The sequence below is a fragment of the Rhinolophus hipposideros genome (genome assembly GCF_964194185.1).
Source record: "Rhinolophus hipposideros genome assembly, chromosome: 18".
Lineage (NCBI taxonomy): Eukaryota > Metazoa > Chordata > Mammalia > Chiroptera > Rhinolophidae > Rhinolophus > Rhinolophus hipposideros.
In genome coordinates, this window is record NC_138064.1 from 50,938,441 (window position 1) to 50,992,201 (window position 53,761).

The following is a 53,761-nucleotide window of genomic DNA, read 5'->3' on the forward strand; positions in this document are numbered from 1 at the left end:
TATATAAAATTATAGTTGGCATTCATTAATGTTTAGCTTCTGGTGTACAGTGCCGTGATCAGGTATCTACAGCATCCTTCAAGGTGGTCTCCCAAATGGGACACGTGTCCATCAGATACCCAACAAAATCTTTACAACATTATTGATTACGTTCCCCAAATTAATTTTCAAAACCCCTGAGGCCATTTTGTGGTTACCGACTGTTTTCTAATCCCCCCACTTTCCCCCTTATCCCCCCCCCCGCCCATTTAACAATCCTCAGTTTTTCCTCTTTGTCCCCAAAACTGTAGATTTACAGGAGGAAGAGCAAGGCCTCCATGGAGGGGAGGGTGGGTTGGAATAGGAGTGGAAGAAGTTCTGCATGATGTGTTGGGGGGCATCCAATTGGAGTGTAAATAGGTAGCAGAATATACTTTGATGGGGACGATGATAGATATGATTTGAGAAGTGCTGGACATTTTAAATGTGATTTTGCAGGTAGAAGTGTCCAATGGGTGATAGAGAAGCTGAGCCTGAAGCTCAGAAGAGGCCAGAGAAAGAATTCTAGATAACAGATGAGGCCAGGCACACAAAAGATTCAAGAGAGGGAACAAGGAGTTTCCTTTGTAAGCTGCCCTTTTCATAATTCATGCTGACCACAGCCAACACCAGTTACCTGTTTTCCTCTGTGTATCACACTATGCACGTCACACTGTACAGATGTTGAAATTTCTTCTAAATCTTCCCAAAAGTCTTGAATCTCAACATTAAAGCTGAGCACAGTATTAACAAGAAGCCTGCAATAAAAAAAAATGCCTTTAGGACAGTGGCATATGAAATCTTAGAGTGAAATAAAGAGTTTTTCTGAAATATGGTGTGTATTTACTGTTGTAAATTTTCTTTATGCGGATTCCACAATGCGAGGTAGCACTGCTACCTATAGGTTCATCAGAAATGACAGAGATTAGTTCTTAAACTGACTCTGTAAAACACTGGCTGTAGTAAGACCTCTTAGGCAAGTCACTTCACATTTCTGAGCCTCTGTTTCCTCAGTTGTAAATAAATGGAACAGATTAAATAAAGGGTCCTTCCGTCTCTAAGATTTCATGATTTAATGACTGCAGCCGTTTATCAATCGGCCCAAGCCCCCACACTGAATTGTTTACATCGTTTGACGAGAAAGTACAGGAAAAGCAGAGTGATCAGATTTCTGCTGAGGACCAGGCTACACAGGCAGAGGTTTAAGTGAAACGAAGGCCATTTCCAGGACCGCTGGTCACCAGCTACCCTGCTAAGAAAAGCAGACATTTTAGGGCAGTGGTGGCTCCCAAAGAAGTGGGACAAAATGGAAATGGATCATTTCAAGTTCTCTTGAGTATTTTATTAAAATCGTTTATTGGGATTTTCTCTGGAAGCTGCTCTGTGATTATGGTGACGCCCATCCACTGTGCTGAGAATATCTGTGCCTTTGAAACCAATTAATTCAGCTAAGAATTGGGACATAATTCATTCACCAACTCATTTAGCAAAGACATGGGACAAAGACACCAACTTATTTATTATGAAAAGAATTTTGTCACAGTAATGAAACTCAGCCAAGTAGATAAAACTGCTGGATATAACTGCAAATATTTTGTGATTATGAGATTTAATTTAAAGATTGAGTTATCAGTTACACCCTAAACTATGTTTTTTACTACCTTAATAAGCGTGACCAGGATTAACCTAAAGAATTATGTAAGTATATTATCACATTTTTTTTCTACTTAATAAATATTTTTTACTTATCCACCGTTTGATTTTTTTTTAGGCCAAATATAACAAGATTCAAACTCTGCCTATAGGTCTAATTTCTTTGCCCCCGTTATATAATAGTTTTTCATTTACTTGAATATCCACAACACCAACTCAAACAAATGTCAAGTTAAAAAACATATATGTATTTCTGACTTAAGAATGTCACTGGAAGAATTTTATGCAGGAATTACATGCAAAATATATAACATCACGTACAATCTGGGCACTGACCAAGGAGAATGATCACTGGGCATAAACAATAGACACATCTACCCCCACTGTGTCCTGGCTGAATATGGCATGACTTTAGTGTGGTATTAAACCAGGACGTTTTGATTCCTAGTTGAAGACGGGGATTTCAAACTTGAACACTTACAAGAACCAAGCAAATGATGCAAAATAAGGGGAGGGAGCTGAGGTAAGAAAAATACCTCAGTGAGGTCTGGTCAGATTTTTAAGTTCAACAGTCACCCACAGAGGAGAGTGACAACTTAGCTCCAGCTGATTGTTGCCACTGAAAATGCTGATTGAAAAGAATCTCAAAATTTGAATTTTTGGAAAAATAACTATGGGCTGGGTTTATGGCCCAAGGATTTCCAGTTTGTGCATCTCTACTTTAAGCCCGTTTTTGAGTTTTCACTGGAAAAAGTACAGAAATTCCTCATTTGTTTTGAATACCCGTTAGCCATGATTGACTCAGAGGAAAAAAAGTTCAGGACTCCAGTTTCTTTAAAAAACATCATTGTGTTTTTCTTCTTATAATAAGCCTTTGTGTATTTAAGTGTATAATAGGAGTATGATAAGAGAAAATCACACTTTTGGGTGAATATTTATTGATTCTATTTTGAGAAAATATGAACTTTGTAGTAAGCATAAAAGTACATTTTTATGGTAGTTTTACATAAGGCACTATATATACCTATGTAACTTATAATCTTTGGCCTTGTCCTGACTCTTGAGTTTTATTCTCTTTCTGCAGAACTGGAAAATATTTTTCTAATTAAATCAAGTGAAGCATCGGTGTAAAGGGAGTACAAGTGATCCTGGATGTTACTTCAGTTGCCTCCTGCTTCCCAGTTTGAAACCACTCCAAATTAATCTGATTTACATTTTTTTCTTGAAAGCAGAAAAGGAAGGAATGGAAGAAAGGAAAAAAGTGAGTAGAAGCAGTGAGGACTGGGGGGAGTCTACAACAGAAGATATTTCTGAAAAATTAAAGCTACAAGATATTTAGCTCTTATCGTTTGTTTTCCTTCATCAATAAACGTGCCAGGCACTGTTCTAAGCTCTCAGGATAGAGTGCATGAGGTCTTTGCCCCTTTAGAGCTTCCATCCTACTGAAGTTAATAACAAGAAAGTTAAAAAAATTAGCAAGATGATTACGAAGAGTGATAAGTGATTTGAAAAACAGGGGTGATATGACAAAGAGAAAATGGAGAGCCCCTTGTCTTAGTCAACTCTGAGCACCGTAACAAAATACCACAGATGGGGTAGCTTAAACAACAGACATTTATTTCTTCTGAGTTCTGGAGGCTAGAGGTCAAGATCGGGATGCCAGCATGGGGGGATTCTGGTGAGAACCCTCTTCCTGGCATATAGAGGACAGTCATCTCACTGTGTCCTCACATGGTGGGGGGATAGGTGGGCAGGGGTGGTGGTTAGAGAGAGAGAGAGAGAGAGAGAGAGAGAGAGAGAGAGAGAGAGAGAGAGAGACTGCTCTTTGATGTCTCTTACAATAGCACTAATCCAGTCATCAGGGCCCCACCCTCATGACTCCATCTAAACCTAATTATCTCCCAAAGTCCCCATCTCCAAACACCATCACATTGGGGTTTTAAGCTTCAATAAGTAATTCTGTGGAGACACAATTCAATACATTGCATTCTCCCCCAGGCCCCCCAAAAGTCATGTCCTTCTCACATATAGAATATATTCATTCCATTCAAACAGCCTCCAAAGTCTTAACGTGTTGTAGCATCAACTGTAAAGTTCAAAGTTTCATCTAAATATCATCTAAATAAGATATGGGTGAGATTCTACGATTCATCCTGAGACAAAATTCTTCTCAGTTGTGAACCTGTGAAACCAGACAAATACAATGAAAGACAGGCATAGGACAGACATTCCCATTCCAAAAGGGAGAAACAGGAGAGAAGGAAGGGGTGACAGGTCCCAAATAAGTCCAAAATCTAGCAAGGCAAGTTCCATTAGATCTTAAGGCTCAAGGCCAATCCCCTGGTTCTATACTCCACCCCCCAGGCCCACTGCGGTGGCACCACAGCCCCCAGGCTCTGAGGAGCACCCCTGTCTCTTCAGCCCGACAGGACCCCTGCCACCTCTCATGCTGCAGCTCACAGAATCAGCTTGTTTCATTCTTCCCTTTTCTTGAATGATAACACAAGTTTGCAGCTGTCCTTCGCTTTCTGTTTCCTTTAGTCTTAGCTGGCAGAGTTTCTGTGGATACAGTCCGATCTCTATTCCTAGCTTCTGCTGAGATGGATTGAGATGGATGATTAGATCCATGGTTCACATCCACGCTAATCTTATGAAATGGTCATTCAGCCACACGCTTAGCATTCTCTTAAGAACAAGCTTTCTCTCTCTCTCTCTCTCTCTCTCTCTCTCTCTCTCTCTCTCTCTCTCTCTCTCTCTTTCTTTCTCTTCAATAGGGACAGGTTGAGAATTTTCTGAATCTTCAAGTTCTGGCTCCTTTTGTTGTTTAGTTTTTATTTCTTAATCATGAACTTAACTCTGTAGTCCAGCTATAGACTTGGAGGCGAATAAGGACAATACGGAACTGCAGTGAGAGCACAAAGATTATAGGATATTCTGAGCAGATGAGGGTGAAGGGGTGCTCTCCTGAGCTACAGAAGGAATGGTCTGATGGTTAAGAATAAAACACAAGTCAAATTCATCAGAGTTGTCCCTGGCCAGCCATGGGATCTTGCTGGCCTTGCCATTCCTGGACCCACAGCGCTCCTGCTCTCCACAATATTCATGCCCTCTCACCTTGCCAGAGACCACATGCTTGCCATCCAACCACTCAGTCTTGGGAGTGCAGATGAAAAACGGAACCATCTGTGTTGGAACCACTTGCCATGGACAAGGTGACAGGATGAAGTTCTCACCATGAAATTTGTCCCCATCGATGGACTTGCCGTTGGTGCCATTATGGCGTGTGAAGTCACCACGCTGGTACATATATCCCAGAATCAGTCTGTGAAAGCAGAAAGCTTTAACACCAAATCCTTGCTCCCCAGTGCTCAGGGCAGGAAAGTTTTCTGCTGTCTTTGGAATTTTGTCTGCAAACAACTTGAAGGAGACATGGCTCAAGGGCTCGCTTCGAAGGTGATGGTGAAAAACAAGGTGGTGCTGACCATAGCTAGACATGGCTAGCTCTGGGGTAGCAGTGTCTGCAAGGCTCTGGTTCCTCTTTGCTTAACAATTCCATTGTTCCGAGCTTCGCTAGACTACTCCAGAATATGGCTGTCCCAGCATCTATTTTGTGTCCCCCAGCTGCCTTCAGGGCCTTGGACAGACACTGACCCCTCCCTCCAGTGCATGTCCTAGACAGCAGCCCACAGAGTCACAGGTAAATATTAAGTTCCTGGTATGACTCCCCCAACCACCCTTGTAATAAGCACTCTTCCCTAAAGCCCAGGACCTTCCCCTTGTGTGCCCTGAGATAAGACCTCCCCCTCAAAGCTTATCAAACACCTAGCTCTTTCTGGTGCGAATTGACCAATCCAGACTAAGCCTAGAAACCTCAAAACTCTAAACCCATGGACCCTAATGAAGGCATGTTCCCCAGGTCCTGCTCTCTCTACCTGCAGCCTGCCTTGACCTCCCCACACGGCCCTTCAAAGTGTGCTGTGTACTTCCTCCAGGACCTGTGAGTAATAAACTTCTCTACTTCACTTTCCCTGGCAGTATTTTGTTGAATTGTGGCTCCCCATCTGACACCCCACGGCTCCACTTAACAAATATTGATTAAAGTTGCAACATCCTTCTTCAATTCATCTCTCTCCTTTTGCATTTCATATATGCAGTCGGAAGGAACCAAGGAGCTCCTTCAATATTTTCCTGAGAAATCTCCTAAACTAAATATCCAACTCCATCATGCTCAAATTTCATCTTCCACAAAACATTAGAACATGTTTCCCCCAAGTTCTTTGCCACTTTATAACAAGGATCCAATAACATGCTCTTAATTTCAATCTGAGACCTCACCAGAATAGCTGTTAATGTCTTTCTTTCTAGTATGCACCTCAAAACTCTTCCAGTCTCTATCCATTGCCCAATTCCAAAGCTGCTTCCACATATTTAGGTATTTGTTACAGTAACACCCCACTCTTGGTATCCAAATTTGTCTTAGAGGCTTGGGCTGCCATCATAAAATATCATACACTGGGTGGCTTAATCAACAGAAATTTATTTTTCTCACAGTTCTAGAAGTCCAAGATCAGGGTGCCAGCTTGGTTGGGTTCTAGTGAGAGCTGTCTTCCGGACTTTTGTAGATGGCCACCTTCACTCTGTGTCCTCACGTGGTAGGAGAGAGAGAAAGAGAAGTCTTTTTCTTTTAGGGGCATGAATCCCATCCTGGCGCCCCACCTTAGGACCTCATCCAAAGCACTTCTGTAGAGAGGTGATCAAGGAATGCTTCTCTCAAAGAAAACATGTAGACTAAGACCTAAAGGATGAGAAAGAATCAGGATTCCCCCCGCCCCCCCCCCATTTGTTTACTGTTGTGTCCCCAGCCCCTAGAACAGCACCAGTACAAAGTTTGAATGCATTATAGAGTGGGAAAGGCTGTTCAGGCAGAAGGAACAACAGTGCAAAGATCTCGCAGTAGGAAAAGACCTTAGCATATTTGAGGATCGTAAAGGAAGCCTGTGTGGCGGCAGAATGTGGAACTGGGGAAATGAGATGAGCATAGAAAGGTAGGCAGTATTATTAGATATCGCTTGGTGATCTGTACAGTAATCCCCCCCTCCCCTGCAGTTTTCATTTCCAAGGTTTCAGTAACCCTGGGTCCATTTTAGTCCAAAAATATTAAGTGGAAAATTCAACAATTCACAAATTTTAAATTGTACACAGTTCTGAGTAGTGTGATGAAATTCCTCACCATCCTGCTTCGTCCCCTCTGGGATATGAATCCTCTGCTCACACCGGTTAGTCACTCAGTAGCCGTCTCGGTTATCAGATCAACTATCTCAGTATTGCAGTGCTTGTGTTCAAGACACTCTTATATTACCTAATAATGTCTCATTCACCTCACCCCATGTCATCATGGAGGCATTTTATTGTCTCACATTGTCACAAGAGGAAAAAGGGAGAGTAGAGTACAATAAGGTATTTTGAGAGAGACCACATTCACATGACTTTGAGTACAGCATATTGTTATAATTGTTCTATTTTATTAGTTATTATTGTGAATCTATAAATCTTAAATTTATAAATTAAGCTCTATCACAGATATGTATGTATTGGAAAAATCATATTATATATAGAGTTTGGTGCTATCTGCGGTGTTAGGCATCCACTGGGGGTCTTGAAATGTATCCCCCTTGGAAATGGGGGAGGGGGCTATTGTGCTTCAATATTATGTGGTGTTAAGAGATGAACTCTGGAACCAGACTATCGAAATTCAAATCCCTGCTCCATCACTTACTAGCTATGTGACCACTGGCAAGTTAGTCAACCTACCTATGCCTTAACTTCCTTATCTAAATCTTTGTCAAGGGAATTTTTTTTAAAGAGTGCTGTGGGGGTATTATCACTGTTAGCATTTTGGTAGAAAACCTTTCAGATATCTTTCAATGCATATGTTTATGTGTATACTTATAGAAATATGTGTATAATTTTATACAAGTGTGATCAGAGGCAGCCTAAGCAGCCCTATTGCCACGGATCTCCACCCCTACACTACCTGGCCTCTACACAAGGAAAGGCCTGGGGAAGGGGAGATGACTTGTGGGGAAGTAGGAGGCAAGAGTCTCTCTGTTGGGCAGGTTTCCCCCACTTCACCCCCACGCAATGTGCTGTGAGTCTCCGAGAGTCCCTCACAGAGACAGAAGGTCCTGCAGGAAGGGGAGACCTGCTTCTGAATCCCTGGCTGAGTAGCCGAACTTACTGTCCACTCTGGTGCTGCTGTGGGTGGAGGGTTAGCTGCTCATTCTTAGGAGAGCTTGACAAGTGTCACCTGGGGGTGAGGGATTTCCTGTCTTGTGGAGACTGGTGCCTACTTGTTGTCTAGAGATCTCCAGAGGCAGAGAGTTTTCTGGAATAGCCCTTTGGGCAAGGCAGGACTGTAGCTTATGTGACTGGGAGGAAAAGGTAGGGGGCCTCCTTACCCCCGTTTCCTGTGGTTCTTGGAGGGCACAGAAATGAACCAGCATGTGTAAAACGGCTCACCCTGCCCCCATCACATGTGCTCCCTCTCCTGTGCTTCCTTGCAGGTGAAAGACATCACCGCACACCATCAAGTGTTCCAAATCGGAAGCTGAGGGTCAGGTCGCCGCTCTCCTTTTTCATCCCTTATGTCTAGTCAACTACTAGCTCTTTAGTTATGTATTCTTACTATTTCCTTAATCTTTTTTCTTCTCTCCCCTCAAGCATTCATCACTTCGTTTACTTCAAGAGGTCTCTCTGCTAGGGTGAGGAAAGCCCAGACTTTAAGGCCACACTCCTGAGAGAGTGATGGCAGAAGCCTGCCTCCCTGTCCTTGTTGACCCCAAATGCAGAGAAACAAGGCAGTGAAGATACTCCAGTTCTCCCCTGTCGTGCGGGGTGGCCTGCGGGGACTCTGCTCCCGCTCCCCACATAAGAACGCAGCATGTGGCTAGGCCAAAAAGGAACATTCAAGGAGCCATAGGTAGGGAATAGGTACCACTATGGTCTCACTGGAGGCTGGGTTCACACGACGTGCAACCTGCTGTCCGCTTTGCTGCCAACCAACCAACTCTCCTTGACTGTCCTTGACTGTCCTCGACTCTCCTTCACTCTCCTCCACTCTCCTCGACTTCCCTCCGTAGCCGCAGCAGTTATATTAATGGCCAATAGCTCACTGGTTACAGCTGACGGCCAACTAGCCACAGCAGATGGCCATCCAATCACAGTTGATGGCCATTTACTACCTGAGCCAGTACCTTTCTATGTGAGGCCGAGAGCCTGGAAACTACTCTCTGGGGCTCTGTCCCCAAATCCCCCAACCAAACAAATAAAATCCATTTGTCACGCAGGGGACCCTGCTCGCTGCGCCATTTGTCGTGCAGGGTCTCTGCTCCCACTCCCCGCCCAAGAACGCAGGACACGGTAAGGCCAAAAAGGAACACCCATTGAGCCATAAGTAGGGGAGTCAAACCAATATATTCTCGCTGGCGGCTGGGCTGGAGACACAGGAAGCAGGATCTACATAATCTGCCTAACAGCAGTCCGCGCTTGCCAGCCACCATCTTCTTGCTAGCCCCCATTCTCTTCCTGCTAGCGTAGCCACAGCCGTTATATTAGTGGCCAATGGCCTACGGGTTACAGCTGACGGCCAACTAGCCACAGCTGCTGGCATCTGATCACAGTTGATGGCCATTTACTACCCGAGCCAGCACCTTTCTATGTGAGGCCGAGAGCCTGGAAACTGTTTTTTGGGGTTTTGTCCACACACTCCACCCCTACAGGGTCTCGCCTCACAATCTACGCAACAAGCGTCTTCTGCGAGGGGCCCTGTGCAAGGAGCCTGGAGGTGAATGCACTATCCTGAACACAACCAGGCTCTCTGAGCACAGCCAGGGTTTCTCAGGGCACCACCACAGTACTTCTGGGCACAGCCAGACATCCTGGGCTTCTTAGGGTACCACCTGTCTCCCCGGGCACAGCCAGGTTTTCTCAGGGCACCACCACAGTACTTCTGGGCACAGCCAGACTTCCTGGGCTTCTTAGGGTACCACCTGTCTCCCCGGGCACAGCCAGAGTTTCTCAGGGCACCACCCCAGTACTTCTGGGCACAGCCAGACTTCCTGGGCTTCTTAGGGTACCACCTGTCTCCCCGGGCACAGCCAGGATTTCTCAGGGCACTGCCACTCTCTCTGGACACAGCCAGACTTCCTGGACACAGCCAGGGCCTCAGGGCACTGCCACTCTCTCTGGACACAGCCAGACTTCCTGGACACAGCCAGGGCCTCAGGGCACTGCCACTCTCTCTGGACACAGCCAGACTTCCTGGACTCAGCCAGGGCCTCAGGGCACTGCCACTCTCTCTGGACACAGCCAGACTTCCTGGACACAGCCAGGGCTCTCAGGGCACTGCCACTCTCTCTGGACACAGCCAGACTTCCTGGACTCAGCCAGGGCTCTCAGGGCACTGCCACTCTCTCTCTGGGCCTCTCGGGGTACTGTGCTGGAACAACAGCGGCTCACATCAAGGTGCTTACATATTATCAATGGTGGCCAGTCAAGACACAAAAGCAAACATCCACCAGTCCCACTACATGATGGTATGTTCCCAAACAGTCAAGCGTCCATTAAATCAGGCATAGAAGACAATTCCCCATAGTCCATAGTTATTCGCCAGGGCTGTCCTGGGGGTGAGGGATGACCTTGACCTCACCCTCATCGCCCACAGAGGACTCAGCAAGCGTTTCCTCCTGGGACTAAAAGTCCTGCATCCGGGCTGCCTCAGCAAGCAGTTCCCAGCCCACAGGGCAGCAACAACCTTCGCTTTCTCCGGCCTCCGCTGGTTGGGGAACCATCCACATCTTTCCACCCTTCCACGGGAATCGAGCTCTCCGGCAGTTGCTCCTCCTGGTCTTCCTCAGACTGAGCTTTCATAGGCACAAACTGCTCCACTGCCCTTCGGAAAGCTTTGGCCAGCACCGTATCCTGCCCACTACGCCAAGTGTCACGCAGGGGACCCTGCTCGCTGCGCCATTTGTCGTGCAGGGTCTCTGCTCCCACTCCCCGCCCAAGAACGCAGGACACGGTAAGGCCAAAAAGGAACACCCATTGAGCCATAAGTAGGGGAGTCAAACCAATATATTCTCGCTGGCGGCTGGGCTGGAGACACAGGAAGCAGGATCTACATAATCTGCCTAACAGCAGTCCGCGCTTGCCAGCCACCATCTTCTTGCTAGCCCCCATTCTCTTCCTGCTAGCGTAGCCACAGCCGTTATATTAGTGGCCAATGGCCTACGGGTTACAGCTGACGGCCAACTAGCCACAGCTGCTGGCATCTGATCACAGTTGATGGCCATTTACTACCCGAGCCAGCACCTTTCTATGTGAGGCCGAGAGCCTGGAAACTGTTTTTTGGGGTTTTGTCCACACACCATTCAAACAAGCAGAAAACCTACTCCCCTTCACCCTTTCCTCCTTTGAGTAGACCCAGACCTTTTTTTCTTTTTACCACAAAGTGTCATGTTTACTGTTTCTGCCTACATTTCCTTACTATTTAGGCTTTAATCCTGGAATTATGGCTTCACCTCTTTTTGACTAAAATTTACTCCTAAAGATCACCAGTGTTAAATACAAAGAGGTAATGATTAGAAATTGTTTCTGGTGCAAGCGATAGAAATTCCAACCCAGACTGGTTTAAGCAAAAAAGAGAACGTGAGTTTGTTTCACTTTCTGATTGTGTCCTAAGTCCCTGAACCAATCACTCCAGCATAGCACTGTATCACTCTAATTGCTCTATTTTTAGCCTTTGGAGAGGAGACGTCCAGTAAACATAAAATGGGAGTCCCAAATATGAGACACAGGTATAAGCCACATATGTAACTTTAAATTTTCTAGTAGCCACGTCATAAAAAGTGAAAAGAAACAAGACAAATGAAATTTAATAATATTTTATTTAATCTAGTATATTCAAACTATTATCATGTCAACATTAATCAATAGAAAATGTTATTAATGAAATATTTTACATACTTTTCTTGTACTAAGTATTCAGAATCAGCGTTTTAGCAATGCTTCCAAGTGATGATACTGCAAAAGGGGGGTCTATGAAACATTCTGAGAAACACCATCCTACAGGCGCTTTTATTTCTCTGTGTTCCCCAAATGACATTTATAGTGGTAGGACTACTGAGAGATCTGCTGAAATATATTTGAGCAATTGAGAACTGAAAGCAGGGCTGTTACTGGTTAGATCAAGGATGGAATGAGTGACATTTAATATCGCTTGCATGTTGCTGCCACCTGTTGGTTGTGGCCCATATGGCAGCCACATAAATCACCGAACTGCCTTGAGTAGTTTGACTTGGGTCATTTGGGAGCCCTTGACACCTCTGGCAACACACGTCCTCAACTGTATCTTGAGATGACTTTCCTTTGGAGTTCCTCTTCATATCACAGCACAAAAAATCTTAATAGCTTGTATTGTGGATTCTCAAACCTACATTTACCAGGGTGTGTTTTTTTTTCTGCCTGCTGCTGCACATGTACATTTCTTCCTCCTTTAAATCTTTAGTATTCATCTGTCAGTGTTCTATTGTAATTGTTCCTGCTTTCAGTTTCTTCAAATTGTTTATGTAGCTATTTCTGTAAATCTTCTGAAGGCAGTGGCCAGAGCAAAGTTCTTAACATCTCTAAGCCTTAGTTCCTTAAGCTGTAAAATGTAACATGTTAGCTTCTTCACATTGTCATTGTAAAGATTAAATTGCACACTGTAAACTGAGTGGCACAGTGACAGACATATATGAAGACCTCTGTAAATAATATTGTTCATAATGACAAATCCTAAATGGAAATTTGAACAGTGACTAGATATTTGGTGATATTAAGGAGTTGATTTTTATGTTCTATTTTTTAAATCCTTATGTTTTAAAAAAATCCTTATCTTTTAGAGATACATACTGAAATAGTTATGGATGAAATAATATGACTACTGGGGTTTTGTTTTAAACTCAAATTGGGGTTTTGTTTTAAACTCAAACAGGAGGAGTGATATGGGTGAAACAATATTGGCCATAAGTTGATAACTGTTGAAGCAGGGTGATAGATATATGAGATTCATTATAGCATTTTTTCTATTTTGTCTGTGTTTGAAATTTTCCATAAAAAATTTAAATAAAAAAGAATAACAAGTTTTTCTATTTCTCACAGCACTGTATACAGTGCTAGACACACACTGTGGATACTACTTGATTTGTTGATTAATTGCTACAGTGGGATACAACTTTGGTATTTTTTGGAGAGTTGCTATTGTCTTTTCAAAAAGATGAACTTAGAAGAATTGGCTGCACATGTTTCCAGAAAATGTTAGATGACAGCGTGCTTTAGCCTAACAACTAAGGCTCATTTTGTCAGAAAAATAATGATAAAGCATAACATCATCTTCACAGAGAAAATTGGCAATTCTTTAGGAGTTGCAGAAAGAATGAATTGCAGACATTTCCTCTTTGAGCATTTTTCTTCTTGATTCTAGTAAATAATTGCAGAAAATACCTGCTGGGCCTGTGGACAGAAATCAAAGGAATGCCTGATTTGTGCAGACAATGATTATGTTCTTTAATATAACAGAGAACCCGCTTAATCATAGGAATAGCTGTATTTCTACAGTACCTACATCTCTTACATACTCTGTCCATCTAATTCCATTACATCAAGTTCATTCACGAACTTGCCCTATGCGCCTTTTCACACCCTGTTGTGTTAAGAACAAGGTCCAGTTCCTCTCTGCTTCATGGATTTTCTAATACCCTACTACAACTTTCTTCTACATTATTTCTTGCTCTGTTCATCCTTGGATGTATATAGCAACACCCCTCTCACCTCGACGTGTATTTATTCACATATCCTAAGTGTTTTGGTCTTTTCATTCTTCCCCCTCCCTCCAACTTCTTAATGGTTAGGATGCATTCTTTCTTAACTGGAAACGTTAAATGAAATATGTTGAATGAGATAAGGTAAAGGGTATTTCCAGCTAATTTCCCCCCAAGTACCATTTCTACCTGAAGGGGTTTAAATTCTGTGAAAACAAAAACTTGAAGAGGAAATCTTTCATAAACTGGCAGAAAGTGGCCTTGGGGGATACACTCCAGTTCTCCAGTTCCTCTTATCTCAATCTCAAAGAAAAAGAGAGAGAGAGAGAGAGAGAGAGAGAGAGAGAGAGAGAGAGAGAGAGAATGAAGTCTAGGCATTCGAGAATCATGAGGAATTTTTCCGTTGATTGAACAGCTCAACGATATAACTGTATATTTCAAATCCATTAAAATAGAAAGAGAATCATTTCATGGAAAGAGTAAATGGACTTGGAATTGGAAATCCTGGCTATGAAATCCTTTATCACTTAATAGATTTGTGAGCTTAGACAAGTAACTTCATCTCACTAAACGATATTAATATTATCCATGTCAGGCTCACTATATAGACCAGTGCTAGTGTGTGACAGAATTTCATAAACTGTAAAATGCTAGTCACATACTCATTCTTAGAGATCCTTAAAGATTCATACCGCATGACCACCTCCTGGTTTGTCTCATTATATAGATGCAGAATTCAACCCCAGGAACCTGAGCTAAACAACTCAAGTGACTCAAAACAGATTTGGAAGGTAAATTCAACTAATCTGCTTGTTAAGTATCCCAGCATGTTATACCATATTTCCCCGAAAATAATAACAGGTCTTATATTAATTTTTGTTCAACAAGACACATTAGGGCTTATGTTCAGGGGATGTCAGTCTGGAAAATCATGCTAGGGCTTATTTTCCAGTTAGGTCTTATTTTGGGGAAAATACAGTCGCAATATCATAATAATTTCCCTTTCCACGGACCTGCTATGTGCCAGGCACATTAAGTTTTTAAAAATCCATTTAAGAATCTTCCAGGGCCGGCCCGGTGGCTCAGGTGGTTGGAGCTCCATGCTCCTAACTCCGAAGGCTGCTGCTTTGATTCCCACATGGGCCAGTGGGCTCTCAACCACAAGGTTGCCAGTTCAACTCCTCAAATCCCACAAGGGATGGTGGGCTCGGCCCCTGCAACTAAGATTGAACATGGCACCTTGAGCTGAGCTACCTCCCGGGCGGCTCAGTTGGTTGGAGCACATCCTCACAACCACAAGGTTGCCGGTTTGATTCCTCAAGTCCCGCACAAGGGATGGTGGGCTGTGCCCCCTGCAACTAGAAATGGCAACTGGGCCTGGAGCTGAGCTGCGCCCTCCACAACTAAGACTGAAAGGACAACAACTTGACTTGGAAAAAAAAAATCCTGGAAATACACACTGTAGCCCAATAAAGTCCTGTTCCCCTTCCCCAATAAAAAATCTTTAAAAAAAAAAAAAGAATCTTCCATGTTGTGATCAATCAATATTAGGTTGGTGCAAAGGTAATTGTGTTTTTTCCAATTATTTTTAACCTTTTAAACCGCAATTACTTTTGCACCAACCTAATATTATTCTCTCCATTTTATAGGTGAGGAAACAATTTAGAGAGATGAGTAAATTTGTTCAAAGGAACTGTCTTGGCATAGAATTAACCCCTGGTCTTTTGCAGAATGAAAAAGAATTTACAAGACTCTACAAGAGTAAGAAAAGATTTATTGAAAGTCAGAGAGAGAGAGAATATTCTGGCAAAGGAAGTTTTGCCAGGGCAGAGCTTAATAGGGACAGCTGTACCAATGAGAGGGCGTGCTGGGATTTTATATTTTTCTAAGCAGGATGTAGGGTGCTTGTCAGCTTGCAGGGGTCCTGCCGTTACAATAATCACTGTTACCTACTCAATCACAAATGTTTATATTAACATTTTGATACAATTTTGTTGTTTAAGCATCGTCTAAGAAGATGAAATTTATCAGGAACAAAGGAGATGATTAGGAAATGAAGTAATTTCCTCAATAAAACTATAAAATATCCAAGGGAGAGGGCTGCATGGCAGTAACTTTGAGACCATTTGAGCTAGTTTGTCTCATTACAGGTAGGGAAATTCAACCCCAGTAAACCTGGGTTAAGCAATTAGTCCATGCCATCGATGACGTCTCACACAAGTGTATGAGGTTGTAGAATGAAAAAGCCAAGGAACTCAGCTCCGTACCCATAGTCCTGCATCTGGCATGAACAGCTGTACCGTGGAATTGTGGAAAGAGCAGGGGCACGCTGGAGTTTGCCACTTACTGACTGAACGACCCTAGCTATGTTATTTAAACTCTGATCTTCTGTTACCTTCCCTAAAAAATAGTGTTAGAATACCCGGCATGCAGGTACGAGAATTTAAAAAAATAGTTCATTTAAAGTGACTTTTTATGTGTGTGTGTATTATAACTGAAAGGACAGTTTCAGTTTCGGAACACAATTCATAAAGCCCTATCAACAAAAGTTACGACACGGCCCTCAAATAAACAAATACAAGTTTATTCAGAAATGTAAAGGTAGAGTTTATTTATGTGTTATAAATGGTCCACTGTTTACTGTAGGGTGGATAATTGGTAACTTTTTCCTTTGTTAGAATTCAACCCTTTTTCAATATTATCTCTTGAATAAAACCTTGCATTAATGTTAAAAAATAATGTTCAAATAAATATTAGTGTACCAATCATGATTGTGGATTCCAGGTAATCTCTGAGAAAGAATCTCTGGTCCACTTTTGCAGAAAGCACTTTATTAGCAGGCTATTGGGTAGCTACAGAACCAATGTGAAGTTTTGAAGAGCAGGCAAGACGCTAGATGGTCCCAGCTGAGATTTTCCACAAGAAGGGTATGACTAGGACTTTGCCATTGTCACCACCGGCCACTGACACTGCAGCCACTGGAACTGCCAGTGGAACGACTCTAAATTGTCGGTTTCTTTGTGTCACCCTTCTGACTCAGGTCCTGGTGGCAGCATCTAAGTGGCTTGGGTTCTGTGTCTGCTCTACCATCTGGTGGCCAGGGGAATCCGGGGCGGCCACTTGGGTTTCCTAGTGGAGTCTCCCACTGTAATAGATCTGTTAAGCATATAAAAGGGGTTCCAATAGACAACAGCTTCCAGAGTAACAAACATCCAGTACAAACAGCTACTGTGACTATTAAGTGGTTCTCTGAAAACCAATTCTGCAACTCAGTGGCATAACTTTCTAGCTAGAAGGGAGATTATAGCTCCTTATTTTAAAGTTTGGGAAAGCTAGGTCCCGAGAGATGGCTCTTACTAGATTACACAGCAAGTGAAGAGCAGTCAGGTCTACAACTTAAGTCTCCTAACTGTCAGTCCAGTTTTCCTCATGGCATTCTTTCCTGTCTGTAAAATGAGTATGATGATAAAGCTTACTGCCCAGAACACTCCTTCTCATTGTTTGGATATTAGCTCAAGCATCATTTTCTTAGGGGAGCCTTCTGTCCCCAACTTGTCCAATGAGCCCAAATCCCCCCTTAACTCATCATAACACTGATCATAATTACATGTTTCTATTTCGTTATGGAAGTATTTGGTTGACGTACATCCCCATCAGGATGTAAACTCCATGAGGGCAGGGGCGGGTTCTGGTTCTGTTCCCCGTCGTTTCCCCAGATTTCCCCAGATTGAGTGCCCAGCACATAGTGGGCTCTCAGTGGTTATTAGATAAGTGAATGGGTGCAGACTATAAAGAAAATTGAGGTTATTGTTAGAGTTGTCACTATTATTGCAGTGGTTATACGCATACTCAAGTTGAATGTCCGGTGAAAGTCTTTGAGTTTCCGTACATTTGGCTCCTATTTTCTTTCTGTCTATGCCTTTCACCTGATATCTACTTGGCATCTGCTCTGCTCCATTTCCCCCACCCAGGTCTGCCCAACAGGCGAAGATTCTTACGCTCCAGAATAATCCCTCCACCTACCCGAGGATATTACGTATTTCTTTCACTAACCATCTAGAAGATCCACTGACAAACCAGTTCACAGGGCTGGGGTGAGAATTAAATGAAGAAATTATGTAAAACCTTTATCACAGGGCTCAAGACATCTGTTCAACAGATCTTAATTTCCCAATTTTTTTTCCCCTAAGGGGAGAGTTGTAGCCAGCAACTGATAGCTTATTTTAATAGAGAATGTTAGGAAAAGGAGCAACAGGAATGAATCTCTTAATAGAATTCATGTCTTTTAGACCAGGAGTTAGGTCCGTGGTGGGTGGAGTAGAAATATTGGGGCAGAGGGCCATTTAAGTGCCACTGTGTGGGTGTCATGCTTGTCTGAAACAATTTGGAGGAGAGTAGCAGTATATGGTGATCCTACTTGTACGACAGCCTCTTCTAAAGGGCCACACAGCTCAATTAAAAGTAAATTAACAAATAGTAATTGGGACGTGCTCCATGCCAGAGACTGTGCTAAGTTTACAGTCTCTCTGACAGCTCCTTCTCACTCTCCCTCATAAGCTGCTTTTAAGGTGTTATACTTAGTGAATTCACCCATTCCTAAAATGCCAACTACCATCCATATGCCAGCAAACTTTCAAGTCTACGTGTGGAGTTTTTAAACTGTAGACTTGTGTTTCCAGTAACTATTGAAAATCTCAACTGGGTTGTATAGCTGGCATAAAAAATTTAAAGAATTTAATCCATTATCTTCTCCCCAAAGCTGTTCTTCCTCCTATATTGCCTATTTCTGTTTTGGTTTCACTACCTACCCAGCCATCTAAGCTAGAAACTTGGGAACCATCTTCAACGTCTCCTTCACTCTTATTCTCACACAGAATTGACAGAACTTGGTGATTGTAGCAGACTTTATTGGTGTCTCTCCTGTATCCTTTTAGCACTCACTTTTCCCTGCATGCTCACCCAAAGTGTTCTTACTGCAAGCATCCGGCACTCTTTACCCGAGAGATTGCTCTGGCTTCTGGTGCTCACTCAGCTCACTTATGGGGCAGGCCAGACGTGTCAGGGAGTTAAAATCCCTGGAAGCAGTCCTCAACCAATGACTGACGGAAATTGATGCATATATTTTGGGGAGGACAACTCTGAAGCATTCTCTAGGCTGTCTCCAGAGGCCTCCAGTGAGTCTGCGTCCTGATTCCCACAGTGGTAATCTACTCATTGATGCATCTGAAAAATTTCCATCCCTTTTCCATCCCCTGCTGATGCTTCCTTGACTGTTTCTCAAACAAACTCATTGCACTCAAACGCTTGTCTGTGGCTCTGCTTCTGGGGGTAGTCAACGAAAACAGTGACCAATTAGATATTGGGATAAACAGAGGCATTGAGAACGGCTACAAAATCTTTACTACGTATGATTCGCTATTTGGAGTTATCATTTACGTTTTAGATATTAGGTCATGGACACTGAAGTGCTGGCAGTAACACAGAGTGAAGTGTGTTCAGTAGACAGTTGAAAATATGAAATTGGAGATCAGAAAAGTAGAGACGAGATAAGGATCTAGGGGTCATCAGTGTATGTGGGCAGGGGCTAAAGCCATGAAAATGGGGACGGTGGACAAAATGCTATATAAAGAAGAGAGTGGCTATTGGATGACAACTAGCAGCCTCTTTAACAAACTAAATATGATTCCTATCGTCTTCCCTTCTTCTTATCTCACCGAGCCTACGTAGGTAAAGAGTAATTTTGAGCTAGTGTTTAAGCCCCCAGAGCCCAGCACAGTGCCTGGGAAGTAACCTTTCCAGAAACATAGAATTCAGCTTTCTCCACACTCGTTATTAGGAAGCAAGCATCAGACCTTAGATCTTTGGTCGACCTTGAAGACAGTGGTTTTCCTTGCCTCTTTATGAAACCTAAATTCTCATCTACATCCCCGCCATGTGCTCGAGGAGGGAAACGTGTCTCCCAGCTGAGGAGGCGGGAGACCGTGGGTTCTCGTGGGTTCTCGCCGCGCTGTCACTTTGCTCGCTTACTGGGAGCAAGAGGCTGGCGCGGCCAGACCGCGGCCCCGCCCTCACGTGGCACTTGATTTCGGGGGAGAGGTTGTACGGCAGTAGTTAGGACCAAGGGCTTCGACGTCCAGGCTGCAGTCATCTTTCCCTTGGGAGACTCTGGCGGTACCCTTTAAACTCTCAGGTTCTCATCCCAGAAGTGCAAATACTCAAAACCCGTCATTCTGTTGTACCGATGAAGTGAGGTAATTCCTGGAAAGCGCTGAGATTCCTTGGCCTAGCGCAATCAAGAACTTGTCAAGCTTTATACTTTCTGTAACGTGCATTAAGCAACGGAGAGTCTCGTTCTTGGACCGTCTTCCAAGCAGCAGATCACCTTTCCACTCCTGACACTATTTTACCACTCCCTAAAATGGTCCCTCAACTCCCCGGCGCCAGAAAGCACTGCGCTCCTTACGACAGTGTACGACGCCGGCCTGACAGGACGGCCCCTAAGGGTGGGTCCGCACCGCATCGGCCAATCGCGCTGCTTCCGACCCATGACGTAAGCTACGCTCGTGCATGCGCAGGGCGGGGAGACCTTGTGGAGGCCGCGGAGGCGTTTGGGGGAGGTGAAAGCACAGGCGGAAAAGAAAGTTCAGCGGCGAAATGCAGAGCTGGAGTCGTGTGTCCTGTTCCTTGGCCAAGGTGAGGGCCGACTGGATGGGGTCGTGCTGAGCCAGAGGCACAGGGAGGCCAGCGGACGGGGTCCGAGACGCAGCCTCACTGCCGGGGTGGGACGACGCGCGGCTCCGCCCGGACCCGTCAGTGCAGGACGCCGCCGGGAGGCCGAGGCCCGGCCTGCGGAGAGGCAGGCCCCTCCGGTTGTCCGACGGCCAGCAGCCACACTCCGCGCGCAGGCGAGGGCCGAGGGGCCCGCGCTCACACAAAGGCCTCTGCACCTGGGGGGGGAGGGGGAATTGCCCTTGCCCGTGTGGTCTAGCTCTTCACACCGTCCGCCTTTTCCCCCCCGCCCCGGAGTGGCCTCACTTTCCGCAGGGGGCAGGTAACCTGGAGGGCACTGCGTGAGACCCGGGCTCCGTCAGCCCCGACGCGTCGCCCCAGGAACTCCTCCGGGGTCCCTCTGGTGTTGGCCGCTTTCAGCGCATTACCTGCCTTCCCAGGGGCTTCTTTTTAACTGCAGCGGTGGTTGTCAGGACAGAATCCCCTTTTCATGCGCATCCCAGATACAGCCGGGGAGAGTATCTGTGGGCTCGTGGCTGAGGGCTGTGTTGATGGCGACCGTACAGGTAGCGTAGCCGTCAAACGCCTTTGTTTGGAAGATGAGTGGCCCGTGTTCCCGACAGTCACTGTGACATGCCGGAAGCCACGCTTTCAGCGCGGGCCGAGCAGAGACCCACGCGCAGGCCCGACGCGCAGGCGTCCTCCCTGGTGCACGGTGCGGACCTCAGGTGCAGGAGTCCCCCGGGATGGAGGACCGTGCTAGGTGGGTGTGGGTTTGCTCGCTGCCTCCCCTTGCCTGGTGACACTTCGTGCCTCACTGTTCTAAGAGACAGTAGTCATTGCTGTTTAGAGAGTGTTGTGCAGATGATGATGCGGTTTGTAAAACTAGTGGTTCTTGAATGGGAATACGTTACGTAGTGTGTGCATTACTTAATTTTTCTAAATCACTGCGTCTCATTTTCTGTTCCTAGTGGATGGTTCAGGAACATCTTCGTAGATTGTACACGTTCGATTTGAGTTAGGAAATAATAATTACAGGTAAAAGGATTAATGTAGATTATTTAAGTACTTAAGTTAGAACTTGGAGAACGTTAATTATGACATTAAAATGATTCCTGGTACTACAAATTAGCCGTGCTCTCTGAAAACTTAATAAAAACACCATTGAATAACAGTTTTATTAAACATGAGATGTTTGAATATGCATAATAAAAAGATACTGTGGCAAACTGAAGCTGAACACTTTAAATAACTATTATTGAAGAGAAATTGATATGTAACGTCTGGGTGGCAATGGAAGATAACGTTAATAATCAGTACTTGATATATTTGCCCCATATCATGTTTTCATTCAACTTCAGTGAGTCTTTTTTTACATAACAAGGACATTTTCTTCTTCTTGTTTTTTTTTTCAGAGAGGCCATTTCAATCGAATAGCTCATGGCCTCCAGGGAGTTTCTGCAGTGCCGCTGAGAACTTACGCAGATCAACCAAGTGAGTACTTAATAAAACAGTTTTCCCTCAAAATTGTTCATGTATTTATCCACTTAAATGTTCATTGAGCACCTAGTGTGTTCCAGGACGTGAACAAGGCAGAGTCCTATTCTTACGGAACTTACAGTCTGGTTTCAGAAAGGACAGACAACACACAAGTAACAGATTAAGAATTTTGGGAAGTGGTTGAAAATTAAAGTTGCTGACTGATTGGGAGGAAAAGACGCTATTTTAGATAAGGTGTCAAGGCTTCGCTGAGGAGATGGTGTCTGAGCCTGGGCCTGAGTGAAGTGAGGGAGTGAGAAGGTTATTTCAGGCTGAAGGAAATAACAGCGAGAAGGGTCTGAGGTCAGAATTCACTTGTGAGTTGAAGTGAAGGCTGCTGTGGCTGGAGCAGAGACCCATGGAATGTAAAATCAGAGAGGGAGGCGGAGATCAGGTCACGTAAGCCAGGTTTGTAAGCCAGGCCAGGGAGTTTGTGTGATGGGAAACCACTGAAGGGTTTTGAGCAGGCGGGTGATTTTATATATTTACATTTCAAAAGTTAGTTCTGTCCACTGGTCAGATTATTGTTTGTTGCTTTGTTTGTTGCTGTTTAGAATGGTGAGATGACTTTTTTCCCATCCTGAATAAAAATCTTGATGGGCTTATCAAAGGCACATTTCAAAGACTAGAAGGATGTGCCCTGAAAGGAAGCTATGGATTATGGATATTCATACTTTTTAATATTTTTGATATGTCTATAAATGATATATATATATATATTTTATTTTTTAAAGTACTTAAAATAGGAAGTTAATGGTCTTGTAGTAAGGTATGTTGGCCTCTCGGTACCAAGGACGTTGATTATTTGAAATTACTTGTTTACTGGAATCAACCATATGATTATAAGTGAAGTTGCACATCATGTCTTAGAGTTTCATTGTACAAACCATTAGCTGGGGGGAACTGTGACCGTCAGTCTCCCTGTGTTCTGTGAAATACTTTTATCCTGTATCTTTAACTATTGTCAAACTATTATCATTTTGGAAATTTTATTCCTAGAAGAAAGAGTAGGGGGAGGATTCCGTCGTTAATAACCAACAGTGAGTGATTTATCCTAGCTTTGAACAGGTCAAGAAATCCTTTAAAAAATACTAATTTGATGGTGGGGAAAAAAGTTGTCCCTTTTTTTTCTTTCAGTTTTTTTGAGATGTAATTGGCATACACCCTTTGTCTCTTTTCTTAAATGGGAATATTACGTATTCTAAACTCACACAACAGGAGAAATGTTAGATTTTCATCTTCAGAGCATGCACTTACAGACTTTTCATGGCCGATTCTACACTCTTAGAATCATTCAACAAAGTTGTTCAGGGCCTGCTATTTGCCAGGCAGTCTGGAGCAGGAACTTGGATTTTAGTGGAATGAGGGTAACTGAGCGCTCAGGAATCAAACAGTTTCGTGATCCCTTAACATTGGGTAAATTATAGATCCTTTAGTACCCAGACAGATACAGTGTATAAAGTCTGGTTGGATGAAATGATAAGCATTTTTACATATTTATATTCATCTGAGGTATTTATTTAATGGCAAGGACTGTGACCTATTGTTTAGCATTTAAAATGGCACAGTAGGTACTCAGTACTTATTTATTCATTAATTCAACAAATGCGGAATATCTACTCTGTGTTAGTTGTTGGGCTCGTTGCTGGGATACAGCAGCGAACGAGACGGACAAGATGCAGCTTTTATAGAGTTTACAGTCCATTTGGGGAAGACAAACATCCAACATGTGATTCATTATAATTGTGATCAGGACTCCACAGGCTAAGGGAGCTATGAAATCTACGTATTGGGAATGTTCACAGATTCTTTCCTAAAGAATTGATTTTGATTACTGAAAAGGGTTGGAGTGGTAGTAGTGGGTATGGAAGGAAGTATTCCAGTTAGAAGGTACTGCGTGTCAGTATTATGATGTGAGGAGCATAGAGCATTTGAGAAACTTGAAAAGGGCCAATTTGACTGAAATGTGTTAAAGATGGTGAGTTGACTTCTCCAGATTATGCAAGACCCTAACTCTTTATTTTAAGGGTAGTTGCAAGTCACTGACGTGTTTTAAGCAGGGGTATAATATGATTGGGTTTGTTTTTAAAGATCATTCTGGTTGCAGATTGGAGTTTTTTGTAATTATTTTTCTTTCTCTCTCATTAGATTATAAGAACCAGGCCTATGCTATTTATTGGTAGCCGAAGAGCTTAGAGTAGTGTCTATAACGTGAAATGCATGTTGTCAGGATTTGCTTCTAGATTGGTGGAACAGAATGCACATAGGTAGACCAGGGTAGTTCTGTGGGTGTAAGCTGACAGTAATTCACTATTGCTGAGGCTTAAACTGCATGGGATGAGGGGATAGCAGAATGTGGTGGGAAAGGAGGCTGGAGGAATAGTTACTGAACAGATTTGTTTAGGAACTTGGCCTTTATCCAACAAGAGACGGAAACCAATGAAGAGTGGGAGAATAAGGTCTGAGTGGGGTTTTAGCAGGGGGTAACACTGGAATGGCAGTGTGTAGGGTTATAGAGGGTGGGAATGACATTGGAGGCTGCAAGACTAACGTTGGGAGGTGGTTCTGACAAGGGAAGAAACATTTAGTGCCTCATATGTACCTGGCGTCCGCCCAGGGGCTTGCCTTCATTACCTCTGACCTTGCAACCCTGGGATGTAGGTAGTACTGTCACTATTATCCCTATGTTACATCAGAGCTCGGAGAGGTTAAATAATTTGCCCAAGACTTTCAGGTGGTGGAGCTCATATTTGAATTCAGATTTATTTTACTTCAAATCCTTTTTTTCTTTAACTATATTTCTCCTTCCTTATGGACTAGGAGGTTGTATGATTATGATTACAAAGTGAAGTATTAGAATTTAAGATTTTTAGAGGCAGAGCAGTTTTGGGTGGTGACAAGTATGTGAAAGAAGGCCACTGAAGTAGACTGAAGATTAAGGGCATTGATAATTTAACCCCTCCCCCCAAAAGAACAACAAATAAACCTTAAAGGTAGCTTTATACTCATTTAGTGAATTTCATAATTAATAGCTACTGCTTTATGATATCCTTTTCCCTATTTCTTTTTTTTAAAAAATAATTTTGATTTATCTACATTTTAATACGTGCCTATTTTCCCTAATTACTATATAAGGTTATTGAAGGTAGTGATATTTTCCTCATAGGGTAGGCATTGATAAATATTGATTTCATTCTGAAAATAAAGGAGCTTCTCGTCATTTTAGTTGGATTTCTTGATAGCCCAGCAGATTATGGTATCTGAGTGTTTTGGAAGGCACGAGAACATATTGGGTGTTAGAGGAGCATAGGCTTCAGAATCTAAAGAAAAGAACCTGGTTTGAATCCTGGCTGGATCACTTACTAGTTGTGCAACCTTATGCAACTTATTTAGTTACTCTCAGCCGTATTTTCTCCCTGTTTAATGGAAGTAATAACTATGTAAAAGAAATGTAATGAGGCCTAACTAAAACTGCATGAAGCATTTAGCTTACTGCCTGGCACATATCCGATTACCCAAATGATAGATATTAGTGCAGACTGACTTCTTAAGATACTTGTAATTTGTTGGTGATTATAGTTTATTTGTAACTTGAAACCTTTATTTCAGTCGTATCCTTTATATTGTACTATGTTTATTTTCCTCAGAATGATATAAGTAGCATTTGTAGAATAATTCGTAGAGCACTTTTTCCTGCTTTTTCTCTTTCAGTTCATTTCATAGCATTAGCTGCTGTGGTTTTTAAGTCCTTCACCTCTCACTGTCCCCAGTATTTTTAAAAGTATTAACGTGATAGCTTTCTGCTGATATTTCACTACCACCTCAAGTGTAGGTTACTATCCAACGGTCTCTTGCCTTTTTTTGCTAACTTAATCATCTTTCATGCTATCAATTTGTATATCCTTTTCAGTTTTCTTTTCATTCTTAAAGGCTGATGCTAATTTTGTAAAATTTTCCATCAAGTATTCCTTAGATTAATGTATTTCGTTTAACTACATTTCTGTATCCTGAGTTTTCAAACTTTATATGGAAACCAAACTGGGAAATGCTTCTTGACAAGGAGATGGTGAATCAGAATCATGTGTTGTAAACTTTCACTTCATGCACCTCTGATATAGGTGAAGGCTAGCTGGTTTGGTTTTCCAAACATTTTATTATGAAAAATTGCAAACATTGGAAAAGTTGTAGGAATTTTACTGTGAACATCCATAGATTCTTCCAGTAACATTTTCCAGTGCTTATGTTATCACATACCTGCCCATCTATTTATCTGTCCATCAGTTCATCTTACTTTTTGGTGCATTTTAAAGTAAATGGCAGACATCATTGTATTTCCCTTAAATACTGGCTTATTTTTGAAGGTTTTTCACTGGATTGTGACCTCCTGTATTGTCATTTGACAAATCTTGAAAGACTTTGCTATTTTCTTTTCGTTTTTGTGCTTCTTAGCACTTTAATGGTAAGCTGATGGAGTGGTAGATACATCTAGTGTCTTCAGTGAGAAGTGAACTGTTTTGAGTTTTTGACATTTTCTATAGTTTAAAAAAAATTCTAAGGTCACATAGTGAATTGGGAAATTAAAGCCAAGTTTTTTAGCGTTTCTGTGTTTAAATTTATTAAATAAACCTATGTATTATAAAAAGATGTTAAAAAAGATGTTATAAAAGATGTTAAACATTCAGCAAAGAAACTAGTTTTGTAGCTTTTATTTTGTAGCTAAAATTTAGAACCCAAATTAAAGGATATTGTTTAGGTCATTATTTGGGTCAAGATTTGAAAATAGAAATACATTTTATTGTACATTTAATTCTGAACATGAATCAATGAACCAAGCAGTGTGACCAAAAAGCACAAATGGATCAGTAAAAATTGAAGCAATACTTTTTCTTTTATTGGACTAGCCACATTTTGTTCATGTGTTGAGTAATCCTAGGTATCGTCTGGTAATAACCAAGGAGAATGAGTAATTTATTTAGTAGAAAGAATTCTTCGATTTTCGTGGGTAACTGGGTTGCATAATGTCTTAGTTATCTTCCAGCACGGGTCCTGTGATTCTGTTCACGACCAGCAAAGGGTTTTTGAATGATATCCGCACTCCTGTCGCTTAGGGATTGTGTGTTTTGTGGTGGAGGGGATAATAAGAAATTAAAATTGTCATATTTGTAGGGAATACTTATGTATGTTCCAAATACTATACTAAGCTGTTCACATAAATTATTTTATTCTGTATTATGACCCTAAGAGGTAGATGTTTTGTGGTATTTATTTTGCAGATGAAAAAACTGAAGATGAAGTAAGTCAAATTACTCAACCTAAAGTCAGGTAGCTGGCAATTATAAAGCTGTAGTATTGTTCTTGGGGATTTTAGTTTATGATAGTTGAAACTGAGGAAAGGAATGGTGTTGAATAATGGAAAGAACACTGGAACTAGAGATAGAAAGCTTACATTTCTCTCTGCTGCTCACTTGCTAGATGATCTAGGGTGAGTTAATTGACCTCTCTGAACCTTGTGTTTCTTCTTCTTGGTGAAATGTCAGATGTGTGCCATCTTTACCTTACTCATAAGTTCTGAGACTCAAACATGATGATATATGTGAGAGTGTGTTAAAAATAGTCTAAATGCTGGAGTAATTGGGGTTGTAAGGAAAGTGGAGGGGGAGGAGAAGGGAGACTCCCCTAACTCTTAATAGTCATTGTTGCTTTATTTGAAATTGGATTGGGAATGGGAATAATTGGGACTTATTTTGTATATTTGTATTGTACTTATATTCCTAAGGCTGCTAATCAGAGTTAATTTTTAATTTTTTTATCTTTATATGATAAATATCCAGAATCGGTTTAGCTTGTTATCTTGAACTATGCAAAATTTATCAATAGTCCAATAAAGTTCAAAACATATCTCCCATGTGTTATGGGGAAGCTGATTCCCCCCACCCCCGAAATGTCTCAGAAGTTAACAATCTGAAAGGGGTGATCACTTTTAAATTTATTGACAGTACTAAGGTATTACACAAAATTACCTTATTTAATTCTAACGTAATCATTTAAAGCAGTGTTATTGTTTCTGTATTACAGAAAAACATGATTCAGTTGGTCACACAGCTAATAAGTGTCAGAGCTGAGATTTAAAGCCAGGTATGTCAGATTCCAAAGCCCAGGCTCTTTCCTTTATATAGCTGTGTATTCCAGTGTCATGAAATGCCTGTCTGTTAACATTACATAAAATTGTGTAGAATTTAGCAAGGTCAGTGGATACATAATTCAGTTGTATTTCTATATCCCATAATGAACAGATAGAAAATGAAACATAAAAGTCTTGCCATTTTCAGTTACATCAAAGAACACCAAGTATTTTCTTGCAGGTTTAAAATACCAGTTTTTTTAAAATGTACTATTTTGGTCATTATTAAGCAATTGAGTGTTTTACATCCATCTGCTTTTATCGTAGTTGATGCTGATCTGACAGTGATAGGTTCTGGTCCCGGAGGATATGTTGCTGCTATTAAAGCTGCCCAGTTAGGCTTCAAGGTAAGATTTAGACTAAAACTCGATGCTGATTCATTTTTTTTTGGGAAGAGTTGATCATAGTCACAAAATACTTTGTAGTTAGATAATAATAGTAAATAATTTCTTAATTCTATAAATTATATATAATCCTGAGACTAATGAAGAGTTGTAGTAGTCTCATAAAATGGAAAGTGAAGTCGTTATTTTTCCTCTCCTCCAATACTTTTCATTTTGGCTTCTGATCACACTTTGGAAGATGCAGAAATAGACCTAAAAGCATGTATTCGGTAATATTAAACAAACAAAAATATCTCTTAAAATAATTCACTTTTGGGTTAGCCTGAATTTGGTATTCAAATGATAAATTATAAAGAGCTATATTTAATTTTCACAAACACAGCTTGAGTAGCTTGTTTTGTAGAAGAACTAAGATACACTTAGAATTTTAGTGAATTGAAATGTTGCCAGTTATATGCAGTTAATGTTTTCTTTGGTTATAGACAGTCTGCGTTGAGAAAAACGAAACACTTGGTGGAACATGCTTGAATGTTGGTTGTATTCCTTCTAAGGTGAGCATACATTTTGTACAGTGCAGAGGTGTTTTCATTGGCCACCAACTAGAAGGATGTATTGAGATTAGAATATTAGACTTACATAGTTATTAAAAATTAAAACAACCCAGGCATGATAAACACGTTTTTCCTTTGGGAAACCTAGAGTGGTGTCACCAGTATGCCACACATTCCTGAAAGAGCTTCCTTGTTTCAGAATGCCTAGTAGCTTTTTCATTCAACCAGACTCTGCTGTTAACATTTTTTTTCTCTTTGGCTTTCCTTTACCAATGAAACAGATAATAGATAGTAAATTCTTTTAGGTACTTTATGTATCTAGTAAACATGACTGCCTTTTTCACTTGCCACCCTGAAGTGTACTTAAGAAAGTAAAGATGCACTTAAGAAAGTAAAGATGTTTTGTTTTTCATTCTTTCTTGTTGAATGTTTTTTATGTCATTATTGTTTGTCTTAGATTAATTACGTAGGAGCAGAAACTGAATTGGTATAGTCCTATATACTGTTCCATGTACAGAATGTCGTTTCCTAAGTGTTTTTTGGTTGTATATCAAATGTTTTCTGAACATTTGATAATTTTGTCTTATTTTCTTTAGGCTTTATTAAATAACTCTCATTATTACCACATGGCCCATGGAAAAGATTTTGCATCTAGGGGAATTGAAAGTAAGTATACTTTCCATGTTTAGTGATGTTACCAGCCATACTTGACTTTTTTAAGACTTACGTCTTGATGAATGTAATGCATGTTTAGTGAGGGCAGAGGAAGAACAAGATCTTAAAACATGTAGAGATTTACTTAAGAAAGACGGCTTAATCCAGATTTCTACCGTGACATCTTCTGTTCCTTTGTCAACTTGTGTGCGTGTGTGTGTGTGTGTGTGTGTGTGTGTGTGTGTGTGTGTGGTCTTATTTTCCTGCAACCTGGGGATGGCTGGGGGTGGGGGAGGTGCTAATGGATTCCTGAGTGCTGTGGGCAGATAATGATGAAGGAAAGAAAGTCTGCCTAAAGTGTTGGTAGTGGAAAGAGCAGAGGAGAGAGGGAGGAATATGGCATGGTGGGAAAAGGACTTTTCATAACATTTTAATTTGATATGTCTTATCTCCTGCCATTCTTTTTGGGCTGTTTTCATCCTTTCTCTCCAATTATTGTTGTTGACAAATGTATCCAGAAGGGTAGTCTGTTCTAGGGAGGGCTTAAACACACCTTGGCGGCTGTATTTTCCTTCATTTGTTTCTTTGTAGCAGTACCATGTTTCCCCGAAAATAAGACCTAGCTGGACAATCAGCTCTAATGCCTCTTTTGTAGCAAAAATTAATATAAGACCCGGTCTTATATTATGTTGTTATATAAGACCCAGAAATATATTTTATATTATATTTTATATTATATTAGACCCGGTCTTATATAAGACCAGTCTTACAGTAAAATAAAACTGGGTCTTATATTAATTTTTGCTCCAAAAGACGCATTAGAGCTGATTGTCCAGCTAGGTCTTATTTTCGGGGAAACACGGTAGGTATCTGAAAGAATGGGCTATAGTGTAGGCAGTCTAGTGGGTATACAGGTGATATATATACACTAAAGCAAATACTATGTTAAACTAGATGAAAAATAGAATCAAAACCCACTTTCCTTACCCACTAAGGAAAGAAGAGGGTTAGTCAAGAGACCTGCGTTGCAGGCAGAGCTTCATGTTCTCGCTCTGGCTTGAGGTAAACCAGAGCTCTCAGGGTCTTTGCTTCCTCATCTGGGATATGTGTTGGCTGCATGTGCTGATATATAAAGTATCCTTTCTTCTGAAGTTCTACGAGTTGAGCTTCTTTACCTTATATTGTTGCTTCAGAGCTCTCTTCTGAGGTAAATGAGTGGTTAAAATCTAGTTCATTAAATTCTTAAGCATCTGTATTTGAAATTTTCTCGTGTAGTTTTACTAATTTTTGTTTCCATGAAATTTAGCATTTCCTTTTATTTAAAATTTCAAGTTGTGTTTTACTTTGCCATTTCTACTTAACTCTCTTCTAGGCTTATGATCATCATAAGGTGTTTGGAGAATATGTTGTTACAGTGGGATATCATGTTTTATTTCAGACTGCATTTTCCCCAGAGGTGCATTTTTTATAGTGTTTGATAGGTCATGTTACTGTGATGTGATACCGTTGGCCTTTTGCTAGCTGGGAATCTTGTATCAGTTATTAAATTTAAAAATGTTAATGTTGCCTTATGTACAGTTCTGTAAGCATTAGGCAGTAATTTTCCAGACCTTGATTAGTGAAAAATACCATGCATTGCTTCAAGAATTTAGCTAAGTACTAAAGATTTATTTAATACATTACAGTGTCTGAAGTTCGCTTGAATTTAGAGAAGATGATGGAGCAGAAGAGTACTGCAGTAAAAGCTTTAACAGGTGGAATTGCCCACTTATTCAAACAAAATAAGGTCCGTGTGTTTAATGTTCAGATTATTGCTTGATTTTATAGACACATTAAACATAGCTTTACACTGTTAGAGTGATGTTATTAGAACTTGGATGCTGGGGGATATTTGACTAAAACAGTATGGTAACCTGAAGTAGATTCAAATTTTTTGCTGCTACATATGTAGCATTATTAAGTAAGGGCATTTTGTATTGGATAAATTATATAATAGCATAGTTTTTTCCTATTAATCATGTTTGTTTATCAAAAATTTTTTTTAAGCTATACAAACTTATAAATATTGCTTTATGAAGGTTGTTCATGTAAATGGATATGGAAAGATAACTGGCAAAAACCAGGTCACCGCTACAAAAGCTGATGGCAGCACTCAAGTTATTGATTCGAAGAACATTCTTATTGCTACAGGTTCAGAAGTTACTCCTTTTCCTGGAATCACGGTATTTTATGCTTTTTACAACTGTCAAAGCCTTTCTTTAGAAATACATTTATGAACTACTGTCTTCCTGCTGTTTATGAACTTTGAATGAGAGATTTTCTGACTGAAATACTACATGTTGACAGTCATTCAGCTTCGGGAAGTTGCCTGTCTTTATTCTGCAGTGATTTTGACCAGAAATAGAACACTTTGCATTTAAGATATATTTTAATTCAACGTGAAGTTAAAATTGACCATTTTGTTTTGAAATGCTAAATGATAAAAATTTAAATGAGCATTTTTAATGGGATTTGATAAAATTGAGTGTATGGATAAAAGTTACAGATATCTCAAAGCAAATAAATGACTTAGTATTATTAATGACTATGCTAAGTGATATCGTAGTTTATAAATCAGTAGATCCTTTCAAATAATTTTGATTGTGTTTTTTTAAAATTATTATTATAGATTGATGAAGATACAGTAGTGTCATCTACAGGTGCTTTATCTTTAAAAAAAGTTCCAGAAAAGATGGTTGTCATTGGTGCAGGAGTAATAGGTGTAGAATTGGTAAGTGATGTCTCTTCTGTCTCTTACTACCTCCATGGAGTTCCATTTGACTTATCGGTCCCCATTTGATTCTTTGTGTAATGTTACAGGCAGATTGATATTAAGTTTTGTTTTGTTCTTTTTTTAAAAAAAATTTAAATGTATTCAGGTGACAATAGTTAGTAAAATTACATAGGTTTCAGGTGTACAATTCTGTAATACATCATCTATATATCACATTGTGTGTTCACCACCCAGTCAGTTCTCCTTCCATCACCATATGCTTGACCCGGTTTACCATCATCTACCACCCCTCCCACCTTACCCTCTGGTAACCACTAAACTGTTGTCTGTGTCTATGAGATTTTGTTTCTTTGTTTTGTCTTGTTCCTTTGTTGCTTTCAGTTTTATATCCCACATGTCAGTGAAGTGATATGATTCTCGACTTTTTCTATATGACTGTTGCAAATGGCACTATTTCATCTTTGTTGCAAATGGCACTATTTCATCTTTTCTTACAGCAGAGTAGTATTCCATTGTGTTATATATACCACATCTTCTTTATCGAATCTATCGAAGGATGCTTTGGTTGTTTCCATGTCTTGGCCACCGTAAATAAATAAATAAAGCCTCGATGAACATTGGAGCACATATATCTTTATGGATAAATGTTTTCAGATTTTTTGGGTAGATACCTAGGAGAGCGATTACTGGGTCATGTGGTAATTCTGTTCGTAATTTTTTGAGGAACCTCCACACTGCCTTCCATAACGGCTGCACCAGTCTGCATTCCCACCAACAGTGTCTGAGGGTTCCTTTTTCTCCACAGCCTCTCCAACACTTGTTGCTATCTGTCTTGTTGATGATAGCCATTCTGACTGGGGTGAGGTGATATCTCATTGTGGTTTTTATTTGCATTTCTCTGATGATTACCGATGCTGAGCATCTTTTTTTATGTCTTTGGCCATCTCTATGTTGTCTTTGGAGAAATATCTATTCAGGTCCTCTGCCCATTTTTCAGTTGGATTGTTTTTTGTTGTTGCTGTTGAGTTATATGAGTTCCTTATATATTTTGGATATTAGCCCCTTATTGGAGGCGTTGTTTGCAAATATCTTCTCTCATTTCATTGGTTGCCCCTTTATTTTGTTGATGGTTTCTTTTGCTGTGCAGAAGCTTTTTAGTTTGATATAATCCCATTCATTTATTTTGAGGCAAGGGAAGTAAGCGCTAAAATAAATGAATGGGCATTGAGTTTCGCTTAAATACTTCTAGTAATAAAGAGTATTCAAGACAGTCTATTTATATAGTTATTAGAGCATTCTCTTTTATTTTGAAATCTGTTTTCCTGTATCTTCCACAATTTCTGATCCCTAGAACTGGACTAATTTTTAAAAAATCTTGACAGCCCTTCAGCTATTTAGATCTGACAGTCCTTCATGCCCTTCAGCCTTTCAGTAGGCAGCTCTCATTCTAAGCAAATTGCATTTTAGTAAAGACCATGACTGACATGATCTGGCTCTTCCCTTCCTCTCCATCTTCATCTCATTACTTCTTACCTTACTGTATGAGAAATGTCAAACTATTTGTAATACTGTAAATACTATGGTATTTCATACCTTCTGCCTGCCTTGTACTTCCTTGTCCATCTGTCAGCTTTCCTATATTCCCAGTGACCTCTCTTCCCTCTATTTTAGTTATCCTTTCTCAGGGCTGCTTTACCTTGTAATCACCAAGAAGTACTCTACTTCTGAAATCACTAATTCAGATACTTTATTTTCTAACCACAATCTCCTTTCCTCTCTTACTCCGTAAACAGGTTCTTTAACTTAATCAGGTTTTCTAGTCATAGATCCCTCTTTGTTTTTGCTGTCTGCCCTTTCCTGTCTTGACTGCTTTCCAGATCAGCTTAGATTCCATAGTCCATCACTTTAACCACTCTCTGATAGGTGATCTTGAATCCCTTGCTTTGCTGTCATACCTGCTTGGCAAAACTCCGGTCCTGGCTGAATTCAGCTGTCTGCCTTTTTTATGCCATATGCAGGCTATTGACCACATGCACCCTGCAGATTAATGCCCATGTGAATTCTTGGTCACAAATCTCAACAGGAACCTCAGCCTTGCCGACAGTCCCAGTGTTGCCCTGGCTGGTACACTCTCCTGGTGTCTGCAGTGGCTCTTTCATTTCCCACTTTTCTCAAATCTCTGCCAGTACACTGTCTTCTGCTGTCTGCAGATGACCTTGTCTTCTAAATATCACATGTAAGAGAAACCATCAGAGGAAAACCCCCTCAACTTGGTGCCCCAGATTCGAAAGTATTTTCACCTGTTGTTGCACCTGTTCTCTTGATCTTCTCTCCTGTAACTGGAAAGCCTGCTTTTTCTAAGATGGAGCCCTTCACCTCTGCTTGGTAGTACATCTTCTGCTTCTTCAGGGACTTGGCTTTGTGATTTTTATTTTTGTGTTCTTTAGTCTTCACCTCTCCCCTACTTTTGCTTCCTTCTCATTTGCATTGAAACATGCCTGTCTCTGGGCACCTATGTGCCATTCACGCATGCTTAGATGCATTTGCACTCATAGACACAGGCCGTTACACAGAAATAAGCCTTGTCTTGATCCTACTTCCACCTTCAGTTACCAATTTCCCTCTCACCTTTTCACAACCAAACTTCTTGGAAGAGTTGTCCACACTCTTTCATCAATTCCCACTCACTCCTCAGTTCATGGCTTCATGCGCCATCACATTGCTGTGGACAGGACATGAATGAATTTATTAGCTCGTCCAGTGGACTGTTTTTTGCGCTGCTTTATTTCGTTAACAGTCAGCACTGCTGATTTCTTGCCTTTGACACTCGCTTGTCTGATTCCATACTCTGTCTGTTTTCTGTCTGTCCTTTGGGCTGACTTCTCTATCTTGTATGCAGGTTCTTCCCCTTTCTCGGCCTTCCCTCGGATTGTTAGTGTTACAATGGAGTCTGTCTTGGGGTTCTATCTCAGACTGTTTTCTTCTTTCCAGAAAGAAGTTTTTAAGTCTTATCTCAGTTACCCAACAGCTTATAAATACTATTTGCAGCCTCATCCTTGCTTCTTGTGTCTAAATATTTATATCTGAATGCCTTCTGTGATTTTTTTCTCAGTTTCCTGTTTTTTTTTTTTTTTATGTTACCTGTCTCAGCTCTAGATTTTTATTTTGTGGTTATTACGTTTATGTACAAAAAAAAAATGTTTCGTACATAGAGTAGTCTTTTTCCTTCTGACTATCTTATTTTCATTCACCTGTGCAAGTTCAGTTCCTTTCTCCCTCTTCTTTCATGTTTTTGTTGTCAGACGTTATCCCTTTTTCTGTGTGTTTGTTTCCAAATTGCAAAAGTTCTAGTCTTTTTTTTTTTAAATGTTTTCCTTCCTTTAATCTTTATGTAATAATTAAATAACACCCTGTTCTGAAAGGGAGTTGCAATTTTCTGCTTCTGTCTGTGATTTTACTCAAAGTTTTGTACACTTTTTTGTCTTTTTGTTTTAGGTAGAAGAGCTTAAACTTTTCTTATAATGCAGGTCTTGTGGTGTTAATTCCCTCAGCTTTTGTTTGTCTGGGATAGCTTTACTTCTCCATATCTAAAGGATAACTGCTGGATATATTATTCTTGGCTGGAGGTTTCTTTCTTTCAATAGTTTGAATATTTCATTTCACTCTCTCCTGGCTTGTAAGGTTTCTGGTGAAAAATCCAATAATAATCTCATGGTTTCCTTTGTAGGTTGCAGTGTTTTGTGGTTTTTTTTCCCCCCCTGGCTGCCTTGAGAATTCTTTCTTTGTCATTAACTTTTGATAGTTTTGGTATAATGTGTCTTGGAGAAGGTCCTTTGGCTTTGAGATACTTAGGTTGTTCTGTTAGCTTCTTGAATTTCTGAGTCTAGCTCTTCCCATAGGTTTGGGAAGTCCTCATTATTTGTTTGAATAGGCTCTCTGTTCCCTTTGCCCTTTCTTCTTCTGGTATACCCGTTATTCGTATGTTTCTCTTTCAAGTGGAGTCATAGTTTTCATAGTGTTCTTTCATTTTCTTTTTTTTCTTTGGGGAACAGTGTGTTTTTCCAGGACACATCCGCTCCATGTCAAATCATTGTTTTCAGTCTAGTTGCGGAGGGCGCAGCTCACTGGCCCATGTGGGAATTGAAAAGGCGACCTTGGTGTTATGAGCACTGTGTTCTAACGACGGAACCAATGGGCCGCCCCTCATTTTCTGTCTTTTTTTTTTTTAATTCTCACTTCTCTCTCTCCTTCCACCTGAGTTGTTTCTAGATTTTTGTCTTCGAGCTCACTATTTCTTCCATCTGGTATGTTCTGTTTCTGATGCTGTCTAATCCATTTTCACCTCATTTATTGAGTTCTTCAGCTCCAGATTTTCTGTTTGGTTCTTTTTTATAGTTTCATCTGTTTGGTTAATTACTCCTTTTGTTCGTTGATTTTATTCCTGAGCTTACTGAAGTGCTTTTCTGTGTTTTCTTGTGTATCATTGAGTTTTTTTCATAACTGCAATCTTGAATTCTCTGTCATTTACATCACAGACTTCCATGTGTTGGAGTTTGGTTTCTAGAAACTTTTCATTTTCTTTCTGAGCTGCCTTGTTACTTACCTTGGGTGTTCATAGTACCCGATGGACTGTTTTTCTACCTGGGGATTTGAGGTAGTGAACTCTTCTAGGTATTGTTTTGCTCTTAACAATTCAGCAGGTTAAGTAGAGGGCGTTCTTTTCTCCGGTAGGTGGTGCTATAGTGCAAGGTTTTGTTTTTTCTTATCTGCACTACTGCCATCTCCGCCACCTCAGTGGGTCACTGTAGTAGTCTAGCAAAATGCCCTGCATTCCCCGTGGAGTTGGGTGTCCCTCTGTTTCTGGGTCACCTGGGTGTTAGGGTACCCTCCCCATGATAGGAAGTGGCTGGTGATGGGGCGCCGGGCCTGTGAGTTCCCAGCACTGGCTGCTTGTAACCAGAGGCTGCCAGCCACACTGCTGTCTGAGGTGTCTGCTGCTCTACTGAGTTCCACGGTGACAGGTAGGGGAGGGGTGTGTGGGGCGAGGCGGGTTTGCGAATCTGCTGTTTTACTTTGATAGTAATAGTGGCTGCTAGTCCACTGCTGCCACACTGCTGTGCTGCATTTCCACCCTTATCACCACGTTTAACTGCAATGGGTACTGGCCACCAAAGCCAGAATGTTGCTTCTGCCCTTCTGGACCCCCTGGCTGCCGTGTTCGGGCTGTAGCCAAACTCTTTCCCCACTACCGTGTCAGCTGGGGCTGCAGCAGATGCTGGACTGTGTTCCCGTTCTCTGTCTTTTCTCCCAGCCCGCCTCCCGTGCTGTCCGATACACCCACCTTCAGATGGCTCAATGCGTGCATCTCTCAGACATGTTTGTGTGTTGAGCAGGGAATCCTTTGTTGAATTATAGTTGTCTAACTTGTAACTTCAAAGGAAAGAAACCAAGAGGTCTTCTCATTCCATATGCTGACGTCACTCTCTTTTTGTGTTCTTAGTATTATTGTTTGAAGAGAAGTTGTTAATTTTGATGCAGTTTAATTTATATGCAGTTTTTTCCTTTTTGTGTCTTATATTTTGCTTTTGGTATTATAGCTAAGAAATCTTTGCATCACTCAAGGTCACAAAGATTCTTATGTTCTAGAAGTTTTATAGTTTTGTGTTTTATATTTAGGTTAATTTTGAGTTAACTTTTGCTTATGCTTGTTACTTATGTCCTCTTGCCTATTTCACATATAAGTATTCAGAAGTTATAGTTGTTAACATATTGTTAAAAACCCAGCATTCAGTTTAAATTACAATTTGAATGGAAAAGTAAACATTTCTCTGTTGAGAAAATAAAATTAGAAGCCAGTTTAATATTTTGCAAACATCAGTAATTAGTAGCAATAAGAGGCCACTTCTTCCCCCTCAGGACCTTCCTTCGCACTTGTTCCTCTCTTCCTGGACCAGTTGCCTGTGGGGTTCATTCCCTCTCTTCTAGTCTTTGTGCAGATGTCACTACTTGTGAGGCCTTCCCAGCCATGGTATTTAAAGTTGTCATTCTTTTCCTTTCGGTAGTCCTGGCTCTACTTCCTGCTTTATTTTTCTCATAGCACTTGACCGTCTTCTTCATTTACTTGTCTGTCTCTTCTACCAGGATAGAAGGTTCCTGAAAGCAGTGTTTTGTTCACAGATGCATGCCTTGCATCTGAAATGGTGCCTGTACGTAGTAGGTGCTCAGTAAATGTTGAATGAATGAGTGAATAAATATATGAAGTTATATATATTTGCCATGCTGTTAATTTTAAACCTCAGAGCTTCTAATAGGAACATATTAACAAAAGAAAATATCTTACAATAAATTATTTAATTCAGTAAATAAGTTGCTTATAGAAACCTTTATTTTTAATCATTTTTAAAAAATTGTTATTTTCAGGGTTCAGTTTGGCAAAGACTTGGTGCAGATGTGACAGCAGTTGAGTTTTTGGGTCATGTTGGGGGAGTTGGAATTGATATGGAGATATCTAAAAACTTTCAACGCATCCTTCAAAAACAAGGATTTAAATTTAAATTGAGTACAAAAGTTACTGGTGCTACCAAGAAGTCAGATGGAAAAATTGATGTTTCGTAAGTATGCTACATTTGTTTTATAATATCCTTGTCTGTTTTTATTAAAGAAAAACCTTTAATTTTTGCTAGAGAAATTAGTCCAGTGTTATCACTGTAATGTACTTTTTCATAGTATACATTCAGAAAAATTTAAACTCCCAACATTCAATAAAACGAATTCAATGTTTTTAGACAGATATATGGGGAAATCTGTAATAATAATATTAATTACATTGCTTACTATGTGCTTGGCACTCTATTTATTAAACGCTTACAACTTAATGAAGTAACTTACTGAAGGTCACACAGCTAGTGAGTGGCAGAGCCACGACTTGAATTTGAATCTATCTCTAAGACCTGTGTTCTTAACCCATGTTATACTGCCTGTTTGTGTGACTTTAATGCTAGATATCTAGAGAATATGTACATGTTTTCTTTGCCCGACCCTTATGTTTATCTTATATTTATAATAAAATAAACTTCACTGTTAGAATGTCATTAGCACTTGAGAAATGTCTGGTCTTAAATGTCCAAGTCTGTCAGCTATTTATGTAGCTGTGTATTTACCAGTTATACACTGTTCATTGTCTAGTATTGAAGCTGCTTCTGGTGGGAAAGCTGAAACTATCACTTGTGATGTACTCTTGGTTTGCATTGGCCGACGACCTTTTACTCAGAATCTGGGACTAGAAGACCTTGGCATTGACCTAGATCCTAGAGGTAGAATTCCAGTCAATACCAGATTCCAAACTAAAATTCCAAAGTAAGTTGCATTTTCAATAATTTTAAAGTTTATATCAGATGCTCTTTTGAAAATAAGACTTTTGTGATGCTTAAAAAATGCATTGGCTTTGGGGAAGATTAGTAAATTTATAATATGTTAAAGCAAAAATAATTAATTGAATTTTTTCATTACCCAAAGATGATTAGAACCCAAACTCAGATATTTGAAGCTCTGTATTTAATATATTTTCTTGTGACTTCATAACTAGCAATTTATAATTTTGTTACCATGGCAACACTGAAGGGGAAGGTGTGGTTTCAGAGGTTCACCGTGTTTCTCTCGATCTCTGTGGCAGTATCTATGCTATTGGCGACGTGGTTGCGGGCCCCATGCTGGCTCACAAAGCGGAGGATGAGGGCATCATCTGTGTGGAAGGCATGGCCGGCGGCGCCGTGCACATTGACTACAACTGTGTGCCGTCGGTGATCTACACGCACCCGGAAGTGGCCTGGGTCGGCAAGTCAGAAGAGCAGTTGAAAGAAGAGGTAATCCTGAATGAGGGTAGTTTTACTCCAGTATGTGAGCCGAGTTAATGACACTGGGAGTGAGAATTGTTTTATTATTATTGCATTAATGCATTTCAATAACTATGTGGAGCATTACAGTTTAGTGTATGTATGTTTTCCTTTGTAGTATTATAAAGGAGATCAGATCATTCACTTGCCTGTATTAAAAAACTAGTAATTCCAGAGCTTTTCTTTTTGGCTCTGAAATATACACAGAGCAAAATTTGCATTTGCTTGTGTTTGCACCCAAAATATATTTCATTAACAAGCCTTTCGGTCTTTCCTTCTTTATGTTCTGTGAAGAATTACCGTTTTGGGATTTATTTTCTGAACCAATGGTAGATGATTTCAGTCATGGCAAATGAAGTTTTTCAGAGTTTATGTAGGTTCTTATTTTCTGTCTCACAGGGTATTGAGTACAAAATTGGGAAATTCCCATTTGCTGCTAACAGCAGAGCTAAGACAAATGCTGACACGGATGGCATGGTGAAGATTCTTGGGCAGAAATCAACGGACAGAGTATTGGGAGCACATATTCTAGGAGCAGTGAGTACCGTAAAACCAGAAACCCCATTAGGATTTCTGGAAAGCATTGCTATTTAGTATTAATTTAAGCATTAATTTAAAACCACCTGGGTTTACATTCTGAGGTGATTATTTACCAATAGCGTTTGAATGTGGCCTCTTTGTGCATCATTTCTAGCTAAGTGCCAGCAGCACTCTCATCTTGCCCACGTCACCTACTTTCCACACCGCAGCTATGATTGTCCCTTTAAAATACGCACCATGTGCCTGCTTAAAACTCTCCAGTGGTTCTTTGCATTTGCAGACTTACATACATGTCCCCTCTAAGTCGAGTCCTGCCTACCTTTCTGACCTCATCTCTTTCCACGCCTCCCTTTTATTAAGTAATTCCCTGCCTCATGGGCCTTCTCTCAATTTCCTTACAGGCCAGACCTTTTCCCACTTTAGAACCTTTGCGCTTGTAGTCATAGCCTTTGTTTAGATCGCTCTGCCTCCAGATCGCTGCATGAGTGGCTCCTGTGTTACTCAGGCCAGCTCACATGTTACTTTCTAAGAGAAGCCTTTCCTACCGCTGAGTCTGCAGCACGCCTTCCCCCTAGGTATCTGCCGTACAGTAATGATAATAGAACATTTGAGTGTTTACTCTGTGAGGTGGGCATTGCTATTCCCATTTTTGTGGAGAATGAATGGAATCAAGCACAGTCTCTGAGTGGCTGAGATGGTCAGCGGTAGGATTTGAATCCAGGCCATCCAAGCTCTTAACTTCCGTGCCACCATTTCTGCCAAGTGTTTCCTGAATAGAGGCGGTTAGTTAATGGCTCTTACAACTAATCTGTCCCATTAGTGTGTAGTTATTTTTGCCATGGAGACAAAATTACTTCTTGGTTTCTTATTTTAAAGGGTGCTGGTGAAATGGTAAATGAAGCTGCTCTTGCACTGGAATATGGGGCATCCTGTGAAGATATAGCTAGAGTCTGTCATGCGCATCCGGTAACTATTAACGTCACAGAATGCATTGCTACCTACATTTTCTTTTGACCCACAAATACTTGGTTTTTAATTTTAAATTTCTTCCCTTGCAGACCTTATCAGAAGCTTTTAGAGAAGCAAACCTGGCTGCATCATTTGGCAAACCAATCAACTTTTAAATTAGAAGATTACATATATTTTTTCTGAAATTTTCTGGGAGCTTTTGTAGAGGTCACATTTCTGGACAGGAAATGCTCACAGCTCACAGAATTTCTAGGACTGAATTATGAAACTTTTGGAAGGTGTCTAATAGGTTTGGACTGAATGGAATAATCTCATCTATATTTTAAATATGTTTTATTTCAGTACATTACTATTCCCAAGAAAAAAAAGCTACTTACAAGAGCATCCTGGAAATTTTTCTTCAACGCATATTTCCATGCTGTTTGTGAAAAGTTCAACTTCACTGAATTTATGTTAAGTAGCTTTTTTTCTGATACAGTAAAGTTGGATTTACTATATGGATGGAACTGCAGTATGATATGTGAACAGCTGTATTTGAAGCAAGGTGATCAAGTTCTTTTAAACTTGGTTTTCATATTGGAAACAAGTCAGTCATTAGAGTAAGATTAAAATATGTGTAAACTAAACTCATGTAAATAAAAACTGATGGTCTCTCACTTGTTTTATTTAATCCCCAAATTCTTGTAGTTTAGCAGTAGAATTTGTTTAGATTTTTAAGGTACCATTGAGGTTTATAGTCTGCAGTATAAAATAAACCAAATTAAGGAGGTATAGGTGTAGCTACAAAATTCAAATATTCAGTGCTGACTCAAATGTATTACAGTAGGAAATGAAGATCTGAAAATAAACATTTCTTAAATATCCATTCACTGGTTATTCTAAGTGGATTATCAAGATGGTCCGAATTCTTTTATGATGTGTCTTGTGTGTATTTTTATTACTTTCATTGCTCCTATAAGCCTGAATGTATCTTTTCCCCACATTGTAGGACAGTATTAAGTTACTTAAAAGGTCATTTACCCGTTCACCTGTTATAGTGATCTTACTAAATGTTTAGCATATACTTTTGGAGGAAGACTGTAAAAGGAATCTTTAATCTGTTTTTTCCTGTGTATATTTCCATTTTGTTCTTGGCCGGGTAAATGACTGTTCCTTTAAAGAATGCTATAAAATTGTATTTATTGGTAAATATTTAAGATGGCCATTTCTTGAAATACTTCAAGTGTTAAATGACAAATAGTTCTTTGCATATAGTTAAATTTAAGAATCATTTCAGATTAAGTACTTCTCAAATCTGGGATATTATAAATTTGAAGAGGAAAATAAACTATCTTAAAGTACTAGGAATATGCAAATTAGAGAGTCACTTGATTGCAATTTAAAGGTTAAACCAGTCTTAAGGAAAGTTTGGAGCATGTAATTTATCAGAAAGCCGTATGGAATAGATACCATCAGTTGATCATAACTGAAAGAAAAATCTTTAGTATAATAGTCTTCAGGTTTTAATTGCATTTATATGGGTCACATTTTCCTTTTTCTTAATATGTCCAGTGGTCCTGGATTGTATTAGGTTGGTGCAGAAGTAATTGCGACTTTTGCGATTTTTTTTTTTAACCTTTTAAACTGCAGTTACTTTTGCACCAACCTAATATTATAGCCATATATACATTGTAAAAACTTGATTGTGTTACATATCTCTGAAAAATAGTTAATTTTTGTTTTAGTAGGCAGTAAACTTGGCTGATTTCCAACTCCAAACTCACCTTTGTTGGGGGGCAAGCAGCTGAAACCTCTGCTCAGTTTTAGCTTTACCTTCACTGCCACTCCCCCAACCCACCATGTGTAGTTCATTGGTCAATCAGAGATTGGGCAGAGTATTATGCAGAATTTGGGAGGCCCTCTCCTCTGTGCCTCTCTTTTCTAGAGTTTCCCTTCCTCATATTTCAGTTGCTGTACTTGTTCCAAACTCCTCCAATTTCTTAACCAGTAAATGAAACGGCTCTTGCCCAAGTTGCCACTTACTGGGATCTCCCCTCAAGTGAACGTTAAGAATGGGAATTACACCCGGTGAGATCTTTCTTGAGTGTGAACTCCCTTCTACTTTCTGCCTGCTTCTGATTATTCTCCAGTATGTTTAGGGGGAAATCATTTTGTTTAGAGTTTGCGATTGTTATCAGCAGGAAGGTTGATCTGAATGTGCCGTTTGCCAGTATTGGAAAGGAGCTCTGTATCTTTTTAAATTCTGAAATCCTAGTATTATGTGAAGTGCTAGTTTATTTAAACGTGAAACGTGTCCCCTACTCTAGGGAAAATGTTTCTAATTAGGGAATAGTGAAATATAATATGAAGTCCCAGCTGTAGAGACACAAAATAATACTTAAGGGTATTATTTGAATACCCTACTTTAAGGTTCCCATTCAATACGAGAATCCAGATTTACCTGGGTGGGAATGAATTCCTAGGCATAAAACAAATTTTAAATGTTAACTAAATTCTTAATATTTCCCTGGCTTGTGAAAGGTAGGGCAAAGTTCATTAAGCTGATTAGTAATTTCAAAGTGAGATCTTTAGCTAAAAAGGAATGGTGAATACTGAAGGTTTCTACTATTATAAGTAAAATAGGGGGAAAGATGGTTGCTCTAGTAGATGATGAGGTATGAGCACTTTGTTAACAGTACTAGGATTCCCACTTAAATAAAAGTGACAAATACTTGCCTTGAACCAGAGGGAAGTTGCCTTATTGTTTACATCACAGCTGTGTACATAAATTTTGTTCAGGCCCAGCTTCAGATGCAGCTGTGTTGGATATGTGGGTGGTTGTGAAATGGTATGCAGAAGAGTCTTGCTCTAAGAAAACTGTGTGAAAAAAATCACTGAGGCCTGGCCTGTTACCCAGCTAGCTCAGATATAAAACTGACAGAGACTTGGCAGTTGCATTCCAGCTATTTTCTTTAGCCTGTGGAATACGTGATTGTTATATAATTGCTTTGTCCTCACCCATAGATGTAGCAGAGAATCTTTAGTTCATGAAATCAAATATATGAAAGCTGAAATTAAAGTATAAGTCTGTACTTTGAGTAGCACTGCTCAGTTGGCAGGAGCAATGTTCAAAACTCTGGCCCAATTTAATTTTCACCTTCACCTCAGCAACCCTGGCCGTTCTGGGTGGTAATACAAGCCACAATTTTCTAAAAAGTGCTACCTTTTGTTCTCTGTCCTAGAGCAAGAAATACTTATGGAAGTTGTGGAGATTAGAGCAACTGAGCAGCCACTGAAATGGTGATTCTCACCTTGGCCAGATATCATTGGGAGGTGATTTGGGGGTAGATTTGTGGAGGATATTGACCTAGCAAACAGAAGAGTAATAGCTTATTTATAGACATAACAGAAATTAGGGTCTCCCTGGAGCCAATCAACTTGTTTACAGTGAAAATAACATTCTTTGTTCAGGGATATATGAACACTAAATCAGTAAATTTAAGAATTATACTAAACATGTATTTATACAAAAGCACTGTATTTTATTCAACTCCATACAAAAGGTGGCGATTACAAACATTAAATAGGCAATGAGTTTTACTCTGAAGATTACTGTCAGTTTTTAAAATGTAGTTGTTTTACTTTGGTCACCTTAGCCATCTTACAGCCCTTCTTTGTTACAGGCAGGTGCTATAAACAGCAACTTTCTGGCTTATATCCTTTAGGAGTGAACGGACTTCGCCTTCCAATCTTACTAATTCTTGAGCTTTATCTTCTAAATATTTTTGATTGTCCTCATATTTTCTTTCTAAATCTGGGAGATAAAAAGGAAAAGTGTAATTTATACTATGGTGATCTCAAAAGCTAATACTGATTCTCTGTTTATAAGGCTCTTTGAAGTGCCTGAGACAAAGTGAATAGATTTTCACCCTTTAAAACAAACTCTGGATATATTAATTTTTAAATTCTTTATGAAAGCATGAACCTATATGGAAAGACCCACCTTTCAGGAGCTGCAGCTTGCTGTTGGCTTGAGCCAAAAGTGTTTTTGCTTCATTTTGTAGCATTTCAGCTTTCCTTCTGGCATCAGCTGACTCTTCAGTTTTTTTGGCAATTAAGTTTTCTACTTTCTTATACTTTTCATCAAGTTCACCATCCAGAGTCTGCAGTTCCACATTTAGACACAAAGAGGTGATAATGTGAGTGTCAGTAATGACAGTGGAGAGCAGCACGTAGTGTGACAGCAAGCTTGGACCATTAGCACAGCAAGCATGGTGGATTAGGGCCACCGTCAGGGGCACCAGGCTTCAAGCTACTCAAATGGTAGATCACTGAAGACATGGTCTTGAAACAATAGCATTACCTACATTAAGGTGATTTTTACAAACAAGATTTCAGACACCTTGGATTTGTAACAAGGTGTCAAATCAAGGAGTTCGCTTCTGCTAATGATCATATTTCTGTGGAAAATTGATTTTCTCAAAATTGATTTTCTCAAATATTTGGACCTCAGAAAAGGCCCATTTTGAAGAAGTGGAAGGAAGATCATCTGGATTCTTGACTAAGGTTTGTAGAAACGTGGTATCAGGAATTCAGAAGGAAAATGCAGATTTAATGACAGGAAGGGCGAGGTTGTAGCATGCAGGATGGTTGAGAGAAGTTAGTGTGGGTTTGGAAAGATGCTTACAAGTGATTCTCGACTGTTCAAACAACAGCCACTGATAATAGGATTTCATGTCAAGGGGTTTTGTTCCCCTTTATTGCAATCAAATATCGTATTTATGCAAAATGCTGTGTAAGAAGACTACCAGGGAAACTCAGGCTCTCAGAACCGCAGGAAAGGACACACCGTAGTGGAAAAGACAGATGTGGCAGTGAACTTTTTTTACTGTTCTCTTCCCAGCCCAGAGGGGTAGTCACTCTTATGTAATGCCCACAAGCCAAAATAACATCCAAGAAAATCTTGACTTTGTCAGTTTATAACTTTCTACTATTCATTTAAAAGTTTCAACACTCCTCTAAAAGTTTAAAAAGGTTTCTTTGGAGACAAAGCCCATACAAGTTTAGAAATTGAATGTGTATTTCAATTATTTTTTGGCTTCTAGTGAAAAATGTGGGTCGCGCGAGATTTTCTCTTCAATGAGAGAGAGGCAAGGATGGTTACTTCAGAATGAGCGCAGAAGGGGTGAGATGTTAGTTTCCTCCTAGCTGTTCTCTGTCATGAACTCGAAGCTTTTTTACCCTGCTTTTAAAGATTTCCCAAATGGCCAGGAAATTATTGTATGCCATATACATCTTCCTGATTAAATACAGAAACACATGCCCAATGTGCTTGCTTTCAGACTTCCACCACTAAGCTAATTTCATCTTCTAAACTCATCACTTAAGTTTGGGTTTGAGGGCCTAGAACTGCTTATTGGGTTCTTTCATGTCCACTCCCTTTTTCTTCCATCTCTGTCCAAAGACCGCCAATTAGGCAAACAGTCATTTGGGATGTTTCTGAGGCTAACCACAGTAGGTCTGCATCCCTTACCAATTCCAAGGAAGGCGACTTCACCAACATAGCTGTGAAGTTCAAAGCTTTACTCACCTTCTTAACATCGTCTGCACTTTGTTTCACAGTATATACTACTTTTTCAATATATTCTGCCTCCCCAGAGTTTTGGGCAGCCTTCCGCTTAAGTTCTTCCACATTCCGCTCCAGCTCACTGATCCGCTGGGAGGCATTGAACAAGGTTTCCTCAGAAGCCGCTGTTTCAGACTCGATCTAAAAGTATAATGTCAGCCATCCGGCATGATATTAATTTGAGAAATGGTAGGAAGTGCTATGAACACAAGTGTAGAGGAAGATTTAAAAGGCTACTCTGCCATTTTCCTCTCAACCAAAACTAATGACTAAAAAGAAAATAGAATTCCAAGAACGCTTACATAAAGTGCCCAACTTTAAATGCTCTTTGCTACATCTCATATATTAACTTTATTCTTTTGGTACTTCTGGTGATCGAGGCTGAAATTTTTATACGATTTCTTCTCTTTACACTAAGAACCACCCCAGGCAGCTGGATGCACTGAGAAGCACTTTAAGGATGCCTGCAACCTTTGGCCAATGTCACAGGTAAGCAGATGCGAGAACAGGGATTTCCACAGAAATTTCCCAATTAATGTGTGTGGGAAAATTACAACTTCCAGGTACCTTTAGTTTTTTTCTGTCAACTTTAAACGAAACTAGTAGTGGACACCATGGCACTTCAGAAACTGCCTAGAAAGTTAATTTTAGTGTTTTTAGCTAATTACTGAAGACATGGAAACCAGGAATATTCTTCAAAACTCCTAAGAGTTACTTATAGTATTGTGAGATGGAACTATAAATAAAGATTTTTAGGAAAAAAATATCATCTGGGCAACTGGTAATTTCAAATTATAATGAATAAACATTGATTTTTTTTTTTTAAGCTAGCCAAAATAAACAATCTGGCCCATGATAGACAAACCAATTTCACTGAGCATTCGCTTTTTCTTAAAAATGATCTTCAAGGATGGGTCTATTTCTATAGAATTAACTCTGAATAACAATGTCAGTGAAACTAATGGGTCAGTATGGATATTCTAAAATTTGTATTTCAGATCAAATAACTCTTGACCTAAAAGCTCACCTAATAATTAAATTCTTAGAGACTAGATATAATTCTTAGGAGATGAGTTTTACAGTTTCATTTTTAGATGAGTGAATAGTTTCTGACAAGCTTTTCATTAATCAGTGTATATAGTATAGTTAGAGGTTCTTATTTTGTTATAAGACCGGGTCTTATATAAATTTTTGCTCCAAAAGACGCATTAGAGCTGATTGTCCAGCTAGGTCGTATTTTCGGGAAAACACGGTACATCTGATTTAAAAAAAAAAAAAAATAATAGGACTATGTTTACCTTTTAAGAGATAAGAGGATTTTTAGAATCAAGCATTTAAATGCATGTGAAAAACTTCTTTTGTTAGTGGGTGCCTTTAATATCTCCTAGTCTCTAAGAGTATTTAGCTGATAACAAACCATTAAGTTTTCTAAGCATTCTGAACACAACGGATTGTTTAGCTGTAAGATCTATTAGGCTCCTCTAGAATGAACGGGAAACACATTTTGACTTTTGTTGCTTTCCAGTCCTTTTCAAAACTATAGTTAAGGTTTTGTAAATGATCACCTCTTACGTCACGAGACACTGGTCTGGACCATGTAGTTGCTTTTGAGCTGCTTTATTACAGGAGTTTTCTAACACTGGACTGAAATTACTACTGCACGTCATACTACTGAATAGTCCATGTGGTTCCTTGAAAGAACAGGAAACTTGTGTTTTTATCTTCAACTTTTGTGGGGGTGAAAATGGAAGAGAGATTAATGTTCCAGTGCTTTCACAGTCTTTCCTTGAAAATTTGTTAATATTTAGCATCTACTGTGTTTCCCTGAAAATAAGACCAGGTCTCATATTAAGTTTTGCTCCAAAAGATGCATTAGGGCTTATGTTTAGGGGATGTCATCCTAAAAATCATGCCAGGATTTATTTTCCGGTTAGGTCTTATTTTGAGGGAAATACAGTATGCTAAGGGAGTAGTTCAGATTTATTTAAAGGAATCCTTTAATGTTCAGTTACAAGAATTTCATAGGTAACTATCACATGCACTTACTTTTCTGATAGAAGAGTACCTGCGAGTGTTTTCTCCCACAATAATAATGGCTGTAATAGCTCACCGAAGTCAGCAGGTTCTGGGTTCCTTGGATGTCCTCATCTGCTTGTTTAATCGCCTTCTCTGCTGCGACCTGGGCCTTTTCTGCCTCTTGCAGAGCTTCCTTTACCATGTCTGCAGTGACTTTCACATCTGTGGCGCTTTTGCTGAGTAAAAGAAGGAGGCAATATATGTGAACATGAAAAAAGTACTTCCTTACAGAAAAGAATGTTTCTTTTAAAGAACACCCTTCCTGAAATGACCCAGAGAGACTCAGAGGTCGATCTTAGACATTTCACTGGTTAAAGAAATGCTTTTCTATTCCAAGCTATGAGTAGATACACAAAACCAGACCCCTAAATGCCGTATGTCTTCAGGTACCTGGCTCTTTTAGCTTCTTCTAACAACATCTCAGCTCTGGCGATGTCAGCAGCACTTTGCTGTAGAATAACCTCCACTTGAGAAAGGCTTTCGACTCGTTCGCGAATATCTTCCGTCAAGTTCTGTAACTGCTCTGGGGTGCTAGGCATTTCCATTTTCAATACTTCATTAGCAACGGCTTCAATGCTGTCCAAGTCCGCACTGTCCTCTGTTAAAAAAGGTGGAAATCATGGATGGGTCACTCATTCAGCCACTTAAGAGTGTAATCTAATTGAGCAAGGAGATGAGACCTGCACACATGAGAAAGTAATGCAGACAAGTATTAGGTTGGTGCAAAAGTAATTGCGTTTTAAAAGGTTAAATTGCAAAAACCGCAATTACTTTTGTACCAACTATACACAACTGGAATGTGTAGTCGGGGACATCTTTGTGGAGGATGAGGGACTGATTAGGTTTTGAAGGATAATAGTACTTGAAAGAAAAAAAGGACATTTTTGGCTAGAGAAACAGTATGGCCAGAGCCTGTTATGTGAAATTGGAGTGGAGTGAATGGTTCAGATTGTAGAAGACAGCAGAGGCCAGGGCAGAAAGCTGGCAGTAGGTCCTAACAGGCAATGAAAACTTTCAATGGAGGTTGAAAGAATAGCTAGGAAAGTACTGTAAATGCAGTATTCCTTATAAAAGATCTGGATTCAGGAAATGGCAGAAGGGGATAAAGTCCAGTCAGAAGCAAGAGAATCAGGGCAGCGTATTATCCATCAGAAGCCAAAGAGTTTCAAGTGTCAAATGTAAAAAGTAAAAACAAAATAAAACAAAACAAAAAAACCCCAAAGATGGTAAGCTTTCAATATGTCATTAATTTGTAAGCTTTTTAACTGTCAAAGAACATAAAAATGGACCCCTGAGGATTTAAGTATTAGAAAACTATGTCATTGAATATTCCATAAGGTATCTTTAGCAATACTGTTAGCTCCTTACCCTTTTCCTTGCTAACAGAATATTGATTTTGTTCAGGCACCTACCTCTAAGGTAAGGTAAGCTTACCAACTCAGAGTTCAATCGTGATTGTGCATGTTATGTGCCCTTGAGTCGGCTCCAACTCCTAGTGACCCTATGAAGGAGTGATGCCCACATAAATCCTGATTAGTCTGCCAAATAGGGTAGTCCCATTCTATTTGCCAGTGACATTTATGCATGGGCATGGGATTCATTTTTGGCCAGTGAGATTTATGGAGATGACTGCTCAAAGGATTCTGGGGAAGATTTCCTCCCTTTAAATACAGACACAACAGAGGAATAGGTGTTCTCTTCTTCCATTAGATATTGTGTCTTTATATGAAGTCTGGAACTTTGGCAGCCACCTTGTAACCAGGAGGAGCTAGCCTGAGAACAAAGCTGATATGCTTAATATGGCAGAGCAGAAAGATGAAAAGTACATGGGCCAGTACCATGGCGCTATCCTAGTACTGAACTTCCTGTCATGTGTTACATTCTTTTGATTAAGTCAATTTGAGAGTTTTCTATAACTTGCAGCCAAAACCATCCTTACTGATAACACTGACCAGCAATACTTTAGACCACAGATTTTAGAGATTTTCTTTCTCTCTCCAAAATAAATAAATAAATAAATAAATAAATAAATATATATATATATGTATATATATATATTTTTTTTTTATATATATATATATATTACCATAGGTATAATATCCTGTAAGTAATAGGATTACAAAGCTTTGGGGGCAATGTGAAAATAAACTCGACTTCAAGTTAAAGTTCTAATGACATACATGTAATCTAATACATTTCAGACTCAGTTCTCACAGTACATGATTTGCTGCTTGGGTATCATCACATCAGGTGTGTCTGTATCTGCATAAAATTGGAGGTGACTGACATACACACATATAAACTTCTTAAGGAATGGAAACATTTCTTCACGTGGAATTTTTTAAATTTGGAAATGTTACTTTATTCCCTGCCAGAAATTCAGAAATTGCTTTTATCTAACAATGTGATTTGAATTATGGCCTCTCAAACACTCTTGGTATAAAACAGTTTTAGATTCCAAGATAGGAAGAAATGTCTAAAAGTAAAATAAAAAATTTCTTACGGGTCAGAAAGTTCCTGATCTGCTTGATAAGGCCTCGCAGATCCTCGTTGCTCCTGTCCACTTTTTCTTTGGTGGCGTTGGTTTTCAACAGGACATCCTGAGCATTCTGTTTTGCCTCATCTGCCCTCAGTTTGGCTTCAGAGATCTAAATACGAGAAGTAAATTACCCAGGAAACAACTTCACTCTTCCTAAAGCAGACCAGAATATTAAACATGGTCCAGAAAATGATGCTGAAAACTAAGCATTTGGAATCACGGCTTTTAGAAACAAATGTCTCCCATTCAACTGTATTATATTCCTATACAGACTGAAAGTATCCAGTATTCAGCTTCCTATACAGTATTCTCATAGAGATAGGACTAGCACATACATTTTTTTCTAGTTGTTTTTAACTCCTTCAGAACACTTGGTACTTATAAAATGTTCTTTAGTCTTTTTCTCAGGTATCAACATAAATAATACTTCAGTTAATATGAAGTTAATATTTCATGTATCACTTTAGAAAAATAAATGCTCAATTGCTGAGTATAGAATTTTTGTAGTACAGCTGGATGTATTCATAACCCTGGACCCAGTAAGTAACATGGTATCTCAAATTATTATCATGTGAAGGAAGCAAATTCTTAAACTATCTGTGAATAAAATTTCCTCATCTCTTTCCCTGACCTCACAAAAACATAAGCTTCCATACGTGGTGTGAAATGCCCTTCTGATGTTAGCCAGCACTTAGAATTGATTTCTCCCTTTCAGAGCCTCCAGTCCATAACGGAAACCACACAAACAGTGAAAGCTGAGGCCATCCACTGAATTACCATCCTGGAGAGCTGTTCCACCTCAGCCAGGGCGCTCAGGACATCTCGGTCAAAGTCCATGGCTTTCTGCCAGGCATTGTGTGCGACAGTGACCAGCCCACTACAGCCAGGCCCCCCACACTTCTTCTCTCCTTCGTCAGTTCTGCAGTTGGGGCCGCCACACTCGGTCTCGGAACAGGAGGCCCCTGGAGGCGTTCCACAGGTCTGCAACAAGCAAGAGGCAGGCACAAGGTTCAGAGAGTGAATGCTGTAGCAGCGTAACAGCTGTGCAGGGCCCGGGGGGCCAGAGAGCGAGTAGGTGGCCCTCAGCTTGCAAACAATGTTCAGGATGGAGAGAGGAGCAGAGAGTTTAGGAATAAACGAACTTGCTTATTTTCAAGGACACAACGGACACTTATGCCCTCACCAATACCTTCTCCCTTAATGAAGTGGGATACCACACGGGCTCTGCACAGGGCACAAACGTCTGCCGGAACAAGTTCAAGTCTGCCAACAGGAGAGCCACAGTACGCTGCCCCTTTGTTCTAACCAGTTGGATTTCAACAAAAGAAACAGGTATTGAGAAGCTTCTTTAGCATGGTGAAGGGGTGACATAAAAGGCCCACGCTCTGGCCTTTTAGTACCTTCCCTTCTAGTTAGGAAGACAGGATCACACTACATAAAACAGCCAAGAATAGGTCAGATGCAGGAAGGAGGAAGGAAAGCAGACAAAGGAGAGACCACGCAGGAGGACCGAGGACCACAGCCGTGGTAGTTGGGGAAGGATGTGTCTGCTGGTGCGACAGCAGGGGGAGTGGGGGGACATTCCAGGTGTGTAAGGGAGACAGAAAACAGGAACAAAGGTGGACAAACTTTTCTGAATAAGCAACGCCCTCCTTTCTTAGCTACCAGAAACTTCCAAAGAAGTTTCCACTTTCTTAGCTTTCCACTTTCTTCCACTTTCTTAGCTACCAGAAACTTGGCAGAAATTTGCGCATGGCAAATTTGTGCATTTTGAATAAACACAATCAACTCTTGAGCCAAATAATCTTGAGATAATTACAATCCCATTGTATATCAGAAT

General features: G+C 40.2%; 2 protein-coding genes and 1 pseudogene across 4 annotated transcripts in view; 1 reads left to right on the forward strand and 2 right to left on the reverse strand.

Annotated features, from left to right (window-relative positions):
• Positions 1 to 4,593: 4,593 nt before the first annotated feature.
• Positions 4,594 to 5,156, reverse strand: LOC308510441 (peptidyl-prolyl cis-trans isomerase A-like; annotated as a pseudogene). Its single transcript has one exon. The product of its transcript is annotated as a peptidyl-prolyl cis-trans isomerase A-like (transcript).
• A 14,904-nt stretch (positions 5,157 to 20,060) lies between these two features.
• Positions 20,061 to 42,566, forward strand: DLD (dihydrolipoamide dehydrogenase). 2 transcript variants are annotated; one of them, XM_081080239.1, is made up of 14 exons: positions 20,061 to 20,222; positions 21,674 to 21,752; positions 28,246 to 28,325; positions 28,805 to 28,873; positions 29,470 to 29,539; positions 31,213 to 31,313; positions 31,606 to 31,749; positions 32,196 to 32,297; positions 38,721 to 38,911; positions 39,486 to 39,656; positions 39,973 to 40,162; positions 40,592 to 40,729; positions 41,609 to 41,698; positions 41,791 to 42,566. In XM_081080239.1, the coding sequence occupies exons 1-14, from the start codon at positions 20,184 to 20,186 to the stop codon at positions 41,854 to 41,856; spliced, it is 1,530 nt and encodes a 509-aa protein (XP_080936365.1). In that variant the 5' UTR covers positions 20,061 to 20,183; the 3' UTR covers positions 41,857 to 42,566. The 2 variants fall into 2 exon arrangements, with proteins under 2 accessions (XP_080936365.1, XP_080936366.1); XM_081080240.1 differs by having other exon boundaries at positions 20,149 to 21,021.
• Positions 42,567 to 45,057: 2,491 nt separating this feature from the next.
• LAMB1 (laminin subunit beta 1) overlaps positions 45,058 to 53,761 on the reverse strand; it is a 64,347-nt gene continuing 55,643 nt past the window's right edge. Inside the window, exons 28-34 of the mRNA XM_081080238.1 lie at positions 52,699 to 52,902; positions 51,886 to 52,030; positions 49,773 to 49,980; positions 49,417 to 49,558; positions 47,271 to 47,447; positions 45,684 to 45,843; positions 45,058 to 45,494 (exon numbers count right to left, since the gene is read on the reverse strand). Coding sequence (XP_080936364.1) covers positions 45,358 to 45,494; positions 45,684 to 45,843; positions 47,271 to 47,447; positions 49,417 to 49,558; positions 49,773 to 49,980; positions 51,886 to 52,030; positions 52,699 to 52,902 — 1,173 coding nt within the window. The 3' untranslated portion in view covers positions 45,058 to 45,357. The remainder of the gene's footprint in view (positions 45,495 to 45,683; positions 45,844 to 47,270; positions 47,448 to 49,416; positions 49,559 to 49,772; positions 49,981 to 51,885; positions 52,031 to 52,698; positions 52,903 to 53,761) is intronic.

Coding starts and splice junctions, on each gene's coding strand:
- DLD (XM_081080239.1), top strand. CDS start 20,184: ATGCAGAGCTGGAGTCGTGTGTCCTGTTCCTTGGCCAAG. Junction 21,753..28,245: donor AACTTACGCAGATCAACCAA/GTGAGTACTTAA, acceptor CTTTTATCGTAG/TTGATGCTGATCTGACAGTG. Junction 32,298..38,720: donor GAGTAATAGGTGTAGAATTG/GTAAGTGATGTC, acceptor TGTTATTTTCAG/GGTTCAGTTTGGCAAAGACT.